Source organism: Excalfactoria chinensis, chromosome 14, assembly GCF_039878825.1.
Source record: "Excalfactoria chinensis isolate bCotChi1 chromosome 14, bCotChi1.hap2, whole genome shotgun sequence".
In the NCBI taxonomy this organism is placed as follows: Eukaryota; Metazoa; Chordata; class Aves; order Galliformes; family Phasianidae; genus Excalfactoria; species Excalfactoria chinensis.
Window position 1 is genome coordinate 7,061,563 of NC_092838.1, and position 72,089 is coordinate 7,133,651.

At 42.4% G+C, this 72,089-nt stretch overlaps 1 long non-coding RNA gene across 1 annotated transcript; it reads right to left on the bottom strand.

The window, feature by feature from the left end:
- Positions 1 to 292: 292 nt before the first annotated feature.
- LOC140258487 (uncharacterized) lies at positions 293 to 47,806 on the bottom strand. The gene is made up of 3 exons (XR_011905262.1): positions 47,742 to 47,806; positions 10,537 to 10,661; positions 293 to 421 (listed from the first exon to the last, which is right to left on the bottom strand). It is a non-coding gene; the product is annotated as an uncharacterized lncRNA (long non-coding RNA).
- Between the last annotated feature and the right edge of the window lie 24,283 nt (positions 47,807 to 72,089).

Sequence of the window (72,089 nt, forward strand, 5' to 3'; positions counted from 1 at the left end):
AAGCAGTTTAAATTTCAGTGGGAGTTTTTATTCTTAAACATAAGGCAGTCTTGTCCTTGAAAACGGGTAGACCTAATTATGAGAGGCTTATAGGGATGGTGAACAGATCATCTTTGCTTCTTGAGTTAATCTTGATACATAATGTATGGCAAATATTGTCTTGTTTCTTTTAAAACCATCAGTGAGAGGAAATTCCTGGGACGGGAAATGCAATCTTTCAAAGGATTAAGAGAGAACTAACTAACATGAACCAGATCATTAGCTTTGTATTTTCTGTTCCACCTTCTGATGCCCATATTTCACTCACGAGGATGAGTTGGAACAATTCCAAAAACTAAGTGGAAATTAATTTCTCAAAGGCTGATCGGGAAGTTAAGATGCATTTCAAAATCGTTTGCTGTATAGATCCCATCCGTTTGCCCTGAAGAAAGACAAAATAATGCTTTATGTAGCAACACGAAGTACCTGGAGTTAAAATGGATATGGGGGAGCCATTAGAGGAGGCTCGGGAGGAAGCAGCCAGCAGTTCAGAGATCATCCGGATTCATGTCTAACCTGCAGATCAGTTTGGAAAGATTTTCTCCTGGCACAGGATGGGTAAGGACTGCAGCGATGGTACAGATAATTAATCACACCACTTTGTACCTCAATTCACATGATAAATGAAAGTATGCCTTTGGGCTAAGTAAAATGCTGATTCTGCAAGAGGAAGTGTCAAAATCAATGTGGACGTTAAGAGCACTGGATGTTAGCACTGACATTTCAGTGTGATGGGCTTGTGAGATCAGTTGGCACGTGCCTGTCTAATTAAGAACTAAAGACTGAACGGGAGTGGCTTGTTCCTTTCTACTGTAGGGGAGCACTAATATGATCAGGAGGACAAGTTGGTTGAATGCTATGTAGAAATTCTTTGCTTAATGCAGAGCTGAGGTTTCTATAGCTGCTGCTGAAATCTCTTTTCAAAGGTTTAAATTCATTTAAAACACAAAAAAAATCAGTATCCATGAAAAATCTTCCTTTTGTTCCAGCCTTAAAAAGTGCCTTTTCATCTTGTTGAACCCATTTACACTGGCTTAAAGCAGTAACTGCTAATGATTCCTTTGGTTCAATGTTATCCTGGACAAATTATGGCAATTATCTAGATCACAAATATATGTAACAGTCTTTGATACTTTCTCTAATTGCACTTGAAGTTCAAATGCCTGATGTTTAATATGGCTTTATTCATTAAGGTTTCTTCCAAGTAAAGTCAATGGCAAAAGTCCCAGTGACTTCAGTGGTGAAGGTTCACACATGTAGATACGGTTCATCCTATTGCAGAGGAGGATTTTGTTTTCTTTCAGTTCACTAGATGGTAGCAGTGTACAATGGTTTTTGGTTTTTTCTTTTAATTTATTTTTAATTCTTTTGAACCTTTAGTTAATTTGAACCCTCTTTCATGTCCCAGCCTGTCCTTTCTGAGTGTTGCACTGAAGTTTCCAGCAGAAAGAAGACAAAAGATTTTAAACATTCTGCTGAAAGGATGCCAAAATCTGCAGCACCCTCCAGATGCTTCCGTGTGATGACAGAAACCAGACTGCGTCGGATGCAGTCTGATGGTCAGACAATGACATTGACATCTAACCCTGAGCTTAAACTCTTTCATCTGACCAGTACATAAGAAAAGAAGAAAGAGAAATTAAATCCCCATTAGTTCTGTACGCTTCTACCAGTTTTTACTGTCAGACAGCATGACTAAATATCTGTAATGACATTAGCCTGTCCTGGGATAGTCACCATGTTCAGCAAGGGCCATTCTAGCTGGCAACCATCAAGAGGACTTGGGCTTCCAAACTACTCTCTGGGGTAGGGTTGTTGCTGAGTGGAACCCCTTTTTTATCAGCCATGGATGCACAGATAAACAAGAAGCATCCATTTGAAACAGATACTGCTGTCTCATGTACTTCTGTCGTACATAATGCAGTGTGCACACATAGGGTTAACCTACAGGTTAACCTGATCTACAAGTTGATACGTGAGCGTTAAGCAGTTTGGCCTTTCAGTTGGAATCTTTTGAAGGGTATGCTTAATTCCTGTTGCTGCAGTGCTAGTTTTAGCCAAAAATGAATTCCACAGCAAGGGCTGTGCTGCTATAGTCCACCTCTGGCTTGGTTACCAATCATGCAGGGTTGCCTGGCCCTGTCTGTCCATGTCTTTCACAACCAGCAAGCAGGCTGGCTGACTCGGCTACTGCAGAAACTTGAAGCTAGCTCGATATCTTTAAATACATAGCAGTCATAGCTCTACATTTCAGTCCTAATGTTAGTTCTGTTACAGTACATCAGACATAAACTATGGAAAATTGAAGTGGTCTATCAGAGAGCCTTTTTTAGCCTAAAAATACATGATGCTAAAAAAGATGAAGATATTTATGTACTGATAGATAACGGCCAGAAGTAGCAGAGATACGAATAATGCAGCCCTTGAGTGAGTAGCTGCAACTAACTGCAGTTATCCAGCATCCCCATCTGAGCCCAGTGGGATGCAGATAGTAGCCTTATCATTAACTAAACCTGTTAGACAGGCTGATCCTGAGATCACTCTGCAGAAGTTGCTCTATTCAAGGCTTGCAGCAAACATTATTTTCTGGTGGTACAATGAAATAAATCCAAGGGACCTTTGCAGGAGATTTTTCAGGATTCCTTCAGGCAATGAATGCGAAAGAAGGACTGTAATGTAAGTATACTCTTGCTTTTTGCAGAGCAGAGTGAGATAGGGAGAATTAACACTGACAGGAGAAAGCACATTCAGGTTTCATGAAGATGTTTAAATATCTGATATCATTTTGCCAATTTGAATGGTTGAGTGGCAGGAATAACTACTGGGTTTTATACTTTATTTCTGGCAGATTCAACCAACTGAGGTACTAAATTCTGAAATGCACATGCAGATGTGAAAAAATCACAAGAACTGAAAAAATGGGCATCGTATCTTAAAGGTGTACCCACTTCATAATGCTTTGGAACACTGCATGGACAGTACAGAACAATCTCTTGTTTAGAGTCACCAAAAAAATCCCTCAAACATACGCTACGTGATTATAGCACAGGACAATCAAGATCAAATTTCTATTTTCTTTTGGTTGTTGTTATTTCATAATTGCTAACAAAACTTCAAATCCTAATCTAATATTTCAGCAAGGAACTGAATCATGCTTGGAAAAAGGCAGGCTGTGCTAAAAGCACCAAGCAAAACATAGCAGTTTATGTTGCATGTACGTGAAACAGAGGGAAGTGAGTGTCTGTCGATTCTCCATCACACTAATTCTACAGCTCTCATTTAGGAATTAATACAACATAGAACTCAACTCTCATGCAGCTCCATTCCTGCTGGCTGCTGCTGTGGTGATACATTGCAATAATATGCCAGTGATGATATTCCAGTAATAAATGATGGTAATATACCATCAGATCATCATCACTCCCGTGATGTACTATTGCTATACATCATCAGGCAACAGAGCTTAAGCATTAGTGGAAGAGGTTGAACATATACCCAACATGGTGTATGATATAATGTGCCATATGCGTTGTATATGCGTTTTCATCAGTAACTGCATATGCAATGTGTACTGCATATAAAGGTTTTCTTACTCAAACACTTAAAGCCAAAGAGAATGTGAGTACTCAACATAATAATACATGTAAAGGTGCATGCTGTGGTGTGGTTACATGTAAACACAGATGTAAAAAGAAATGCACATCCTCCCACTCAGGTTTAGAGATGCAGATCCCTTTGCTATCAGCATAGCATGATACAAACACCTGTATCAACCTACAATTGCATAACTTAGATTCTTAGATCTACAAACTACTTGGGACAGAAACCTTGTCTTGACACTGGCTGCTGCTGTTGGCACATGGTCAGCCAATGTTTTTCACCTGTGAATATTAAAGGACTTTACAAACATCAATAAATCAGTAGTTACATCCAATAGGGACCAACAGAAACAGCAACTTACTCCTGTCTCAGAAAGCAGCAACGGAGTTGCTTAGCAATCAGATGTTCACACCCTGTTTCCACTGAGCTTTGCAACATGAGTATGTTGGGTGACTGGATGCAGAGCCCTGGCATGGTAGGTCACGGTCAGCAGATTTTTGATTCCATATACAACTGTCTCTCAGTGTGCCGTTAAGGCAGTGATTGTTGCCATAGGGCTCTCAAATTACTTTTTGAGTACTGACCAACTCTTCTGTAATAACTGCACAACACTACAGCTGGTACACACGCAAATGGGTCAAGTAATTACAGGAAAAATAATAAAAAGATATTTCTCACTTCTTATTCCTTCTTTCTTTCACTCGGTAGATGTCCCCACAGGAAGCCTATGCAGATGTACAGCATCACAGTGCTGACATTTTCACTGGAGTCTACTCAGATGACGTAACTCACAGTGTAATCTCCAGTGAAGCTTCCTGTAGAACTGGCTCATCCTACCTCCCTAGAAGTGATGTGAGTTTGGTGAGTCACACTGAGTCACCTACCTACACGGAGGTTTGAAAGGAAACAAAGTTTTACCTTTGAAACCAAATTAGCAATACCAGGACATTACGGCCAATGGAAGAGATTCCTTTTTGTCAGCAAAGTACAGTTTTAGAGGTTCAGTTTTGACGACAACAGACCAGAGAACGAAGCTGTGCACTTTAAAGATTTTCCCTAGCCTTTTGGATGCTGAATTTCTCTAGAGGAATTCAGTACCAGCCAGCTCTGTGATCAATAAATACACTATTGATGGAAAACAAGGAAAGGACTTAAGGAATCATTAAAGGTCAGCTGATTTGTCCCTAAAGCTCATATGCTCTGCATCTGTTTACTACTTAAGAGTCACAGATTGAAACTGTGAAATTCATCTGGGAAAGAAGTTTATTTTAAAAGCCTGGCTGAAGTTGCTATCTCTTAGCATGGAAGAATATTAACTTCTAGGAGCCAGTGTGAGGAACTATGAGCTATCGAACTAGTTGGTTCTGCTGTTCTTTGAAGTAAAACAAGCACCTCTATTTGATTTCAAGTAAAAACACTCGGGCCAAGTAAAGCATCACTCACACAGCTTGGAGTGCTGTAGTTTCATTAGGATACTCATGACATCCAAAATGCTGCTACTGTAAATTTGGTTCAGCTACTGAGATTGCATCTTTTAGTACATTATAAATAAACTTTTTTTGGATACTATTCCAAGAGTCAATGCCACATGCTGGACAAAAAAAGCAATTAGAAGAAAGCTAGGGGAGGGAGAGGATCTCCGATTGTAATATACGCGTTGTAACCCAACAGAGAACCCAGAGCCACAGGGCAAAACTACAGCTCCTGCAGGGCCTGGAACATTTTGTCTGCTTTATTACCTTTCACTAGCAACAGTGGAACTATAGCCTCAGTTAGAAAAGGTATCCACCTCTAATATAAAGATTCTGTAGTGATGAAAACTATCCCAACCTTCATTAAATTGTTCCTCTGCTTATGGAGCTTCACTGCTAGCAACTCGAAATATCTGCCTGGAATATACACAAACTGGGATGCTCAAAGTTGAAGTAATTTGGGTTCTGCTATAGATTTCATTGTTCTGAAGAGCCTCTTCTCTTTTCTCGTTCCAGGTATTTCTGTAGTCAGGTTGTCATTTATCTTTCTGTTCTGGTGGACCTATTATTACACCTATTGATTTGTTTTCTTTGAAACTTTTAAGTTTGCAGTTCTGTTTTGCCATCAATATTGTAATGCTTTAATGAAGCCCACATATATTTACTAAATGAATTTCCTATGACAAGCAACTAAGCCTAAAACCATCTAAGTTTAAAGTTCCTTCAAGAAAAATCACTTCCACAAAGACGTTGTTGATTAGCATTAATGATGGTACGCATCTTTTAGTCTCTGTGAAACACAAATTACAAGTTATCCCACCATTTTCCCATATTGATGTCAGCCTGACAAGCTCTGTTGTTTCAGCCATCCCTTCCAAACTTTTAAATAAACTGACAAGGAACCAGCCATCTCTCAACTTTCTGGAATCTTCCCTTATTCACGGGTTACTGAAAAATCAATATTAGCTGCCAAAAAAGCTCCTCAGCCAGCTGCTTTGAAATTCCTCAATGCAAATTACCCAGAACTTCTGATTTAAGTATGTCTAACTACAGTAGCTGTTGATTAATATCCTCTTTAGTTACAGTAGGAAAAGAAAGTGCATTACCATCATCATATAACAAATACATCATCCTTTACCTCTGTATAGAACGAGACATCTCTATTGAATTCTATTGCTTTGTTATCATTAAAAAAAAAAAGAAGTGTCTATTGTTTCCATGTCAGAACAGACCAGTGGTCTGTTTCCATTCTCTCTCTTTTTTTTTCCCTTTAACTCCAGAAATATTTTGCTACAACTTTTCACTTTTTCTTTACCTCCTTTTTTGTTTTGGTCACTTTCCTACAAGTTCTATTCCCCTTAACTATCAGCTTTGTCTCCTTATCTGTAAGACTTATTTGCCACTTCCTTCCTGCTTGAGAGGTTTCTGATTTACTATGCTGAGCCTATTCTGTTACGTTTCTACACAGATACAGCCTTCTTTCTCCTGCTAAAATAATGTTTTTCTTAAATAGTTCTTACCAAGCTCTCATATTTTCTGCCTTATTTCCCTTCTCTGGTTGATACTGCTCCTGATGTTTTTGGCCTCATAAAGCCAGCCTTCTGAAGGTGCCAGTAAATACTGGCCTGGCTCACATATCATTTTGTGTACATACAGCCATATTAATCGAATTATTACCACTTGCGTGTCAAAAACCAGGAGAAGCCTGGTTCTTAGTATAAGAATGTTCCTTTTTGCTAAAGGCAGAAGAAAGGTAAACAGAAACCACTCATAAAACCGAATCATTCATTTTTGACACTAAAACCGTCCTTTCCCGTAAAGATTTCTGTTCTTTCCTACAGGAAAGATCTGATGCAGAGTTAGAGCAGGAGTAGTGCCAGCCTCACCAGAGGAGCTTTATAGCTCCCTATAGGACAGTGCAGCTTACTCCAGCTGGGCCCTGCACAGATTCCCCTCCCTCCCCCTACCCCTATGGCTGGGTTCCCTGGCTCTCTTTGAAATGAAGACAGGCAGCTGTGAGTTGTACTCTGCCAAGAGAACAGGAGCATTAACCCTCTTTTTATCACCCATCGGATGGAGTCTGTAGGGCCTAGGAGGTTATCTCTTCCTTTATATATAAGGATGAAATGCTTCTTGAGGAGAGCAGTGAGACCCTGGCAGTGTTGCCCAGAGAGCTGTGGGAGCCCCATCCCTGGAGGGGATCCCTGACTGGATGGGGCCCTGGGCAGCCTGAGCTGGTTGAAAAGGGTTGGAATGAGAGATCTTTAAACGTCCTTCCAAATAATTCCATGATTCTGTGAACCCTTCAGAATCCATGGGCTCTGCACCAAAGCTGCCTTGTACAAGGGGGGTCTCTTTCCATTGAATTCTGTGCTAACAGTGGAGATGAAGTATCAAGCCTGGCTTCTGAGCATGCTGCATTCTGCAGACTTCTCTGCAGCACTCCTGTTGGGACGCTGCTGGCTGAGAGAATAAGATGCTTCACATATTGGTGTCCTTCTGGAGCAGGTTCAGGTTGCTCGTTGTTTCAGCCAAGGAAGAGAATGAGCTGATATTCCCCACTGCTCCCTCTCCTTAAAGCCCAGCGTTATGTTCTCAGAACAATAACCCTATTTAGTTTGGTTCCCTGAACTAAAATGTCTGCACACTGTTTTCCTCACTTGCACTTGTGTTTGGATCTTTTCTCATAGCTGTCGTAATTGAAAACGGTTAATGTGCAATGGCTTCACTAGGTGGTTAACAGAAGCAATTAGAGCTGAGCTCAATATTTGTTATGCTGCTTTGCAGAGGCCCCAAACTGGCTTACATCTTAACTTCAAATGATTCAGTAGGAAAAAATCTTTCAGAAGCTTTTTCCCAATGTGTCTGCTTTGTCCCTGAACATGCTTGGATTTATGTGTATATTTTCACCTGTCAAATAGCAATGAAACCCAGCAAAGGCAAAGTGCTTGAGTTGTATAGTCTGCCACAAAGCAGCACCCCTGTGAAGGCAAGGGAAGAGGCAAGGGAAGAGGCAAGGGAAGAGGCAAGGGAAGAGGCAAGGGAAGAGGCAAGGGAAGAGGCAAGGGAAGAGGAAGTAAGGGTGGAAAGATGGACAGAAAGAAGGAAGGATGGATGGAGTTACAGCAAATTAGCAAGTTTCTTCTGCTGAATATGTTACTGCTATTAAAATTTTAAGAGTTTGAAGTGACAGTAAATGTGGTCTTATTTTAGAATGGTTTCCATAATGCTACACAACAGTTGCCAATGGCACTTATGCCTTTTTGTACATACACACACAGCTATTTAGCTGACAACAGTGTTTAAGCCATTAAACAAGATAATACTTTAACTGCTATGCAATGGTAAAGCTCACTCCTCAAAGAAATATTTGGTGTTTTAATCTGAAAGTCAACATTTGTTCCATATTCATTTATATTTTCTTTATTAGAAATGTATAATTTAATGTAATACTTAAGGCCCTTAGGGTATATGCTCCGTTACCTATAAAACATTCATGCACATTGAACACTTTCTTTGGTGCCAGTTCTTGGCTTTGTACATCTGCTTTACAATACTGAGTATTCTAACTAACAACACGCCTTAATTGAGTTTAGGTGTTCAAGTCATTTATTTAAATTTAGTACTGTGAATAATTTATTTCAATTTACATTTTAATTATTTTACCCACTTTTTTGGGAGCAACCTCATTTTCTAGCTCCTAAAAAAATAATCGGCATATGTTTACTGCAGCAACATTCACACTTACTAAATTCTCTGAGAAGTTTAGTTCCAAACTGAGAAATGCTAATGAATTATTCATAGAGCAGGCATTAGCCAGAATTAAATTAGGATGTCCAGATCCAAAAGAAACCTGACCTTCTAATACCTATCAGCCTCTCAAACTCCCTGAGGATCTCTCATCTGCTATGGCAAGTTTAGCTATAGCCAAATATGAATATTGCCGCAGTCAATGCGGGTTTGTATGTTCCTATTCATCACCTCTAGTCGAACAGTGTGTTGAGACATCACACATGGCGTGGATGTTCTTGTTGCTGGTGTGTCTCTTTGCCCAGGAGTATTTTTAACCCATAGAAAACGTATTATTTTTTAAATATATATATGCTTATTTTGCAACTATTGACTAAGTAACTTATTTTCCCCCTGTAATTAATAGAAACTGAAGTTCTGAGATAGATAGGCATTCCATTTCCAGCCCGTGCTGTTTTTATCTGGGGACCTCACACGGGAGGAAACAGAGACACAGAGCCTCTGGGAGCTCCTGTGTGATACCCTCAAACACTCAGCAGTGAGCCCAGAGCCCAGCTCCATGTGCACAAGGTGCAGAGTGGTGGCTGGTTGTGCATATGCTGGAAGAACTGCAAGGCAGTCCAAGCTCAGAGCACTTATGTCCTTGGAAACAAACGGGTAACCAGCAAAAAATTAGAAAACATTCATGTGCTGACAAACAAATGCTAATTGCTCCTTCTCTGAAAGTTCTGTTTCCTCTAAAGGTGGGCCTGAAAAACAGAGGAACTAAAAAGAGGTAAAAAATGCCAAACTGAATGAAAGCCTGAGCTCATGGCGCCAAGCCTGCAGCATTGCCTACCCAGCAGAGAGGAAATACAAGAACAACTGAAGTCTGAATGCAGTTGTCACATAATGCCCCTCGGTGGCAACTGCCTGTTGGGGTTCAAGGTGTTACCAGGAAAAATACCACCCTCATTTCATAGGCACTTGTTAATAACTGAGATGACTAAAATAGTTTCATATGCAGAAAAAATGCTTTCAACAAAGGGCAATGGAAACACTCAGTATTAAGTATGCAAGGATTATTTTCTAGCAGTAAAGTCAATTTGTGACATTTTGCCATCAGTCCTGAGCACAGGCAGGCATATCCACATGCACCTGTGCTTCTCCAGTCATCACTTGTTATTTTTCTTACGGTCTTATCCAAGTACGATATTAATATAAGCAAAAACATATGCATTGGTTTCAACCTGAATGTCTTTGTTCCTTGGATTTCTATGTATACATACTATTAAGCACTGTCTTTTTTCCTCTTGCGTGCCTTCTCACACACACTAACGTACCCTGGGATGTTACAATCTCCCTCGCCTGTTGATCCATAGCTACATAAACATTTCTACAAGTAAATAAATTCCACCACATTTTACTTTAAAATGTAATTTTTTTCCCCCCCAAATCCACTTGTACTGCTAAATATAGCACACAGCAGCCTGACCGTAAAGGAACACCTTGAGAAAGGAAAATGCAAAGCTGGAAACATTATTAAGAAAAAATTTCGCCCTCAGCTACAAGAAACTTGAGATGTATTTTTGTTTGGAAGAGCAACTGCGGCGTTATCCAAACTAAGCAATGGCTGTATTACAAAACCCACCCTACAGTCATCTCTCAATGGCCATTTCTCAGGCCAGATGCTTACCTGCAATGACAGCTTCACACTCAGTGAGTTCCTATCACATTGATCACAACGCATTCACCTCTGTGTGCAGACTGGTGGGCTGCAGTGACCACGCAAGGTGCAAAGCTTCCACATGTTCCACACTCCTGCAAGTGAGAGAATTAACATGAATTCTGGAGAACATGACCTCTGTTTCGAATGTCACAAGAAAAAGATCTTCCTGAAAGCCAACCTGGATTAATTCCTGTAAGAAAACACTCCACCTTTGAGCAAACAGTTTAAATAAGATACAACAAGGACCTTGGAAAGCAGCATCAGCTTTCAGTTGAAAAATAATAACAAAACAAATCCTTACTTCACACAATACATTTATACAGACTTTTTTAACATAGCGCTTCAAATTTATGTGCACTTTGTGGACAAGCAGAAGACCAGCTCTATGTCCCACTGCGCTTACTATGCAACACTGCACATAAGCAAGAAATGAACAAGCAGTAGGACTGGGAGTGAGAGACGTGATTGTGAGAACATTTTTTTGGCCTTGTTTGACTGCAAAGAGCTTTTAAGGTGCAGATTTATTTGAAAGAGGGACTTGGTACGACGGGGATGTCTCCTTATTCGATGGTTCTGAACCCATTCCCTCTCCCCTCCTTGATGCTGGAGGGGCTCTGGTTATGCAGGTAGAAGGATCGTGCCATGCTATTCCTCTAAGCCTGCACTGCTAGAAACAGGATATTAAATGCTTCACAATAAAGCTGGTTCTGCTTGTTGTTTCGGTAACCTTGTAGCCTTCAGCCCAGCGCTAAAATCTTACAGGAGCTGAGTTCCCAAGCATGAATCAATGATTTGTATCGGACAGAAAGGAGGATATTAAAGATACACCAGAGGAAACAAAGAGAAGCTGACCTTGGAGCAACCAAATGGGTAAAGACCCATCAGTTCAACTTCTAGCCCTCATTACTTGTCCCTTCCCATTGCTGAATTTAATCTTCTTTACATAGCTCCCTCCAGCCCCTGCCTGCCCTGGCACGCTGGCTTTTTAACGTGATGAGTGGCTCTCATTCACAGCTTCTACTGAGAGGGAAGCTGAGGTTGGGGAGCGAGATGAAGCAGTTGGGGAAATAATGCTGCCTTTCCATCTGGGCTCCAGAAGGGCCTCGTGGATGAAACTTATCAATTATGTGAAAAGGTTCATCAGCGCTGCCAGAGCTGAGGGAAAATGATTCCCACCTCAGCTACCAGCCCATCCCGCACCCCAGGCAGCAGCTCACCAGCAGCTGCTTTGCTGCATCAACCCTGGGGACAGGGACAGTGCCTGTGGGCTTGGGCAGGGGAGCAGGGCTGGAGGGAGAGCATGGAGCAGCACCCAGCAGGGGCTGCTGCTATGGTTTGCAGCTTCCCCTCTGGCCCTACTGGTGTTTCTCAACCACATCCAACCATCCTTCACCTCTCTTATTCATTCATTCCTCATCTTTCTACAAAGGAAACCACAGACTTTATTTAAACCTGCAGCACCCAGAGCTGTCCCTGCAGAAAGCACTGTTCCACATCTTCTGCCTTTCACAAAGCGTTCAAACCCGTGGTGTGGACAGGCAGCTCTCGTTGCACTGGGCATCCCAGTGGGCCTGGCCATGAATCCCTGCAATCTATACATGCACCCATCACCACAATGTCTACTTGGAATGCTAAATTCATTCCTATTATATGCTGAACATCCAGATTAATCTAAGTTTAATAGAGGAATCATTAACAAATGCCAAACATCCGCATTCTCCTGTCCCTAGCAGAAGGCTGAGAGAGAGGCTCTGCTTTCAAATCACTCCACTGAGCTCTCTTACTAAATGCCACAGTTTTCAACCCTATGTTGCATTATTACTATTGTTGTCCTTTAGGGGTTGATGTTAATGATGACTGAAAGGGCTTAATGAGCATGTGCCTTGAATAAGGTCTTTATACACCTTATAACATAATTACTGCCATTTTATTGTAAACTCCACAGGGCCAAGCTCACGGAAGCAGTCAGGGTGCCAGTTTAATATGATACGGTACATTGCTTTACTCAAATAAGGCCTGATCCTATAGAAGTTCACCTTCATTGCCACAACGGACATCCACACCCCTCCTGCAGCTGCAGCCAGGGCTGAAGGTACCGTGCCCAGCCCTTGGGAGAGGTGCCTAAACAGAAGGGTCACAAAATATCTTCTGTGACTGGAAGTGATTTTGTATGGCAAGAGAAATAGGATTTGGGTTCTTAGAGCACAAAGACATCTGATGATCTCTGCTGATAAGTGACTTGTCAACAGCATGTTAAACATTCTTTAAATAGTGCTTAAAGCTTGTAAGCTGTTTTTCCTGCCTTGCTCCCATCCAGCACAGATCAACACTGTTGACCTGTTAAGGAAAGATATTCACAAGAGAATGACTTGCAGCATCTTCTGGGATGCAGCGCGGCCTCTGCCTTTAACAGCACACAGCAGCTCCTCATGGATGGGTTACAGAAGGCTCTTAAATAGGAATGAATGGCAAACAAAGATCCCACTGAGTCTGCCACAGTGTAAGCTTCTCACGGCGTAAGTGTCTGCTGGTTGAGCACAATGGCTCCGTGACACGCAGTAGGAGAATTGCTTTTAAAACATTTGGGAGGGAAAATTAAAACTTGGAAATGTATTTCTTCATCTTTCAGCAAAACGCTGCCCTGTCTGCCATCGAGGAACAATCCTTTAAGTCTGAAGAAAATAGAAGAAGGAACACTAAACAAAATGCTCCTGTAATGGGCTTTGAGTGTAATGAAACTATTTCCTGGATGAAATAAAAACCTTTGCAAAAATATTTTCAACCAGTGCCAGCTCTTAATTATTATTTATATTGCTGAAATGCTGAAGGATCTCATCGTTCCAGAAACTGGCTCTAAAAGGCTCTGTGCCTTTTTCACTAATGGGCATAGGAAAACTACCTTCAAATATTTATAAAGCATATGCAAGACATATTCATCAGCACCCACAATGAGCAGCGAGTCAGCAAAGCTCTGCGCTGCCCATGTGTCAGGGCAGGAGGCGGCAGCTCCCAGTGAGATACTGCCTGTCTAAGATGAGCTGTATCAGAGCAGCCCAAAAACCAAGGGAAGCCAGATCCCAAAGTCCTGCAATGACAGAACTCTGACTTGCTTTGGTTAACATAAAGTCAACACAGAAGATCAAGGGGAGCTTATGGGAAGTAAGGTGAATGCCTGGTCTGTTTGCTGAGAACCACTCAGGCAATGCTCTGTCCATGCTCAGCCCAAGCACTGAACTTTGAAGCCAACTTCTCCACATGTGGTCCTCATGTGTATTCAGTGCCAGCAGCAGGAGTTACACCCAGGTATCTCTCTGCAGTCTATAATCACGAGTTCTCTGAGATCATTTCATTAAGCAGGTGTGAGGGAAACGTGCACTACAATCCAGTATAACACAATCATCATCACATTTTGATTCCCCTGCCCATCACTCTCCATATTTATCTTCAAAGACCTCTTGATGAAACAGCTGCTTAAATTTAATTAAACAACGGCATTATATAAACAAGTTCTTTTGTTTTGTGCTCTGAACAGGGTATTCTTCTTCAAAAGCTATTCTGCCAAAGCTGGCCTTTCTGCCCCCTGACTTGTCTTTACTCCAATTACCACTCCAGTTTAGCTGATTAATTTGTAGCCACTGGCAAACATGCACAGTTGGCAGGACATCATTCCATTTCAGTGACAAGCACTATAAAAAGATCATTATTTTCATTAGCATAAATAACTGCATGTTGATAGAACTCTGGTTTCTGAAAATAGGTTAAAGTCTTAACTGTCTTTATTCATTACCTAGATATAATTGGAAGTAAAATTATCACATAAGTGAACAATACGCTCTCAGTGTATAGTGCTTAATGGCTGCACTCAGCCCGGTCACAGCCTGCAATGACTTTTTTTTTCCTTGAAATGAAACATTCTGATGCAAATCTCCACATAGACACACTAATGTATGACAAAACCTGATACATGTCAAGAGATCCAGTGGAAAAAAAGAATCACACGACAAATAAAGATGTTTTCTGTTGCACTGCAAAGGGCAAAGGATATTATTTCTCCAGTTGCTGGCCCAGGCTGGATGCCTTGAAAGCTTCCCTGGCCCCAGCTGAATTTTTCTAGCTGCCTGCTGAACTGCATTCCTAACAGATTCTCCCAAACAAGGTTTTCAAGAGTTAATATTGCATAACAAAGCCCCTTTGAGATTAAAGGCTTGCTTTTCTCTTTCATTCTCTCTTCTCTGCCATGCTGACTCTACGTCTCAATGGCAGTTTCATGCCAGCCTGGAAACGCAGCACCTGAGTCACACCAGTGGCTGCACTGCCTGTGTGTGCAAAGCAACTGCCCCCAGCAGGACCTTGCGCTGTGATGGTACCCCTCACACGCCAAGGCAACAGCAGTAATAAAAGCAAGCAGCAATAATAAATACAGTGTTTGGAAGTCAGATGTAGTGAGAGCTTCAGACTCCATTCTGGAGCCTGTCAGCTCATCAGATGAACAAATTTATCAAGATACAGGACACGACCATTCAGACGCATTTAGGCAACTAGTCTAAAGAGAAAGTTTCAAGTGAGATTCCTGCTATCAGCTCTCATTGAGTATTTGGTTTTGCCTCCCTCAGAAATCTTTGTACAATGTATCTTGATGCTGTAACAGAGCTTTGATTTTGTATAGCAACGGTCCGGGGTGATCTGCAGCAACTATTGAGTCTTGGAGCAACTCACACTTCTGTCACTGAACTGTCTGTGCTCAGGGCTCAGACAACAGCCCTGGAAAACTACCAGGTTGGTTTTCTTACTTCAATGAATACCAATAGCAGCTAGTTTCAGCGAAACAAACTTCTCCTCTGTATTATTTAATGAAACAAAACATCAGAGCAATTGCTACTGCAAGATAGAAAAGCGACAGAAGCTGCCATCAGGAAGCCTTGCCACTGCTTTGAAACGTTGCCCAGAACATTTTTTTGTCCAGCTTGTATCTCCATATACAAGTCAGAAGATGACTTTGAAAATTAGCTGTTTTATATAACAAAGAGGAGCCAAGGGCAATAAATATGAGAGCAAATGATCGCCTCAGTACTGAATACTGCCCAGAAAAAAACCCATAGGAGTGAAAGGTGCAAGTAAGACCTGGACTCAGCTGCAGCATCCACTGAATCCCCTCCAGGTCAGATCCCTGTGAGCAGCCCATCCTGCTGGGCACTGCTCCTACGGCTGCTTGGTGAAGGCTGAGAAACCCGCTGCTCCTGTGGCAGAACAAACCAAAAACCCCTTACAAAACACTGCATAATAGCTGCTGAAATTTTGCAGCCAGAGAGGGATTCTGGGGAGGAGGATGTCTGACAGCACTGGCAAGCATCCAGTTTGGGAATAGGTTGATATGATGAGATGATAAAGTGGACCTTTTTCCTATTGAAACCATATTTTGCAGCACAAGCATCTCAAAAATATTATATATATATTTTAAAGCTTTTGATCTATATATTTTAAATGAAACCAAAGTAAATTTAAACCAGATGCCCTGAATTAAACCATACCAGACCATGGTGTCTGCCCCTGGAGACAAGTTCCAAGGAAGCAGCGTGCTTACTGGGATCACCTGGGACTGACAAGAGCCTCTGGGAGGCTGCTCTGAGGCCGGTGACACAACAGCCAGGTCCCAGCTCCACCCCAGGCACTGGGCAGAAGTGGGCACTGAGACACAGCAGAGGACATCCTGCCCCTCACCTGCCCCTGTGACTGCACAGGAATCCCCACCTCCATCACCTCAGGTAATGTAAGATGCTCTCACAGTGGCTTTCCCATCCCTGCAGCCAGCAGACTGCCCAGAGGCGGTGGGAGGCTTTTCTCAGACACAAGCAAAGGAACCCATTGCTGTGCTCCATGAAGCACGAAGAAGTCCAGTCAATCTCTGTGTCTGGGAAATGCCTCTCAGCAACAGGGGTTTAGTAAGCTCTGGTGTTTACCGAAGATAGCATGAGCCAGAACTGCAGCAAACTGTGGTTACTTATCCGGGGAGGGTAGAAGAAGTTAAGGATTATTTGCAGCAAACTATCTGAAGAGAGGAGCAAATAGATTTTGATTTTTATTTTTTAAAGCTGCTGCAAAGCATCCTTGGGGGGGGGGGGGGGGTCATTGTACATATGTACGCATCAATTTGGATTTAACTCCTTACTGTGCTGCTGAGTCAGTTGCATTACATAAACAGGACTAAAGGCACTGGTAAGTTGACAGGAGTCAGGCAGTAAAGCAGAGTAAGAACTTGCCTGCTGTTTTTAAGAGAGCAAACTGGAAAGCCAAGTATTTAAGCTGCGGTGCAACTGCTGGCAAAGCACAGCATTCTGAAATGACAAAAGAAAGAGACAGAGGCTCAAGGAATGATTCCTACTTGCCCCAACTGCATGCTCACCAGGCTGAGGTCCCACTGGGCTCCCATCACAGGGACACATGAGAGGAGCTGTGTGCAGAGCAAGGACTGCGGGTTAAGCCAGAAGGTGCTGCCTGCCAACTTAGCAATAAATGTGCTGTGACACCATTTAGAGAAGTGCTGCTTTCGCTGTGGCAGCAAACTTGCAAACAACAACTTGCCTGAACATAATGAAATAAAAAGACTCCTTATTTTAGACTGGCAGCCACCACTGAGTTCTGGTAAACGTGAAAATTCATTCACCTGAATTATGAGTCAGAAATGGTTTTGCAATATCAATTATGGTTATGAGGAAAAAAAGAAAAGAGACTGGAATAGTTTTTTTTTGTTAATGAAATACAAAAAGCATTACATTCAACAACACTTGCTTGGAATAGAGCCTGTAATGCCTTTCTCCAGTCTTTGACCAACCAATGTACTCTCCAAAGCACCTGCTTCAATCACAGAATCATTTAGATCAAAAAAGATCTTTAAGTAAGCTCATGAAGTCAGACTGACCTAAAGCTAATGTGATCAGTCAGGGTAGTTAGCAGCTGCTTTGTTTTCAGAAAGTTTATGGCTAACTGCAAATAGGGCTGCATGCTTTGTGCTAAAACACAGAGCTCTTTTTCCTTTGTATGACTCCTGTTATGCTACCATTACCATAGCAGCTGTGCCAGAAAGCAACACTTTTTACCTTGCGATAGTCAGCGCTGAGGACTCATCCCACCCTATTCCTTTGCTGAGCACAAAATGCTTGTGCTTGCACTTTCTTCAGCTGTTGCTACTCTAGCTGCCAATATGGCTAAACTCACAATGGATCTGACTCACTGCTGCAAGATGGCTTGCTTGGAGCAAAAGCTTCCAAATGCTGTAAGAGGCATCTACACTGTTCTCTAAGTATTGCTCTACTGGCTGCCCTCCAGTAGCCCTATCTGGTTAATGTAATATTGCAGAAACAAAGCTGTACAGATAAAAAAATGCAGTGTGCATGGGTTGGTATTGTAGTAACACCGATTAGGGAAAACACTTTTTATGTAATGCAGGTGATCCGGGGTATCTTTTATTCCTGTGTCCATTTCCCCATATGTAATGCAGCAGATTTAAACATGTTTTACTCCTTTGAGCATGGATTTCTGGGCTGAGAGATCACAATGAAGTTTTATAGCCCTTTCTTATGAAGTGTGGCATTTCTGACATTATTTGATGTGCAAGAGCAACTGCATTAGTGAAAGGCTACGCTTGAATAGTTATCACTTTAAGCCCATGCCCTGGGAGTATTGTATTCAGTTCCCTCATTATTTCCAGCCCTGCAGGTTATACCAAGAGTTGCTATTAGTACATTACAATCGTAAAATGAAGGTAGTCACTTTCTATAAGGGTCAAGTTTGCTCCTAGAATCTGGCAAACTTCATTTTGCAGCTCAGAAGGACCGGCAGTGCCATATTCCAAGCCAATCCACTGCCCAGCTGCTTTGCGTGCAGCTCTGTGTTTTGAGTTCAAGACTTAAGCAGAACGCACTAAAATATTTAACAAGATCTAACACTACAGTATCTGTATGATACATCCATGAGCCTACATGCCTTGCACAGCCTCCTACATCATTCATCAAATGCTCACTCCATGGTATCTGAACAACATTTGTGTCAGAGCCACAGTTACTGAAGAACAACAGTGATGATCAGTTTCCACATATGTAGCACCTCATTTTGGTGAGGTCAGTGTGCCTTCCAAGCAGCCTTAACCTTCAGAGCACCTCCTTGGATGCCACTAGACAGATAAACAAACAGACTTTCATGAAGCACCCGGCCCCACGTTTCACTCCATCTGCTGATGTCCATGAGACACAGTGACACAGCTGCTACACATTAAGGAACAACACTGTTTGAGATTACCAGGACTGGAAGGAGATGCCTAGATTAGACAGAAACAAGCGGGATATCCAATGCAAGCTGCTTAATGTGAGGTTTCTCTTCTTTCTCCTCAAGCTTCAGAGACACACTGCAGGCTGGGTACTCACCAGCTGCAGGCAAAGCAGCAAGAAGTGCCTGCAGGCATTTATCTTGGTGTTGGTAGGACAGCACTCCTGTAGGTGTTGGTAACCACATATAAGGGAGTGAGCTGGTCCTAATCTGGCTGGTGTAACTTTCCTACAGCCTGGTGAGACCCTGCAATTTGATTAAACTCTTTCTTGCCTTCTGTTAGCAAGAAAGGAGGTAGGTTGCTTGGGCACCTGTCATTGTGCATATACTGCTGATAAAGTCCTGAGAGAAACAGCTGGAACGGGCAATAAAGAAAAAAACAAAACAAAACACCAACAAAAACAGTTCTCTAAGGAAAACTCTACTGGTATGGAAAAAGGAAAGAAGGTGCTACAGGGACCACAGGAGGAACAGGTCACAGCAGCAGGACCACTGCCCCCTGCCTGCTCCCCCACTTTTCCCCCTCTCTGGATCCACCAGCCCTGCAGAATTGTTCTCCACTGCCCCACAAACAAGCCAGAAGCCCAAGCAAGAAGAGGTTTTTGGAGGGACTGCCTGAGTACTAAGGCTACAAGCAGTCATACCCATAGAACACACCAGTGCTGCCACTGACAGCTAAAAGAGCACAAGCCTCAAAAGCTGCAATTAATCACACAGAGAGCAGAAGGGATTGTGTGAACCGTGAGTGCTCTAGCTCCCATCCAGAACAGAAAATTCAGAGGATAAAAATGTCCAGGCAGTCCTAAAGGAGAGGATACGGCTCTCACTGATGCAGAGAAGGAGAAAAAAATTAATAATAGTAATAAAAAAAGTACCACTGGAAGTACAAAATGTTTTTCAGGAGAAAAACTTCTTTGACCTCAATAGTCTGGGTGTTACAACAAGCAAATTGTACCTCCAGAGGACATACAAAATTAAAACGAAAGGAACAAGGAGCACTGTCCTCATTTGAGCCACACGCTCACCTGTGGAGCTTTGCTGATGTGCTGCAGCAAACACGCCATGCTTCCATACAGTGTCTTTCCTTTGCCAGTTATCGTTTGGAAACACAGTGAGATCAGTTTTGCTAAACCAGTATTTAACAGAGGTGACTCAGTACTGATCAACATTAATCAGTGAAATTAAATCCAACATCGTAGGATCTTTATGCATCTTGTTGATGGTGCTTTGCCTCAGAGGCAGAGGAAAGAGCAATGTGGACAAGAAGCAAATCCAAACATTGAAGCCTGGGCTTTCAGGGTGGCACCTTTCCCTCTAAACAAGGCCTGAGCATTTTTTTCATGATCTTAAATGATAGCAGAAGTTCAATAATACACACAAGAGAACCTAAGCGTATTTGTTAATGCCTCCTGAGAAAATACCTACCTGTAAGAAATCTCCGCTCTGCAGCATTAATCCCTAATGAAACAACAATCTTTCTTTTTTGGACCCTGCCTTCCCCAGCAAACAAATTATAGAAGTAGATTTACTTAAAAAGAAAAATCCAGAATGATTCCTACGCTTTTTCTGAGACAAAGATAAAAAAATATATATGTGGTAGGTGTTAACTGCACCACTGAAAGTATTTAAACGCTGTGCTGTAGGCACATAAATAGAAGATCAGGTTTATGTATTTAACGCTATATCCATATTTATTTATAGATGCATTTCTAAAGTGTATATAGAGGCTATAAATATGTCTAGTAGACACAGAAATAGTCAGTGAAGATACCTGATTTTTGCAGCTTTTATTTTTTGGGTTTGGTAAAGCTTATTATTCAGAGCATAGCCAGAGTGACTTCAAAAGGTTACAGAAAGACTTCTGGTTTCGATCACTCGCTAAGCTACTGCTGTAATGGCCAAACAGGTCAAAAGGTTATTAACCACCGTGGCCTATGGACATCTATCATCTGCTGGTGTGCTTGTAGCTATCTGTAATACATATTGTTTATGCTGAGTATATTTATACCTCTTAGGACTCTGGTATTAACCTCAGGATCGCACATGCATATGTAACCTTGATATGAAATACAAGCCCTTCACTGCGGGCTATAAAGCCCAAGTTTCAGGAAAGCCGCTCTTCAAAGGCCAAGAATCCCCAAACTGGAGCATATATTAAGATTGGTGCTAACAGCACCAGAAGCAGAAACGAATGGAGCATTCACGCTTTAAATATGACTTCAGTTGAACTAATTGACTCATGGTGCCAGAAGAGCTAAAACAGCATGGGGTTCTGCCCCCGCTAACGCGCGCGTAGGAGAAGAGAAGCCCAGAACAGCAACACTACATAACGACCTAGGAGCAGTAAAATGATGTATGAGCACTCTTCTCGTTTTCACAAGGCAGCGGTGGAACACTAACTTGTTTCCATGGCAACTCTGAAAAAGAATTACAGGTTTAAAATTGACTGAATGGTAGCCCCATGAAAAAGTAAAGGGCAGACCATATCTTTCTAAAATATAATTTAGTACTAAGTCACCTGAACAGTATTAGCTAAAAGGATTTCAGCAGTAGACTTGGGAAGTGACCCATTTGGGATATGGAGTGTTAGGCTTTTCTAATGGTGTGCTTAAGATCTGAAGGGCCTGGCGGACACACTGTAGTATACAGCATAAAAGGAAAGGAAAAAATACCACCTTCCTGCCTGAAATCTCTTATCAGAAAAACAAGAAGTTATTAAGGTGAAGGGGAGGGGAAAATGCCTGAAAGATAACTGGCACTTTTGTAAAGGAACACAGTAAAACACACGTCCATTTCCTACTACAGAAATATACATGGTGGAAATTAAACAATCCTCGGGGTGAATAGAGAGAAGATTCTATATTTAGACTGGAAACGTGTGATAGAACCCAGTAGTTAGAACAAGCCAGTTCTTGCCAATAGTATCATGTGCTATTCTGCCCTAGGAAGGCTGCTTGTGCCCAGTCCTGAAATCCCTGACCATTCCAGAAAGGTTTTCAACAGGAAGAATGCCCATTAACTCCAGCAAGAGTTGAGGAAAATGGTTGGGATTTGGCCATTTATGTGAAGTTCTCTGAAATCTGAGCACTGATAAGAAAGGAAAGGAGAGGTAATTTGCACATATAAGATGGTGTTCACTTGAATGACAATGGTTATAAGGAAGAATCAAATTGATTTTGGGAACACAACCGGGAAAGCAGAAATTGAAGTTTACTGGCAGAGTTTCCATCACAACCAAGAAAAACAATAAAATATCTGCAAAATCCTGTGAGCATTGGTTTTAGAGTTAGCACTAACCCCAGATTTGGAACATGTAGCCTTATCTGCTTTGAAAGGCAGATCTGCTGTTATAAACTGACAAAAATTGACAACTGCACAGTTGAGGATTTGGTCAAGCAAATTTCATTGCATATTACCTAGAAATACATTCAATACACTTAGGAGACCAGTGTAATAGAACGAAAGCAAACTTCTGCTCAGCTGTGGGGGGGCTCGTTCAGCTCCTCCTGGGATCAGATGTTGCTGTATGAGTGGTGCTGAGATACTGGTGCCCTGCTCTCTTTCAATGACTCACAAAAAGCAGCCGTCTGTAAAAGCCCACTGAAAAGCCTTGTTTAAAAAATAAATACAAGCAGTGCCCACAGCTCCTAGAAATGGCCACAGGAAGGAATTATTCCTGTGTTTGGGTGAACAAGAGACTCAATCTACAGCCAGCTTCCCCCTCACTCCTCCCCCACCAGAAAAGGCACAGATACCATTTAGAGACTTAACGAAACAGGTGTCCTGACTCTCAGGAATGATCGACACTCTTAATCCTTTAGGCTGGGATTTTCAAAAGAAGCAAGCAAGAAAACTTCCAAGATAGAGAAATGCATTCTCAGGCACCTTGGCCACCCCAAGGCCATCCCTGTGGGTGCAGTGCTGGCACCCGGCTGCAGAGGAGCTGGGTCCTTGTGTGGGTTCCCTTTGCCCTCTTCTGGGAACGCTCACTTAAAACATCACATTAAGGTATAGGTTGAAACAAATCACAAGTGTGCTTAATAACGTATAAAATAGCTTAGTAAAATTGTCATGAAAATTTAAAAGCTTGGGCAAAAAACCTACACCTCTGCCATTTATACCGATGACAATGATAATGAAAAAAATAATGATGTTTTAACTCACCCATCAAAAAAATTTATTCACCCTGAGAGAGCAGAACTACGGAAAGCTGGTAGAAAGATATACTTACCCTGAATTTATAAACTGCTCCTCAGATAAAGAAATACAGGATGAGGAGTTGCCTCATTTGCATTCATTCAATCACCTTTAGCCATTCTGTAGCCAAAAGGATGCAAATTCTTTGAAGTCAGAGCTTTAAAAAAGAAGCCCTAAAACTCGGCCTACTTCTCCCGTGTCCGTACTCTGAGGCAATGATGGTTCCCTGCATGCAGCAGCTGCCAGAGCAGACATACAGCATCACTGGGAAGCACACAGCAGCCTCCTGCTCACTGAATGTGGCTCACCAAATGCTCCAGCTGCCAGGCAAGGTTCAGGACCATTCCCTGCAGCAGTGTTCTCCATGTCCTGCCTTACTGAAGGCCAAGCAACAACCTCCTTGCTTATCATAAGAAGGTAGACTATTGATCCTTATTTCAGTAGCTTCATGGCAGATGAAAAAGATTATAAAAAAGAAGAAATTAGGTTACTATTATTAAACCGAACAGGTAATTACAATGCACCTGGTTTTTGTTGATTGGTGTTCAGAGATATTCCACATCCTGAGTTAGAGCTCTGCTATCTATTAGGTAGAAAAAGAAGGAAAAAAAAGAGAGAGATAGATGAAAATGAACCAGTTCTTCCAAAGCACCTTCCAGGATTAGCCCCATGACCTCACCAGGTGTTCTTTAATGTAACTAGATACAGCTTAAAATAAATAGCTACACTTATTTAGCCTTAGTCACAACAGACCTAAATTCCAGCATCTTATTCCTACATGAAGTGATATGGCTAACTTATGCAGTTTGCCATGGCAAAGAACAAGAATCCCACCAGCAAACTGTTCCTCGCAGCGCCCAGCAGCAGACCTTGTAAATGACTATGATTGAATCTATTCTAAATTAATTTGGAAGCGTGTGGGATTTTAAGGCAGAAGAACTCATCACAGTGCAGTTAATGGGCCCTGCCCTCGCAGCCTCGTGCCCCGCCAGCCCCGCTAAGCAGCTGTCCCAGCCAGGGGAGAGAGGAAGTTGAGGAGGCAAGCAGAAAGGTCTGACAAGAATTGAAATGAAGTAAAATAGCCAAATTCTCTGCTCCATTGACTGCAGTGGGGTTAGGTCTGCAGAGAGCCTGAACCAAACGCCATAACGAATACAAATACAACAACCAGCTCAATAAATGCGGCATTTCCACCGTGCCCATCTCTCTGAACTCCTGCTTCTGGCTCTGCAAGCAGCTGCAGAACGACCTCCAAAATCTCTCTGCTGTTACCTTTGCCTGCATTTTGGACAACAGAGATTAGGTGTCCTTTAGCCCTCGCTTCTGTCAGGGCTGAGGTAGCTAATGTGGGTGCAGGGCATCCTTCTCTCCTGCTCAGCTCCTGGCTGCAGGCATGAGCCCTGCTCACAGTGTGCAGAGCTGGGGAGAGGGCTCCAATTACAAGTGATCAGTGCAAATCCTGAGCTCCTGCCAGGGTGCGACAGGCACTGTAATGCTGAGCCAAGCAGGGAGGGATATGGGGGAATTTTCATGCCAGAGAAAGAGGTGTGAGTGGTCTCCTGTGGGTGCTGGGGATGCTCAATCTGCCCTCAAGGGATGTGAGATGCTTTATGTGCTCCTGGCTTGGGCTCCTGGAATGATCTGCCCAGCAGAGCCCTTAAAGCAGCAAATGGATGACAAAGCAGGAATCCAAGGTAAATTTTCAGAGCTGATGAGTGAAAAAGAACTCGCATCTTTATGCACTGGCTGAGCACATTTAGAAGACATTCGCTGGGGTGCAATAAGCACTGCTCCACATTATGTCACTTTTAGGAGTGAAACCTTCACAATCCTTGACAACTGCTGCATACTAAAAAGCACAGTTTCAAAAGTTTCCACACCTGGTGTGTCCAGAAGCCCAGTGCTGCTCAGTTAACTCATCCCTCAGGGGCTTTGGGCACAACGCAGCAGCTGCACGCAGGGGACCCTGCAGCCCCCTGCCCTCCTGCACCAGCTGCCCCAGCCCGGTTTGCTTGGGACCTTCATTTGCTGGCTCTGCAGTGCTGACAAACCCGAGCAGTTCAAACACAGGGAGCCCGTTGAGCTCTGATTCAGGGACCAAAATCAATTAAATATTCCAACATTCTTAATTTTAAGGCAGCAGCTCATCCTGCACTAATTAGTGCAAATGCTGGGGGGATAAAGGAGAGAAAGAGCAGGCTAAACACTACAGTGACAGATGCATTTTATAGGTTTTAATGATTAATTCTGAAGCACAATCACCTTTTCAAATACTTATTACCAGCTACGCTTCAAAGAAACATCCATTTTCAGGGTTATACTCATCAGAGGTCAGATCCAAAACCTAATGAAGATAATAGAAAGACTTAAATGCCTTTGATGAGGGACATAATAGATAAGCTGAGAAATAAATCTAATTAAATTCCTAGTCATGTTGATATGTATCTGCGAATATAGGTTTGGAAACACTCTGTGAGGGGCACATAAAACCATTTTGAACCTACATGTCATCTCCGATTGTTGATGAGCCATCGGTTAACCTCTTGTGTAGAATAAAGACAGACTTTCAAATGGCAGTTGATGATTTTGGCTCCTGTCCTCTCCTCAGGCTGTTCCAGCAGCCAGCATAGCAGAGGGTGCTGAACACCCACCTACAGCTATTTCTGACGATTTTAGCCATATTAGAACAATCTACTAAGTTTCATAGCTCTGCTTCATGTAACGTTCTTGTAGATGATGGTAAAAAAAATTATATTAAGGCAAACAAACCCACCCTCAACCATTAGAATCCTTACAACAGTTGCTCTGTAAAATCTACTGATCTAACAGATTTTGGAGCAGAGATCTGGATCTCCTCCTGTCCAACCCAGGGATCATCTTACTTTCTTCTCTGCCTTCCCAGTAGTCTGTAGGAGTTTTACATGCAATACTAAAAAAGCAATGAAAACGTCCAGGTATGCAAATTACAGCACAGGTGAAGTCTTACTCGTTGGGTATCTCTATCACCACTAGATCTGTGTATCAGAGCAGTTAAATAAATAATAATTTAACAAGAACTTCAACGTAAGTAATACAAATTTAGTCCCTTGAATTCCACTCTTTATTAATAGGAATTCTTAGATGGGGCGAGCCTCCAAATCCACTTATTCCAGTTTGCTGTCTCTGAGGACAGCAAGCAATAGATGAATAGAAAAGAGAGTGAGAGCTGGAGGTCACGGGAATAACGTGCCATCTCATAACTCTGCTTGTGGTTTCCAGCAACCAAAGACTGAAGCCAGCTCTGAGCACAGCTGCCATCCTCCAGCCACAAACTATCACAACACAAAGACAGCGCCCTTCCAAGGTGCACATTCCACATCCAGAGCCTGTCTTGTTTTCTGGGTGGCAGCTGGACCCCAAACCACCTTTGGCAAACACGACACAACATACATAAGCCGGTCTTTCCTCCAATTTAATCTGCAGTGATAATTAATGAATCTGACAAGCACCAGACGTTCTCTCTTTGCACCGCCTTTGAATGATTTGCAACACAGAGGGTGCATCACTGCCTGAACACCTTGCCTACCACCGTGGTGAATATTTATACACATTTGTCACCATGAGCTAGCAAGATTTTGCAGTAATCATTAATCTGCTATCTACTGTTTAATTGCTCTTATCTGCTGCTGCAGAGAAAAGGAGCAGTTCATTAGGCAGAAGCAGTTCACTGGCACTGCATCTCCTCTACCCCTGGCCTGGGGCCGGAGAGTATCAGATTTCACTCCCTCCCTTCTATGGTTGTAGGATCGGTTGTAGGATTGGTGACCTGCAGATCCCTTGTCTTGCAAATCCAGTGGATTCTGGGGTGCTCTGTGTGTTGTCCCCAGCACAGTGCTGCAGACTGTGCTAGCTCCCTGCTGGTGTGTTGCACAGCACTGTGCCAACAGCTCTGCAGCCCATGCTGCCCAGTTCCAACCATGCCTACAACCTTCTCCCCGCAGCACAGCACACAACACGTCACCCCAGCTCTGCCTTCCCCCAGGACTTGGTTTGTGGCAGGACACAAAACATGAGGGGCTATTTAATGCAATCGACTGCCAGCACTCGTTCCTCATGTGAAGCACGTGAAGTATGTGCCTGCCAAAAATAACAATACCATATACACAGATACAACTTTGCCATCAGATAGGAAAAACCCAGCAGCTTCCCGGTGAGAAATGTGAACACAGCTCTTCTGAAGCAGAAGGAGCAGGGAAACGTAATATCTACATAACTGAGTTTTCTCTGCCGTGTGCTCCAAATGACACGTTTTGCTCTGAGGCCCTTAGGCGCAAAGAATCAGGGTAGCTGGGATGTGTAAAATAATATGTTTAGTTTTGGGGTAATAATACCTCTTTCCAATGAGAACTGCCTATTGCTGCAAGCTTCAAAGAAGCAGTCAGTGCTCTTTTTAAAGCCCAAATAGGCATTTTACAACGCAAAAGATAAATCTGTTAGTAAAGATACTCGTAAGTCAAGTAAATACAGATGTTTTCTTACATGAAAAGTTACATATTAGAAATGGGGGGGGAGGGGTGAAGAAGGCACTGCTGTGGCAGCAGCACTTCAGGCAGAGGTACAGCTGCTGTGCACAGAGCTGTGTGTCATGGGGCACAGGATGGCACCTGATGGGAGAGAAGAAAAGCTGCCACGTTCCTACCTGTAGGGCACTGCTAAAAGTCTCACATGGCTGGATAAGGCCTGCTGACAATACACAGAGATAGACGGTGCTGTTGTAGCCTTTGAGAGCCAGAAAGGAGAAAGGCACTCACATGCCCCTCGTTTATACGGGGAAAACAAGAAACAAAACACTGCTGCTTTCTGAAAATATGTCTTCAGACTTCCAGGTCATAAGTCAGACTGCTGCATCATTATGGGTGAGAAAGAAAAGGCTCCCAAAACTCGTACTAAAAGGACTGAACCCTGCTGCTTCAAGGGGAGCGACACAAAGAAAGCTGTAGGAAATGCCTTCCCCTGCTCCCTGCAGCATCCCCCGGGGCTGTCAGGAATCTGCTGCAGCACCCGGAGCACCTCCTGCCCTCCTCCTCTTCTCAGCCGCAGCTCAGGGCTGCTCACACCTCTTCCATCACTGCTGCCCTGCTTTGACCTTTCTGAAATCCGCTTCCCAGCAGTGATGAGGGGTTCAGCTGTGCTATAGTGGTGCCTGGAGCCGAGGCAGCCCCCCCTGCCCAGTTGCCAGCACTGGGCACATAGAGAAGAGTCTGCCATTCATCTGTCCCATAGTGCCTGATCTTTAATCACATCTATGTGTTAAGTACAGAGCCGCATGCAGACAACACAAACAATTTCATTTTTCTACCAAAATGAAGGCCCTTTGCCTAGAGCTGACATCAAAGCATTTCCTGGCTGCTTCTTGACCAGATCCTAACTTCCTACAAGCCACATCTAAGTTAAACCCGGGTGATTTGCTGAAATACTGAAACAACTGCCTGAAGGAACAGAGAGGGGATTGTTTCTCCTGCATCATGCTCAATCTGCTTAATCTGTTAAAGTGCCCAACAGTTCAATGGCCGCCCACCCTCCTCTCCCACAAAGCCCTCCCTGCAGCTCTCACACAAACACCACCTCTCCGCTGCCAGCCAGCTTTGCAGGAAAGGCAGCGTTATCCAACACAGCACATAAGGGATTTAGGTTGGATTGCACTGGCATGATAAAGCATATCATTATAATTACAGAAATAGGCTTATCCTGAAGATTTTCCCTCCATAAAGCCAGCAACCAAGGGAGCAGTGCTCCCGTGAAGGTGCAGCTCCTGGGCCAGGCCTGCTGCTTCTTGGCACAGTGGCCACTTCCCTTCCTGGTCCCTACAAAGCGGTACTGCCTGCTGTTCTGCTGGGGAGCTGGAGGTAGCCAGGCCAGATCTTGCACTTTGTTTGCAGAGGAGGTTCTGAGGAATAAGGCTTTAGTGCTTATGAGTTCAGAATTCACCTGTTTGTAACAGAATGAGTTTTGAGACCGCGGCGCTTGTTCCTCCAGAACAACTCCAGAAAAATTAAATAAAAAAAAAAAGGCAGAAAAAAAAAAGAAGCTGTGGATTTAAGTGAGCTTTAGATGTGTGCTATCCCCATACTTTTCTGCAGTGCTAGTGCTTTGAAAACCATTCAGCAGCACTCAGCCTGCAGTAGCGGGCAGGTGAGGAGACTTCAAACCCCACTTGCAAGCAGCTCACCCAGCTGCTCTGATGTGCTGACGCTTCAAAAGCAAAAGATGAGATAACAGCAACTCACTTCCATCAGGAAGCAATTCGCTTCACATGGTTTTGAATTGTGTCTACAACAAAGAAATTGCATCACAAAGCAGCTTTAAGGAGAATGAGCAACAGAGGAACTGGAAAAATAACCAAACTCTCAGTGATCCAGCACAACTTTCTCATCAGGCTTTTCTAGGGAGAAGCACAGGTAACAAATTACCATAGCTTTGAACTTGAGGAATCTTATAAATATTTACTGGTTACAATTCTCCCTAGCAAGCAAGTGGTAGTTAAAACCCCCAATTTCACTTTCTTCATTTGCTCAGCAGTCTCTCAGCTGATCAGACTCCTACTGGGCTGTATTTCCTGTCTGTATCTTCTACCCAAAGATAATCGTTTGGGAAGAGTTTTTGAGATATGGATGGAAAGGAAATAATATATATTTCCCCATATGCTGTGATTGAAATGTTGCATTTACATAAGTCAAAACCAGCCCAACCTAGACAAATTTTAACTTGGCTTGATTTCTTGCCCTTATTCAGGAAAGAAAACAAAACACATCTCAAGACAGCCCACTCAATGGCTTTTGATTCAGAATAGAATTGGTTAGATTTGGCACATACCCATTGCAATATTTTCTTATGGGGTTTTGTAGCACGATGGAAAACAAAACAGCAGGGTAGCAAGGTCTTAAGCTACAGAGAACAAGGATCTGCTTAGGTACAACAGCAGAAAGCACAGAAATAAAAGAAAGAATCTACTTGCCTTTAGAAGGCCTCAGATATGCAGTCACCTCCAGAGAGTCACCCAGACCTCTACTGCCAACCCTTAAATGAGGTCTGGGAAGGGGTGGATCCTGGCTCCAGCCTTGCTGGTCACTCTGCACTGCTTGCACCTGAGCTCCCCTGGGTTGGCCCTGCCTTCCACTAGGTGCTCAATCACCCCTTCAGGCTATGACTTAATATTTCCACCACAGGCTTGCACAAAGCTCTTGATGAGAACATTTTAGCTTGCACAGATCTAGCAGTCCTGGCTGAGAGTGACTGCACTAAAGGATATTCAGCTAGTTTGCACTCAGAAATAATATTAATACTTATTATAGTTTATTCTTCAATATTGTTTAAATGGTCCACAGACACTTGGCTCCACTTTGTGATGGCATCTTTACTTCAAAAGCATCACTAACAGTCTAGCTGTCTTCACTGGGACAACTGACAATAAGACACCGCTCAGCTTGACTCAATCATTGTGACCTAGTGAGTGCCCTAGCCCAAACTTCTTAAGATGTTAAAAACAGATACATGGAGGAATGTGGCAAATAAGACAGGGAACAGAGACAGATACAGAAAATACAGGACACTTGAATGACACCGCTTCCTGCACAACCGTTTAAAAGCAGCTAACTACTTTCCAAAATGTACTTCAGTATCCAGGCCCAGGAACATCCTTGCTGCTCACAGAAAAGAGCATCCTTTGCACTCAGCTTTTTTATTTTAGGCCTTGACTTCTCAGTTCCCTTTCCTGTTTTCCATTTTTACATCTGAGATGCAATAAGATGTATTCCCATGGAAGTGGTGTTCCCTTCCCCTCTTCACAGACTGTTAGAGGAGTTACCCTACAAATAAGAGATGCTATCTTGCTCTTCTCTCCCTGACACTGCAATGAGACTGGAAATGGAACTATACTCTATTGCAGAGCAGCAGAAATCTGGTCCTGGTGAAGTGAAAGGAAAAAAAACACTTCAGTGGGTTTTGATAGACTGGTGAGCAAATGACACTGAGAAGACACAGTCAGTTCAAGTCATCTCTGCAGACTTTCTTCAGGAGACCAGTTTATTGCACAGCACGTGCATATGTTTATCTGCGCACCAAAAAGCTTGTCTAATCTTGCCAGGTCTACCAGTTGGTCTCATGAAAGATAACACTGCTACTTACAAACCCTGTCCTATTCATTTCCTTAAGATCATTAAATCTGCAGCAAGGTGGTAATTAATTATCCGTAGGAGCTAAGGGTGGACACTGAGATAACGCTCAAAGCAGGGGTTAAAGAACCGTATTGTTGCTGGCAATGGGCAGCCTGTACAATCAAAACCCTATCTTGCTTGAGAGATCTTGAAAAGAGAAGAAGCCCATCACACAGCTGGTAAAGAAAATATCAGATTGATGCTGAAATGAATGAAATGATACCGAGCTACAGCCACTGAAATGTGGCACATTTGTCCTTGGAGAGACTTAACCTTTACCACCTTGTTGCCTTCCTGCTCCCAGAACTTATTCTGCAAATAAGATCTCGCTGAGGTTTGTAAAGCAATTGGGATCTGCGTGAGAAAGTTTGAGTGCCCTCGCTGCGGTGGTCGGGGTACTCAGAGAACTGCAGGATTGGTCCTGGGACTGCAGTTAGTGCAACTCTATCTGCTTGGTTTTCTGTTTCCCACACCACGCTCTGCAGGTTTTGCTTTTGCTGGCAGAAGTTGTTTTCTCAGTGTCAAAAAATGAGCCAAAGTCTACAGTGTAAAATGATTTTTTTCACCTCTCTCACCTTTCCATGGCAATTGGCAGGATTTGCAGGCTTCACATTACGTGTCAAGCTGCTTCCACAGGCTCCAAACTCCCAGACTCTTAAAAATCAATGAGCTATACACAGCGAAAGCTCAGGAATTTCTTGCTTCATCATGTACTATACAGCATATAACAGTGTTTTATAAGAAATAAAACAACCCATGTATACAGAAACCTACCCAGAATTACAGCTTCTTGATCTTTTGTAGGGCTGAAATTTTGGGGAACTCGACAAAATATCCACCTATGTTAGGGCCAGATCTCATCAGCACAGAGGTTACAGGTTGGGAATTGTCCTCTATGTGCAAGTGGAAATGAAAAGATCTGATAGGAGTATGATACCAGCTTTATGGTTCAGGGATTGCTTTGACCAACACTGAAAAGTCAACCTCAACTTCCAGTCCCAGGGAAGAGTCCATTGCAGTAAACTGTGGAGTGAGTCTGTGGTGAATACCAATCTAAAAAAAAACCCTAAAATTATCTGAAGTTAATGCCAAACCTGGATGTTGTAGTGGAAAATAGTAAACAAGCACTACTCACATGCCTGTACAGCAACACCAAGGTTCACAGAGACCTAAATCTTAGGGGAAATGGGGCAGGGGAGGTACAGGCAGGTGCTCTCCTGCCAGTGGTGTCTGTACCCCACCAAGGAAGGAAATGGGGCATCCCATCTACCTCTATCTTCTGATATACTGGGAAGGCGCAGGATAACAAGCACGCAAGTGATTTAAAGGAAAAAAAAAAAGAAAACCACTACAGCACTTGGCTGGAAAACCTGAGCTACCTTCAAATGTTTCAAGAGAAACTGTTTTTCCTCTGTTGGTAGAGCACTGAATCACCATTTATTTACATACAGGAAACAGCACCTTATAGTAAATGGATGGCTGTAGAAACTAATTTGAAAGTGTCATTTTGTGAAATGTACTAGTAACATTTGTGACACATTCTAGTTTTTGACCATCTGGCAACAGGGAGGGCTAAAGTAATGCATAAACCTTGAGAGACCCCATTTGTAGCAGGAACTGCTTTAGACATCAAATTTTTAATGGAGTGAGATCTCAAATCAATGCCACCCTAATAATGCAGAATGGATTTGGGCCAGGACACAGCACTGTTTATAGTGGCTTTTTCTGAGAGGCCAGAATTACAAATAGAGACTAAATCTTTCGCTCTTAAATTGAAAAAGATTTGTTAATAATTATTGTGCACCAAGAGAAAAATCGAGACCTCTCTAGAGGCAAAGAAACAGGCAAATACAACTGGGAGGTCATTAACTTAAGCTTCTCAATTGCTACCCAAAGGGTCTCCTGCCAGGAATTTCTTTACGACAGTTCAGCTATTCAAAAAGTGTCTGCTCAGATATTGCAGAAGCCAGAGGAAAACACAAAGAAAGGACACGGGTAAGAAGACAAGGAAACCTGGCAGCAAAGCCTAACACCAGTCAAATGGGTAGCGTCTCTGGAATAATTAGGGTAGGTGGCCAGCCTAGGAGTGGGGAAGTGCTCTGGGACGAGGAGAACTAAGCTGAATTTCAAATGCTGAGGCAAAGACGTGGCTATGCCTGCCTCAGTTTCCCCTTTGCAAAACAGGGGGTAACAACAGTGACCTTGTGAAGTCTTTCCCCTGCTTTCAATGCACACCACAGATGGAAAGTGCTTACACAGGGGAAGAGCCGCTATTTCGGGATGCGGGAAGTGATGCACCGAGCAGCTGAGCGACTTATCTGCAGGCACACAGAGAGACCGCGGGAGCTCCAGGAATAGTGCACGGGTCTCTCAGCTCAACGGGAACAGATAATGCTTAATAAAGAATTTAACGCAACAATTAAGGGCACGCTTCCACCAGGGTTACATTAAACAAGGAATTCCACTGTCTTCTCTGCAAGCAAATATAGTTCAAAGAGAATAAGGAGTGCAGACCCAGGGTTGGGAAAACTGCTTTGGATGAACAGCCTCACTTGAAGTGTTCTTAGCAGGCAAAAACCAGAGTCCGTGCTGAGGATTAAGATTTGAAAGCAAGTGCTGACATACCGAGGTCACTGGAAATTCTGTCTGTGAGGAAATCTACTGTATAATTAAATTTGCGGTTTCCTTAGTGGGACCATCATTTCCTTCCATGAACAAAAAGATAAATTTCTTAGATATTCTGTCACGGAGTCTTCTAATGTAACGAGCCTTGACAGACTGAATAAGTAACTCCACAGCTTTTAAGAATAATCTTTTTGATAGCAGTGATTCCCTGAGATGATAACCTTCCTAAAGACAACTCAGGAGTCTACCAATGAGCTGAGAAGCGTGGTTTTGCCAGCCGCAGAGGAATTGCAGTCGTGACCTTGTCCAGACTCTCTGACAGGATTTTGGCAACAACTGCAGGAATTGGAGGCTCGGGAGGAAACGCAAACTTCCTGGTTGAAGTGCCAGTTAATAAGTAATTCAGCAGGAGTGCCTGGGCCGAGCTGGAGGGGATATGGATGGCAGCGGTACATGCAGATAAGATGAGAGCAGTGGTATTGTCAGAAAGGTGCCCCTTATCTGAGGCAGCCTGAGAAGTTGCCTTTCAGAAAGACCTCTTCTGAAACACAGCTTGCCTGTAACAATATACTTGTGACTTATTTTATTCTTCCTGTGGTGGGGGCTAGCCAACAACTTCCCAAATATTACCCAATTAACAGGTTAGAAGACATCCAAAACTGCAGCTCCCCAGGTTGGACTCATTCTTAAACCTAATTGGATTTTATTTTATTCTAATATGAATTAGAATGGCCAGATGAGCAGCCTGAATCTGTGACGACATATAACTGTACCCACAGAAATTGCCCCACTGAAGTCCGTGGGCAAGAAGGTTTAGCGGTCAGATATCACAGACAGTTAGTGCACACTGGGACATTTGAAAGTATCTTTGGCAGAAAATGACCTTTCACACTGGAATACTGTCAGATTTTGTCAAGTTCGAACAATTTCTCTTCTATAGACAGAAATCATACCCTGCCACATCCCCTGCTATATGATGACCTTCTCACTACAGTCCTTATGGGTGGAACCAATATATATAATCAGCAGACGCCATGTAAGAACGGGTTATTTCTGTCTACTATGTTTTCCTCTGACTGCCTATCTTACAGTAAAGAAGAAAGTTTCATAGTTTCTTCTTCTTTCAGTGCAAAATCAGTCCTAAACTGGCCTCCATTGAACTCCGGTTACATAGCAGCTGGCAGCAGGCAGACTTGTGTAGACGCACATCAGAGATACCCAGTACTGCAGCAGAGAGCAGACTGGGTACCCAGGCTCACATCTGGCATTTTGGTATCTGGATCCAGCTAGTGTTAAAAGCGGTCCAACCTCAAATACATTTTAAAAGCTGGGCCTGAAGCCTTATGAAACTGCCTACAAAAAGAAGCCAAATTTTCAGAAAGTGGGGTGTTCTCTGTGGGAAATAGGCTAGTCTGAACATCTGAATGGGTGCCACATGCATGATAAACACTTCCAAAGCCAGTTTTCCCCTTTTGACATCTGTTTGGTAGCTTGTCTGTAACAAACCCTCCACCCCCCACCCCCACTAATTGAGTTCATGTAAGAATTCAGTTTTAACAAAATCTCATATAGGGAAACAGATAAAGTTGCCTATGTGACTTATATGGCTGAATCCCAGGAAAAAAATACTTTGTTACATCTAAACAGCATTTTAAGACAGTCTGCAGTGGTGCATTCTCCTGGCAGGGGTCCCTCCCTAAATCACACACTACAGGGCGTAAAGAAATTAATGTTTGGTGTGTTACCATGAGATTCCCTGGCAAACGTACGTGCAAGAGAGGCACTTCACATGCCTTGGCAGCTAGCTATTGATAAGGAATGAAAGATAAGCTCACAACTAGGGCTGCAAGGAATGTGAGAGAGACAAATGGTTTTCTGATCACTGTGAAGCTACTTGGGGATAGGGAAAAACTGTCAGCAAATTCCCAGGAGCCAGAAATGTTTTGGATTCTCTTGGAATACGTATCTGTAACATCACCCTGCCAGAGCAAGGAGGATTTGGATTGAGCCCCGATCCATCACAGTACATCAGAGAGAACACGAATTCGGAACACACAGCAACTTCAGAGCCACAGGAACAGGTATACAGCATTAAGAAAGGGCAGCACATGATCCTTTCTGCACTTTGTCCATAACTGGAGAGCTGGAAGTATGGCTGTCAAACAAAGCTAACAGCTACCACAAAATGCAGTCACTTAACACATAATTAGACCTCTGGGCCTCACAGATGTAGAACGTTATACAATTCCAAACTCTACTGTATTTTGAAGAAATACAGTGCGCACTGTATTCAGTTCCACCAATGGCTTGCAGACCAGCATGCCTTTAGGCAGAAAGCTCCTGTGATGTTAATCTGACTTTCCAGTAGACCTAGACAAAAGCCTTCCTGCAGTCCCTGCCTCCCTGTGTCTCAGCCAGAGGCAGCCGGCAGTACAAGAAGGACCACTGAAATGATCCAAAGGACTGTCTATGTACTCAGAGTAGGAACGAAACTCCAGTACGTGACCTTCACATTCAATGCTCCACACAGCTAGACTGTTTCTCTACCTTCATTTTGAGTCACAACCATCACTTCCATTAAACATCTTCATTGTAGTTAGGAATGAATAATCTGCTGTTATTGTACCACAGAAGTAAGCGCGTGCCATGGTACGCCAGATGTTAATGGCGTTGTTGTATGGGGATATATGGGAGCATAACGGCACCTCCCTGGCTCTGCCAGCAGTTGGCAGCCCATATGGTGGTGGCACACACCCCATTCTGATGGATGTTCAGCAGATGCTCTTCAAGAGCTAAATAATGCAAACAGAGGCTGGTGTGATCGATCTACAGCCCTCATAGTTCAGGCACTGCTCACAGCCAACAAATGCAGTAAACTGGGGGGGAGGGCTGTTAAAGTAAAAGTAGTCTTTAACAAAAAGTCCCAGCAAAGCTTCTGGCATTTTAAATAAGCAGTTATAGGCACTACTGAAGAGAATGTTGTACTTGATTACAAAAGTTGTGCCAGTTCATTAAAATGCAAACATATACCTGAGAAATTTCAGTATTTCTTTGATATATCGGCCGTCAGAAATCTTTATTAGCCTCCCTTTACCTGAGACCTTTCTCAGGACACCCTTCTGTGTCTATCTGTAAATCCAAATGCTCGTGCATCCATAGAGGACTTTTTCTCATCTGGAAGTACCAGGTCCCTGAATATTAGGAACCTCAACTGGTGTGAATGCAATTCCTTCATTCCTCTGCTCCTATGGTTACATAAAACTATCCGAATCTTCCTCGGATAGTGTTAGACTATTTTTATTGTCACAGTTAAAGAAAAATGACCTCTCTGCTCATATCAATATTTTAGAGCACCTTCAGTGGCTGAAATTAGGTCAGGCACAGCAAAACTGCTGGTAGTTGAGGTGAAATAAAGATCAGTAAGGTTACCTGATAAATAGACAGCACAGCCAGCAGCAATCATAATATTAGCACAATATGCATCAAAATCCGTTTATATGTAGGAGTTGCAAGAAATGGAAACAAATACTGAAACCCACAGAGAAGACATAATTTATGATTCATGGGATGAGACAGGAATGCAATTTCCAGAAGAACACCACTGAAAACAAAACAATCTAAAGGAAAATGCATCAGGTATTGGACTGTTTGAAGGAAAACAGCAAACTAGCTGCCAGCATTGCTCCATACCTCCTCCATTTTGATACAGCAAGCAGCCGCAGGGAAATAGAAGTTAGAACTTAATATCCAAGGTCGTTAGCGTTCTCAATAACAGATTATCCTTGAAATCACGTTAAAGAAGAACATTGTTTCAAATATAAAATTAGAATAAGCCAAAATTAGCCCATAAACTTGAAATTAAAGAAAAAAAAAACTTCTATGCATTGCTAACGTTTGTTAAAAAGAGCAAAAACTGGAAGGGGTTTAATGCTTAATGTGAATTAACTCAGCCATGTATATTACACAGCCAAAGCCATAGAAATGGCCGTCTAAATTGATCCTGGAACTGGTAGGCCTGGAGCAGATTTGCAAATGATAATGCATATATTAATAGATACTTGCACTAATTTCACTAATGACTAATTTTAATGAGAAATTTGGCTTTCTAGATGAACAGAAATATTCCATCACTCGTACATGTGCAATGAATGCCACATCCCAAAGTGCACCAGCCTCTGCCCTGCAGCCCCTGCCCAGCACTGTATGCATGACCACCACCTGCACAGTGCTGGCCTGCAGGGCTGGTGAGTCTCACACAGTGCTGCTGGATTCCAGAAAATGGATCCCCTTCAGCTTCAGGAATAGATAGCTAACAGCTTCTGATTGAGGAGGTGCTGGGGAAGGAAACGCATACTAAATTAGCTAACAGACAGAACACCAATCCTTCAAATAGCTGCAAAAAGCAGAACCCCAATAGGCAAAGCAGAAGCTTGTGCAGCAGTAGTGAATGCTCCTTGCACAGTGCTGTGGTACTGCAGGCAGCAGAACTACAACTGCACAGGGGAAAAGCACCTTGAGCAGTGTGCTGCAGCTAGGTCTAGTCAGTGACAGGGCAAAGAAGGGCATCGGCTGTGACAGAGAGAGGCTCCTCAGCCCTCATCTCTGTCAGCTGAGGCTCTGCGCAGTCCCACAAGTGACACAAGGAAAAGCCTGATAAACCCTGGGTTCCAAGGCCCATGGAAAAGCTTCCAGAAAAAAAAACAGCCTTGGGCAGAATGGTGATCCTGTATGCAATCTCTTGATTCCTACAAGGTGTTGTTAAAAACTTCTATAAATCAAATTGCTACTTCCTGTCCATCAGATCAACTTCTCTGGTTACCGCATGACCACACAGATACCCTGCCTGATGTTCTGTACCACTTCAGTTTGGTCTTCCACCACCTCAGATTCAGTATGGCCCCTGCATCTCAAAGAATGGAGAAATTCCTTCAGCTGTAGCATTACCTGTAGGGTCTTCAAGCTTGTTTTCTCTAAGTTTCATTTATCTTGCTACTAAAGCAGTTTTACAGTGCACACATGCAGAGACTCATTATCTCTGTTTCTGCCTTCAAAAGACTCTGGGAATTCCTTGGACCCATTCAAAACCTCTTCCACTTTCAAGTGCCATCAAACATCATTCCCTAACAGTAATGTGAATATCCAGACACAGTTTGCATCTGATCTTTGTGGCCACAAAGTTGTTGCTTTTCTTCCCTCATTCATTAAATATATGGGCTTTTTTGGTTTGTTTTAAATCCCTGCTTTCACATTTCCTTATAACTAGAATGCTTTTGTGAGCAGCATAATTTTATTCCTATTTGCCTGGTTGTGTCTTTTGGGGCATTCAATAAATCCTCCTTGAAAACTTCCAGCTTTTATCACATTAGTGTGACCAGTCAACAATGCTGACAACTGCAGCAAGCTTTGAAGAAAAACACAACAACAGGCAAAGACTCAGAATAATTTGGGCTGGAAGGGACCAAGGAAGGCCATTCAACTCAACCTTCCACTCAGAGTGGTCAATGAGAACCCTGCACACTTGTGCCCAAGAAGTGCCCAATTCCATGTGCACTGAGCAGGGGTTCGGATTCCAAAAATCAAGGCAACATCAGTGAGAAGCTCCTCTTGTCCTTCATAATTAATGCAATATTTCTCTCTCCACTTCACTGGAAAGCTCTTAACCTCCAGTCCACCAGCAAGCATCACTAACTAGACAAATAGCCTGCCTTAAATTGCCACACAGCAAGCTTTTCTCCTTGTGCTTTGCAGATACCTTCTCAACATCAGTATTAGGCATAATCCTACAAACCAGCAGAACATTTGGTCTTGACAGCTGTGCCATCTTGTGTCATATATTGCCCTGAAACACTTTCAGTTTTACGAAAAAGTCAGAAGAAGTCTTGACAGGCTTCATATATTGACCTATTGACACATATGTATTTTCTCTTGTGGTCTTGCTTTCCACCTTCTCTGTGAAATAAATCATTAACTAGATCTCCTTTGATGGGCAAAGTGGTAAGCTTTCCTTATGCCAACAACTTATACCCAGCATGATAAAAGCTTTGTGCAAATGGGACACAGGAAGATGTAGAGGGTTGTTGTATTGGTTGTTAATATACAGATGGTAGCAAAGATGGTAACAAACGTACAGAAGTAATAAGCAAAGGGAAACTCACCAGTGGTGGTGCCTTGGCTGAAGAAGCTGGGGCAGTCCTCAATGGAGAGCAATCTCCAAGAGATGCTGCCTCAGTGGGAGTCAGCCCTTAAATGAGGTCTCAGAGGAGGTGGAGTCGAGCTCCACCCCTTCCTGGAGCACAGCTACATCACTCTCACCTGTGCTCCCACAGCTGACCCCACACTTGCCTCAGCTGATTAATCAGAGGTTCAGGCTGTGATTACCAATCTCCCATACAGTTGTCTTGAGGACATACAGAGCAGATTACATGCACAAGCAGAATTACAATTCCCCTCTGTGAGTCTTCATGAGTTCTGGGTTCTCCTGGATCCCAGGGAAAGTACCCTGTTGCACTTGGAAGCTTCCCACCCTTCCCACCAGAAAACAGATCATGATCCAATAGGAATCAAATAATGGCCCGGGTTGGAAGGGACCTCAAGGATCATGAATCTCCAACCCCCTTGCCAGCCTCCCCATTTACTAGACGAGGTTGCCCAGGGCCCAATCCAATCTGGTCCTGAACACCTCCAGGGACAGGGCATCCACAACCACTCTGGGCAAGGAGAAGGAGGCTCATACTTTGTTCACAGTCACTGGATGGCATCCCCAGATAGGAGACACATTCCTAGACACTCGAGAATTTAGTAAAGGTCATAGAAAATAGCAAGAACAAAGGTGAAGTATTTGAGCTAAAATACCTTTGGAATAAAACATTCTAATTCTTTACAAGAGATGCCATGGCACCAACTCTGAGCAAATGGTTGAATATAACAGGATTTTGGAAATGCGAATTAAAGAAGTTGAAGAGGACACCAGAAGATACCAACATAAGCTGAGACGTTCCCTACCTACTTGATCAATAACTTGAAAATAATACAAAGACAACTGGCAATAGATCATCAGCAGATTTTTCCCTTAGCATCACGAAAGAAGTTCAATCATAGATACAATACCTTTCAAGACACTAATGCAAGCAATTTCTAAAAAGATAAAAGATATTCCTAACAAACAGCTGGCAGAGGGAATATTGAAAACTGGAAAGGAAAACAAACACACACTAGATGCAAGTTCACACATGAGAAAGCTCAAGTCTACTGGTTCCTGCTGCTGTATAGCAGAGAGGGGGAGATTAAGGTGGGGGTTACTCTTGATGTGAATAGTACCAGAGTCAAAGGAACGTAACATTGAAGAGTTCTGGGTAGCACTGGGAGCATTGGGTAAAGAATACCACAGACTGCAGCCTGATACAGTTAGAATCAGAACCTATAAACAATGGAAATGTACATAAAAATAGCTACAACAAACAATGAATGAGATCAGAAGAGATGCTACTGCTGGAAGATCTGACAGTATCAAGCAGATGCCAAAACTCCTCCTCAAATAATCTATAACAGGAAACCAAGCAGGGTGCAGGTAGCCCTGGAGAGGCTCTAGCAGATTTTTGTTCAATGAATTCTGTTACCCAGATGTTCCTTTGTAGTTCTCAAAAACCTTTAAGGCTCCTGGTCAGTAAAGTTTGGAAAAGATTCAAACTTCAGCTGTGCAGTGTCAGCATATATTCCTCTCCCTGCTAACTAAAGCACAGCGTTAGCAAAAAAAGCAGTTCTGTAAAACAAGGCCATGAAATTCTACTTTCATTCTCTCTGTATGATTTCCTGATCAAGCAATTAATCCTTCCCTGGAACCTTATCCTGATAAGTGTCCCTCACTCATGCCAATGGGGCTTCCCCAGCTGCCTGGGGGCTGACTCTATTCAACACTGAAGAGCTAAGGCTTGAATCTGCGTGAAATGAACTGATACTTTCAAGTGAGACATACCCCCAAGAAAGTGGGGACAAGGAGCGAAGGATTACTGAGAAGCAGCAGTGAATTCTGGAAAGACCTTAACACAGACTTGTCCTTATAGCTGTCTGACTCAGTGGGATATAACAGTTGCACCAAGGTCCCAATGGTTGGCTCACTTCATTTAAACTGAGGTGAAAGGCAGAACCTGAGATCTTGGTACTTCCTTGCTCAGGGGACAGTGGTAGCATCTGTGCCACAGAAAAATTTGATTTAAAAATCAAATATCTCTAAAACTGCACATTACTGCCAAGTAATGTTTAACAGCACCTTGTCATTGCTGCTCCAAGCCCTTTGATTGAGGATTTACATATGCATTTACCTTACCAAATGCTGTCCTTCATTACACATACAGTTTCCACTCGCTTCCCTGGAAGTGAAATATGTGTATCATAGCTGTTGCTTCACAGCTAACAGCGAGTGGCTTAGCTCCCGTCACAAGTAGTCAAACTGCATTGCATCACCCCAGTACTCTCTAGAAGGATGGCAGGACCATATTCCCCATACCAGGGGTGACACAAGCACGTAAGTAACATCCCATTCCAGTATAAAGTAAGGAGTATCTGTCAGGCTACATAGCAGTGAATCTTCACAGGTGTTCACGCATGCATAGCAAGAAGCAAACAACCAGTTAGCAGTGATGCACTGCCTGCCTCGTGAAATCACAAGTCCCAGTAGCCTACAGAACGTGCACCCAAGCACAGGCAGAAGTAATGCTGTCTGAGAGGGGAAAAAGCTACAGGAAGTTGCATAATATGATGGAAAGAAAAGCACTGCAGTGTCTGGAGACCCAAAGCACATTCTTTCTCCTTTCCCACACATCTTTTCATTAAAATACCCACGTATCACAAGTCTTTCCAACAGATGTGTAGGAAGAGTCTTCTCGATGTTTTTACCATATCTCTAGTCTTAATCTATTTTCACCTTAGAGATGTAAAATAAAGCACTTACCAGCATATAGTTATCTCACTATTGCAGTACCTCGTGAACAAATCAACGTAATGTTCAGATGCATTTTGCTGCTTGTGTTGCAACTGGTTAACAGAAAGCTTTTGGAAGAGGCAAAAGCGTATCCTTAAGTATGTACAACACGGGGAGATTCAGCAGAACTGGAAGAACAGATCAGACATGCAAGAATAGAGCCAAGTATCTGATGCATGAGATTCATATTGTATCTATTATTCCCAACTTCCTTTGCCTATGTCTAATAAGAGAGGAATACATTCAAACAAGCATTCAAAGTCTATGTGCATTAGTGCCTTATTTAGTATTCTTATAAACTGGTGTAGCCCCCCTTACATTGCAAATCTTCACAATTAGTAGCTTGCAGATGGAGACAAGAATTCAGTCTACCAGTGTGCAAGTGTGCTGCTGCTGCGGCTGAAATTTCAGGTTCCACGTGTTATGACAACTCAAACTGCTGTGAACTGGTCAACTGTAGAGCTGGAGCAAAGACAAATTAAAGTGCACTAATTTCTGGATCTCCCATTGCACACAGCAAGTACAGCAGGCCAAGAGGTTAGCATGGTTTGGAGAGCCAGGAGTGCAACAAACAGAATTTCAACCGTCTTCACAAGAAGCACCGGTCAGCTGGGGTTTAGAGTTAATTTGGTTTCCACCCATTAAAATTATATGTTCCAAACATAAAAGTCATAAAAGGCCTATAAAAGTGAGAGCACTTGCACACTGAATAACTTTGGAAATTGGGTTGGCTGGCGGGTGAGTTGCAGCAGGCACAAGGGCAGCACAGGCAGCCATCCTCCAGCAGAACAGGGTGCACAAACTCCCCAGCATCCAGCCCTCCATAAAAAAACAACCATTTCACATTAGTTGAGCCAAACAGCAGCAAGACAGGACACAAAACAGCACAGAAAAACAGGGTGCTCACTCTTCTTCCCCAAGTAACGCCCCATAATCCAAGAAGTTCAGCTATGGATTTACACAAGCTGGTACGCTAACAGCCAAGTTCTTAAAGAACAGGCTGCCAGAGCACACCAAGGACTGTGTCTTCAAGTGATGTAAATCTGCTCGGCTTCACTGAGCTGCAGTAATTTACACCAGCCGAGGGATGGACCAAAGGCATTTATTAAGGCTGCAGTGTATTTAAGAACAAGCACAGATCAATAGTCCAACAAATATTCATTTCACATAACTCCTTTTCAGAAGAGAAGTCAGATGGAGCCTTAAACATTTTTTTTCCTGAAATTTCAAGCAGAGATCAGTGAAATATAGTGGTTAACCCCTCTGAGACATCACTGGTGGTGAAGGACAGGCAAGAGGTGGTAGCATACAGAAGCAGTGGTTCTGGCTCACGAAAGGCATGGGCTCAGGGAAGCTTGCTATGCCAGCAATGAAAGACCAGGAGGAACAAAGGCAGTAACTTGGTGCCTTGGGCCCAAAGTTAGCCAGGCTGAACTTGGTCATCCTAGAAAATCAGTACCTTTTCCTGGTTACCTTTCATCTCAGTGTACATTACTTCAGTGAGCTTTGTACCAGAACTGCTCTCTGCCTAGTTATAACTAAGAGATACAAGCAACATCACCAGGAAAATTATCCTCATGAGATTTCTAACTTAATTATGCAAACCCAAGACAAGGTTAAGATTTTAATGAAATTTCTGAGAGTATTGACATTTTTCAAATACAACATAACTAAACCTGGCTTCAGCAGGGAACACAGCGGGTACCAGGGAGACGGCACACAGCCTACAACCGAGCAGCCATCCCAGACCTTGGGACAACTTGCATCAGTAATCAGTCTCATCATAATGACACAAGAAATTGCATAACCAAAGCACCTGCCTCAGTGAAACACAAAGAAAAGGAGCATTGCATGTCAGATGCTAACATTTAGGGCTGGCAGTGGTGGTGATTTCTTGATGCTACAGTACAAGTGTAAGCATCAGGCTGTACTCCAAAACATGGAATATTATGTGTCTCAAAGGCTGGTTTTAAATAAATATCAGCACCAGATCACTCTGCTTTGTTGTGTATCGGTCTGTTCTTCCCATCCCTTTTGGTGCTGGCAGCTCTCCTTCGAGCTCATAGCGGTGGAAAAAAAAGCCAGAGGGCTTTAAATTTTTAAGTCGGTGTTTTGAAAATACTGCTGTATGTATTAGGCTTCTCCTGTTTTAAAGGCCCTTTCCTGGAGAGTCTTCCAACAGGAATATCATTTACATCAGCAAGGCTTTTTGGCAGTTTTTCTTTTTTTTCCCCCCTTTTTATAACCACGTTGCAGTGAGACATCACTTTAGGCAGCCAGCACTGCAATAAAACTGACAACAGGTTTATTTTCCTGCTCCTCATGGGACCGATAGGAATTTTCAAAAAGAAAGCAGGAGGGAAGTAACAGCAACAACATGTGCCTATGATCTGCTTTGTCCCAGCATCCCAATTCTGCTCTTTCCACAGCGAGCCTCATTTAAAGATCCAACGCCTTTCTTATATTTCATTAGATACTTTATTCATTCGGATTACTCTGCAGGGACACCACATTAGAACTGAAGGATTAGGAGGTCCTAGTGACTTTAATATTGGATTTTACCTTTCAGGTTTAACTGTCCACTGTTCTCACCAACCCATCCAAATCCCTGTGAAGCACCAGTGCCCCAGGGCTCCTCCGCCAAAGGGAATCCCCACAAAAGCACTGAACAGTTCATGAAAACAAAACCAAAGAGTTCTTCCAGGTCATCCCTGAAGAGACTTTCATCCTAGAAGGAAGAAATCACTGAAACTTCCCCTAGCATTGTGCCTGAAGCTACACAGTCCTACAATACCTCTATCTCTGACCCAGCACAGGACAGTGATTCCATAAGCAAAGGCTTTTTTTTGCACTCAAGTGCCGGTGAATCATTTTCTGACCGCAAAAAGACTGCCATCATTCCCTCACCATCAAAGAAATGACTGAAACCCTCCTGAGCACACAGTGATGGTCTGGATTTCCACTCAACCCTATTTCATCCTCTAACTGACATTACGAGCATGATCCCCAGAGACCAGAAGATGAGCTGACAGCCCAGGGAAATCTTCTGGCCATGAATGGGTTTTTGCTTCCATACTCTCTGAATCGGGGGCCACAGCTCCCAAATCAGCCGGCTTTGGTGCACATCAGAACACTTGCAACAAACATGCTGATAGATTAGAAATTGCATCATGATTTGGTGGGCTTGGTCCCAGCAGTCTAAGATGTAATTATATCTTAGAAAGGAAATTAATTCATCCTTACTACCTAGCAGCTACAACTCCCAAACACTCATGAACTCTGCAGCACACTGGAGGGTGGCTGGAGTATACACCCATACTTATTTAGAAACAAATACTACTTCGTTAGAAGGAAAAACTCGCAGGTTGGCTCGGGCCTGAAAGAGTCGTTCTCAGGCAATTGCACGCATTCCGGCTGCAAACAGACGCTGTGCCCAGGTGGTGGCGCCTGCAAATCACAGATCCCTTCCCCGTAATCACTCGGTAATTCATTTCAGGTGGGCTGCACGTTGTTGAGCTTTATGGTTTATCGCAGAGGAAAATAGAAGTCTCATTGTATCGCAGTCCCTCAACTACCACCCGCCCCAGCGCTGCACCCCCTGCCTTCCTTCCCCCACAATCCACTGACTGTATCGTGGTGCTGTGTTAAATTAGCTCTTACAGTCCCTTCTTTAAGGGGAGAAATGGTACCAGAATAAGATATAAGAAAATACTTAGATTTTAGACTAAAGATTCTGCATCCCATGGGAAATACATAATTCAAGATATCTTTAAATATGTTTGTGATGTGCTGAAAAGCTGAACTAGAACAAAAACAATATCAAAAAACACACTAAGAAACCAGATCTAAGAATCGTAATCTTTGATGGAAACCAGGCAGGCAGGTGTGAATGTGTCTGTGAGGAGGCTGGATGCAGCATTAGGATCTGGTCAGTGACAGCCTCACAGCCAAAATGAAGCTCTGAAACTCTGTTCAGCACAGGCCAAAGTGAATACTTGCTATACAGGATAGCTCATGCTCGCATGGGGTGGAGGTTGAAATTAAAGCTTTTGAGAATATTAGACTATGTAAGGAGACAAGATTAATTAATTTCAAGTGAATCACAAATGGTTCAGGGATTCAGAGTCTGCACATAAAGTATAAAGCTTCAGAATCAGTGTCTGAAAACCAGCACAGAAAACATGTCTGGATGCTCATCTTGGGTTAGTCTTTTCAGGAACAGAGAAACTGCTTCACACAGGCTGGGATAGAAGAACTGCAATCACGCAACAAAAGGGAGAAAACCTGTTTCCCAGAACGAAAACGTTTTATTTGAGTTGTGTGATCTTTGCTAATAGAGGTTTGGATTTAACATACCTTTTCCTTTAAACCTATGTGTTTGGATTCCTAAATGTTAATTCTGACCTTTGTCTACTAAGTACATCTAATGTTCCTCAGACACAGTCACCTGTAACAACTACCCATTCCTTCTAGTCCTCTGTGTTCATTGTCCTTCTATGAGACTCCCAGAAGAGGAAAAAAACATTGAGTCACAGAGAAATGAAAAACTAGTCTCAGACTTGAGAGAAATCTCACATTTTTTAGGTTGTTCCTTACACAAAAACAAAGAACTCCACCCCAACAACAAACAACAACAACTCACAACCAACTGAGAAGTAAAACACCCCAAAGCCAAACTTCATGAGCTTTTTTGCAGGAAGGATTTTCCTAGCAGATTTCATGATCACCATCAGCAGGCCAACAAATGTACAGTTAGCAGAGTGACATGGTTAGGATGGTATTTTACAGGTTGTGTAATTAGAAAGATTATTGCAGTAAAAAGAGTTAATCAAAGATAAATGAAATATAAATGAAATGCTCACCGCTATCCGAAGCTTGCAGTAGAAAACTCCAAAGAGAGAGATCTCCAAAAAAGATCCTTCCCCAGTGGCAGCCAGCACTAAAATGGGGTCTAGGAGAGCTGCAGCCAGGCTCTATGCCTTCTGGTCACACAGCTGAATTGCCTTCACCTGTGCGGCCAGGGCTGACCCAGTGCTCACCTCAGGTGATCAATCAGTGGTTCAGGACGTGTCTCAACAGTTCCCATAGAAGGCCCACAGAAGTATCTCCTCATCTAAGCCTTGTTCATAAGGAAAATGACTTGGCTGGATTGAGAAATCACTCGATCCCCTGAAGCTCAAACATCCCCAGCTTCCCCTCCAACATCAACATAGGTAAAAAGTAACTCCTGGCAATACTGAACCTCAACATTTTGTTCACTGCTGTGTGTGACCAAGGCAGTTGGGCAGTTTGGTGCCACTCCTCCCCTGTACCTCCTAACAGCCTGCTCTCCAGGGGATGCTCTAATGGCTGGACTCTTGCTTGCAGTGTGTTCCTTGCCTTTCTCTGGCTGTGAGACCTTGTTGGCAGCTCAAGCTAAGCAGGATCACTGCTGCTTGCCCAGCTCTGTGCACTCAGCACAGCTGTGCACCTGCCCCTGCTGCATGGGGCCATGCTGCACGGGAAGGGCACCGTGCTGCTACAGCTGCGCCTGGTGTTTGTATTACAATACTGCAAACACTTAGCTATGAGTTATAGCTCCTCTGAGGCCAGCTGACTGCAGGTATCATGCATAAAGTGAAGCAAATTCACACATTCTTGTCCTCAGATGATTTCCAGTCTGAATTCTAAAGGATCTCATTCCTCTCTTTGCACAGCTGGTATCTGGTAGAAGCAAGAGCTTCACTCGGGTTGGGCAGCAGAGCAACAACAGCACAACTAGCTGGGATGCAAACAGCAGTGGTGCTAAATAGGATTTCAGTTTCAAGATTTGGAATTTTTTTTTAAAGGGTGGAAAGCAAGAGTCTCAGGAATATATGAAGGCAGAAGTTGATTTTATGCAGCCATAAAAAAAGAGACAAAGTGCAGAAAGAGTCATTAGAAAAGCCAAAAAAGGGAATTTATCCACCTATCTTCTATGATATTTGATTCTGCATTACAGGCAACTTAGTTAAAGAAACCCTGTACTTTAAGATCAACACATTTTTATGCTAACAGTGACAGATGTTGCTCATCCCTCTCGCAGAAAAGCAATATATGTGCAGCGTAGGCTCTGTGTGTCAGTGATTTTGAATGGGATTCACATTTGCTAACTTAGCACCTACAAACTGAGCACCAGAACTGACCAAACAGGGCTCTCCTGATGGCTGTTTTTCCAGGGCCATTTCAAGTGCCATAAGGGTTACTGCTGAGGATTTAAAGATAAAAACAAAATGCTGCCAGAAGTGTAAAGTTTAAAGTACAATCCTGTAAATGCCCAAGTGTGAATTTCTTTCACTAGCACAGACAATGCATCTATTAAGTTATTTTGTCCTTTTAAGTGTTGATAATATTTTAGTGCCAAAGTGGCATCTTTGGCTTAATCAAGCCAAACCGAAGGTCTGAGGATGTCTATTTTTTGAAAGAAAGGACCAATCCTGATACACTGTTTCAGTTTCTAGAAAAAAAACAACACAATATTCAGGTTTAAAATTAATTCTGAAAGACAAATTCATCCGCAATGATCTAAGGTGGAAGGAAAGCTCTGCTTGAAGGACTATGATCAATGTCTGAGAGCTGTGCCAAAGAGAGCTTTTTATCAGCTCAGTGTGGATCCAAATTTCTCTGGCACTCCAGAATGAAGAGGATCTGTTTGATCAACAACAGAAATGGAGAAGCCCTGTTCCTTAGTGTTGATGTCTCAGCAAATGATGACAAAAAAATCCATCAAAACCAAACACCCACAATTAAAGGTACAAAGGCTTTTAGCAGTCATAGCTGGTCAGTGGGTCCAAAAACTGCTAGTGGGAGAGAAAAATCCACAGAGTAAACCTATAAGCTTCATTTCCACAGAAAACCTGGCTACACAATGTCCAGCATTTGCCAGAAGTGCTAAGAGATTTATTAAGAGTCCAGTTTAAACATGCTTATAAGGTTTCCAAAGACTCAGTTCTCAGCATGTTGTAATAGTTAGGCTCCTTTAGTGCAGTCACTGGCCACTGAGAGCATGAACAGTATCTGGCAGCTGAGTATTTCCTTTAGTTAATGCTTTCCATGGGAATTAATGCCACTGGTGCCAGCACTGCTGATGGCAATGCACAAGCAAAGCAAAGAGCAGGAAATTCAAGTCCAAGTCAAAGTACCTGCATTTGTAGAGGAAGATACCTTTATTCTGTTCTGCTGACAGAAAAAAACAGCAACACTGGCAAGCTAGCCAGATATCGGCAGAAATCTCCTGTAATGCCTCGCAGCATGCAGATAGCTGAAATGCTGGGCACGGGGCCATGACATAGCTCAATATCCCGTGGGCTTAATATTACAGAAATTAAAATAAAGGATACGAGTGAGATATTTAATTTTTTTTTTTTTTTTTTAAACACACTGACATTCTCAAAAATAATGAAACACAGTTCAGGACACGCTGAGTTACATACAGAGTGAAACACAGACATCAGGGTCAGCAAACCGAAGCCAGCTCTCTTAACTCCTCGAACATGCTGCAGCAGACCGTGCATTTATTTATACCCGTTTGAGGCTCAAGCAAGAGATTCAGGCTTTCTGGAACGTGTGATTTATTTCTGAACTGAAGGCTAATATATTCTTAAGAATAAAGAAAAAAAAGAATCTCCAAACCCCATAAGGTTTGATTTGATCTACAGTAATCCTGTTCTTACCAATCACTGCATTCAAACTAACTTCAAACATCACCTAAACAAGCAAGCAACCCCTCTCCCCCCCCCCCAAACCATCAACTTTTCCCTGCTTTTTAGGATCTAACAATAAAACCAACTCCAACTGCAGTAAAAAAGAGTGTGTAGAGGAACGCATTGCCTACAAAAGCCTCAGCAAACGGGAACAGCCATCCCTGCAGTGATTCCCCCAAGCCCTCCGGAGCAGCAGCACAGCAACTGGGTTACCAGAAGGTTTCTCAGCTGTAAGATGTGAGAGAGATTTTTGCTCCAGATCATTCCTTAGAGGAAAGCTGGGAATCCAGAAACTAAGAATAAAAGGATAAAGAAAGGAGAAAAAAAACACACCAACAAGTGACTATTGGAAAAACCTTGCATAGAAAGAAACTAGAAGTTTGTAGGATGATCTGTGAAGAGGAGTGTGGAAAATCTCACTGGCAGAGACACATAAAGCTGGAACTGGATGAGATAATGCCCTTGAAATTTTATCTGTAGGAAAGGCTCATGCTTATTTCTTCTCAGCTGTGTTAGCCCCAGTGAGGTGGCCACACATGCAAGAACGATTTTGCTCTGCATGAACAACTAAGATGACAATCCCTGTGTCTGCATTGTAAAAGTGCTAAATCTTAAAGATTTTGCTTGTTCAGAAAACACAGCTTGACAGTGAGATCCCAAGTTGAGCTTGTGGAGGGGAGCAACCCCCCCCACTTCTTACACACACAGCAACAACAAACTCCTCACCAACACTACTACAAAACATTACACACAGAGGTGAACAACAACACCTCTTATTCAAAATCTCTTTTCCAAGATGACCTGTCTTAGCAGGCCAACAACAGCATAAACTCAGCAATGCTCCCTAGTAAAGCCTACTGGAGCACCCAGCCTTGGGTCTTGGATGGATGGACCTGGGGGCACCTGACCCTGGTGCCACTACTGCCCTGCAGGTGCAATGCCAACAGCAGGCAGGAGAGTTCCCGCTTGTCTGCTGTGCCACATGCAGGGCAGTCCCAGGTACCAGCAGTGCAGGCAGACCCACCAGAGGGTGAGCCATTATGCTCACCTATGGAGTGGGACAGGCACCTCTGGGGCAATGGGCTCTGTGTCTTCAGCACCTGCTGGCAAGCAAAGCACCATTTCAGGATGAAATGGGTGGGGAAATACAAATAAAATTAATACAGTTTGCAGCACTGAGCTGACTCTTTGTGTGAGAGGTTTCTTTTTGCTAATAAAAGTTGCTCCTGCAGAATCTCATTCCTTTTTTTTTTCAGTACAATTGCTGCTTCTTAATGGGGTGACAGACTATGCTGTCTGTATTAGTCAGCAATAGATGTAAGAGAGAAGCTTTGCCTGGTGGTGCCAAGCCTCGGTGTAATTTCTGCAGACATCCTCATCTGAAAACACCTCGGGTGACAGTTTGGCAGGCACACTGGCATTTCCAGCCGAGTCCCTGCTCCTCCTCATTGAACTTCAGCACTGCCTAAAGTCACTAACTGAGACAGCTGAAACCCCTCTGTGGTTGGAAGGGTACTGAGTGAGCTAGTCTTTGTCTCTTGTTGAAATAAAGCAAATAAACTTCAGGTGGAAGGTGGAAAGAAGATATGGAGAGTGTCCCACCTCTGGTGCATGGCAGGACACAGCTTTTTTCTGCACCTTGCAAAGGACTGAAGGGATTTTGGAGGATAAGCTGCTCTTCCAGCCCCACCTCAGTGTCCCTGCTGCCACACCAGGCTGGTAGTAGCACCTATGATGATAATGTCTGTGCTGGGCTGAGCCTTCTCCTTTATCTGCTCGGTTATTCAGGTCATCAGCACTGCTGCTTCTAAGCTCAAAAGAGAGGAAACACTGTTCTCACCCATTTATGCGAGCAGTGCCTTCCTGGCCCCATCAGTGCTCAGACACTGCAGCATGGATTTTGCTTTAGAAACCTGACAGCCCAAGTCAGGCCTCTTTCTAATCTCACTATTCCCCTTGGAAAGCAAATGCTTTTCTTTTGAGACCGCTGAGAGCATTCAGCCCAGACTCTTGGCTTTCACTGGTTGTGGATACTTTGAAAGACTAACTCCTGTTAATTAGAAAAGGATAAACAAACTCAGATCTTGCAAGTGCAGCTCTTATACTGACCAGTTCCAAAGGGGAAGGGGATTTGGAAGGTGGTTTGCCAGACATCTTTCTGAACCGTCACTTGAATTAAAACAGATCCCATTCATTTTACGTGCCTTCTGAAAGCTACATTCCCAGTGAAAAGAAAGTAACATATTGATAACAGCATGCTCTGCCACAAGAGAGAATTGAGAATCACCCACACGTTGCCTCGAAAACAAACAACCCCCAAACAATTGATCAGTCACTGCTAGTATAGAGACAGCCTATTACGGAGAAAAATACAGGTGGAAAAAGATCATCAGGGATGTGCAAATACCTTTATTTAAATTCAAGCAAATCAAAGTAAGCTTAGCTCCCATAAAGGGGAACAATGGATTATGGATGCATTTTTTTCAGGTCTTGGCAGAAAGAGAACACATTTCCAGGCTACGGGAACCAGAAAATGGAGTCATTTCCCTGCCAAGGCTGGGATTTCTGAGATGGCTTAACCTGACTGCCAGGAAACGTGGAAGTGCATCAGAGACTTCTGTATAAATTGTTGCTTTGGCTCCCTGCATGTAATCTGAACACAGCCCCACGACTGAGCTCTTTATCCAAGTGCCCTGGGAGCACCACAATGTGAACATCCGCGGGACACTGCACAGCACTGCCATCGACACGAGGAGCCTCAGTCAGTCCTAGAAACTTTCACTGGGTACTGAAAGGCTGAGTTAAGAAAAAACAGACCAGTTTGCAGAGCAGTCTATGGAAAAGACAAGGACGAAAAACCATCTACCTATAGAAGGTTGTGAAAAACAGAGAGCAAGACCACCTCACCCCATGCACTATGGCTGTGCGTGCAGACGGCTGTACTCAGAGGAGAAGCTGACTGCTGTGTGCAATGTACAGCACCTGGCACAGTGCTGTCCAAACCTCAAGCAAACCTTGTCCAGAGTGAAGAAAGCCATCAGCCAGACCTTCACCACTGGAGGTAAGAAAAACGCCCGCTGAGTTTGGCCACAATACCTTTTGTTTTTGTAATTTTCACTTCCTTTAGTTTTTTTTTTTTTTTTTTTTTTTTTTTTCCAGTGGAATATACTACAATGTCTAATTTCAGTTCAGTCTGTCCACTGCCTCCCCTCAGTGCTTTGGTAATATTCATGACAGATCTTCACCTGAGAGGAAGTATCAATTTCAAATGGCAAAACCAGACCATGGTTTCTAACTAACGGTACTGCTTTCTGACTGACATTTCTGCCAAGGAGTCAAAATATTACAAAATACCTCAATTAGAAAGGAATAATGACAGGAATTCATTGGATATCACCTCCCGGCTGTGCTGTTGGCAGTGCCTGAGGCTGGGGCAGCCCCACCTCTGCTCACAGAGGCCCCGAGGCCCCACCAGCAGCACCAGACATGGGCACACATCGTGCACTGTGCCAGAGACTTCCTACAATCAGCGGGACTCATTTTGCCACACCATCTTACAGCTTAATTTCCAAAGGAAAATATGCCGCGTTTTTTAAGATTTGGGGTAAAAGCCCATCTCTACCAAATTTTAGGATCTGTGTCACACTTTCCAAAAGTTGGAGACGCTGCAGCTCACCATCCAGCTTTCAGAACCCAGGTCACTGATCTGTCTCTCTACTGCTACAGGAGAGGAGGTTTTATAGGGTTGTTTCCATTATTACCATTTCCCCCTTCCCTTGTCTCCGCAGTAATGGCTGAATTGCCATGCAGAGTGCTCACGTATAGGTAACAGAATCTGCAAACCTGCAATATCTCAATTGTCTGTCCCTGTTATTAATTAAAAGCTGAAACTTTATTTGCTGTTGCTTTTAAGAAAACATATTTTGCCCAAATTTGCAAGTTGATTTCAGCTCCAACAGGCATTAAAAGATAATAATTCCACTCTTTCATTTCTAACATAGTTCTAATGTAATCCCCTTCTTAAATCTCTTCTTTTGTTAAAAACTGTATGAGAAAAGCATTCCAAATGATCTGGTTTGTGTTACACAATTCCTTTCCTATAGGACCATTTTACCCTCTCACTGACTGCTCTGATTTAAGCTGAAGCTCTGAAGTGCTCCCTGGGTTGCTCTGCTTGCAGTGGCTGAAATGCCTTCTGTGCTGGCAAGGACTTGAAGACTTCTTAGCTGCTTCCTAAGTTCAGTTCCTTGAGGAATTGGCTGACTCTGAGAGCCTTAAAATTTTGTGTTTATTTGTTTGTTTGTTTATTAGAGCCTTTTGTAGCTCTTTTGGAGGGGAACATATTCCATTTATGCAACGCACTGTTTACGTACCCTGTAATGCCTGCTGGTATCCAAACTACATCTTGTGTGGGAAACTCTGATGCAGTTGTTGAAGAATATGATTAACATAAAATGCCATTGGCATAAACATACATACATGGTCTAGAATCCTTCCATATGCATAGTCTGGAGTAACTGCTAGAGTTACTCATCTGTGAACAGAATGGCAATCTTGCATTGCAGATTGAGCTTGGAATTCCAAAAAGCACTCTTCCGTTTAGATCTCCACAAGCACAACATTTTATCCTAACATTTAACAGTATCAGCAATGATATATACATTTTAAAGTATCCTTCCCCCTTGCCCTGACCCCAGCACTCTTTTTCTTCCTAATGCACTTTGTCCTAAAACCACTAAAATGATTTATCTTAACTTAAAAATCCTTCCTCCAGACACCTGCCTCAATTTCTGCTGCTCTTGACTCTAACCATAAGCCACTGCAGTCAACAAGTGGAAGCTGTGACCAGATGTTAGAATGAAGACACAAGAGCTGACTGCTCTGCTACCACCATGTTTTCCCTTTCTATCCCCATGTACACATTGCTACATATTTCTTCTCTTGTTGGCACTAACACTGATGACATGCAGCTCAGCTTGCTCAGAGAAATTTATTTAATACGGCAAGGCTAGTTTGAAGCTAGACCAGAGAACTGACCCAGCTGATCACTCTGTTATATGAAATCTAATTCTGGTACAAGAGAGAAGGTTTAATCCATTTCTGAAACTGCTGCTTATTTCAGAACACATGAAATCTCTTGAGATAAATATTATTGAAGTTATATAAGCAGAGAGAATATTTTCTGTGTTAAAGACAGTAACAAAGAGTTACTTTAACTTTCACTGCTGAGAAAGCCATTGAAAGAGTGGTATGGATTCTCCCATATCCCTAAATTACTTGAATTATTATTATTATTATTTTAAATAATAGTAAATCAATATAAAACAAGACTATAACTACAAATGGAATTAAGAGATATTTATCACCTGGTATTCAGTCAGGAAAAGAAACCACACGGTCTGACAATTTTTTAGCCTTACTATTTTCAGTCCTAGATTTTTTTTCCAGCAACATCAAAGCAATTGAACAGTATATGACATTAGCTGGTGAATGCTTGTACTTTAGTGTGGGCAGATGATATATAGTGACTTCCCTTCCTTGGGCTCTATTCCATCTCCACCTCTGCAATCTCAGAAACACGAAACCCCCAAAAGTTCTAGCATTAAAGTTAATGTGAGGAGAAAACAGGTTATTCACTTCAGCTGAAAGAGCAGGATCCCTGATGAGAAATCACAAGTCAGCAATTTCTGGGATGACTTCCAAAGACACAAATAGGTGCTAGGGCTCATAGTCACAGAAAATCAAAGGTAGTTTGATAGCTTAATTGCAACCTTTAATTTAAACAGTGACAGTCCCACTAAACTGAATTACCACACAGCTCTGGAAAAGCTGGCCACCAGTTTTACTCTCCAGAATCTCTCATCATCACTTCCTCCAAATGTCTGAGCACTGTGTAACTCGTAACTTTTATAGATACAAAGACACACAGTACCTTCCCCTCATCTTAAGGAATCTTAAGGAAAGTGAGGTGGAGAGAACTAGGATGCTAACACTGGTAGCCTGTGCCTTCAGGATATGCTCAGTCTGCAGGACACCTTTGCCACCATTTAAATGCATATCTTAATCATGACATGCAGACAAAGGGGTATCACTCAGTACCTCACGCCTTCTGCTCTTTTGAGAAACTCCTGCATTCATTGTTTGAGAACAGGACTTTTAAAAATAACAGATGGGGAAAACAAACAAAAAAACACCATGAAAACAGAACAACTCTTCCCCTCACATTCCCAGCCAAATCTGCCATGCCTGGCTAACAGCAAAGTCATCATTTGTTTTGGTTCAAATTCATTTCTGAAAGCTGTACCTTACACAAAGAGACTCCATTCAAATATGCAATTAAATATTGCTTTCCTGAACAGAAGCGGCCACACAGAGCATGATGTCAACACATCCCTACAAGATTTCTCCAAGAGTTCAGCAGAATAATTAGCTTTGGTACTGTTGCACAGTAGTTTTTATCTATCAGAGCTTTATCTTGCCTTCTCTCAGTGGTAAGTCTAAGAGAAATCCTGAACATTTGCCTCGTGGGTCTAATCATCTTATTGACGCTCAAAGCGTTTAAATGTGATCTGCAGCTCCTTCACTCTTTGACATTCCAGTTCTTAAAAAAAGTCAGATATTTTGGCAGGTGCTTAGCTCAGACTTGTTCTTTAGGCTATGAGGCTTTTGCCTGTCTAATTAGCTGTGGCAAAAAGCTGAGAATGTTGACAATCTGGGGATGTGAGGTAATAAAAAATAGATTATTTACCGGCAGCAAATTAAACCCTCTAAGAACCAGTGCGATGAGTTGTGCCCCTCTGACAATTCCCTCTAGCAGACAGATACTACTGTCTCCATCTGTCTATCAGTGCATAGTGTACCTGATGGCATGTTTGTAATCTGTTTTCCCATGCAAAAGACTTGGCTCACCAAAGCCTTCAGAAACTAAAGAAGCAAAATCTGAGTGCTTTCAAAGATGACTTTCCCAGTTTACTCTGGAACAGCGGAAATAATTGGCCAGTGGCACCTACCTCTGTTTACTAAGGTGGGAACTGGAAGAGCTGGGGGAATATCATGGAGAAGATCCTCCTGGAAACTACGTTAAGGCACATGGAAGAGAAGGAGGTGATGTGGGATAACCAGCATGGCTTCACCAAGGTCAACCTTGTTGCTTTTTCTGATAGCATAACTGTATCAGTAGACAAGGGAAGAGCCATTGATGTAACAGGAAAGATGTGGATCTTTTGGAATGCATCCAGAGGAGGGCCACAAAAATAGTCCATGGGTTCATTTACAATAAGGGTGGTGAGGCACTGGCACAGGTTGCCCAGAGAGGCTGTGAAAGCCCTATCCTTGGAGACATTCAAGGTCAGGCTGGACCAGGCTCTGAACCTGCAAATGCCCCTCTTCACTTCAGGAGAGCTGGATTAGATGACTTTTAAGGGTTCCCTCTAACTCGAAAGATTCTATGGTTCTATGATTCCACTGGAGATGCAGAGTAATTGCACCTTCTTGATTGGACTGGCAGATGAAAAGGTGGCTATGAATTATGGACAAACCAGCTCTTCAGAAGCAAACAGCTACACTGCTAGAAAAGCTGTTTGCTCTGTTCCATGTCAACTTCTGTCTGTCTCTGGCTATTAGAAACCCAACACTGCCAAGGGGTGAGGGAAACAAACTGCACCCTAAGCTGAAAGAATGCAAAGCTCATAACAAAAATGTTAGGAATAGATGTGATATGACTTCTTGCCTAGGCACATGGAGCACAGAGTCAAGGAACTGGTACAGAATAATCGTCCCTTTTTTAAAACCAGTCTCAGAAGACGTGAATGCTAATACAGACCATCTGTAAAGGTTACATGTACACAGATATTTTGTTAATGGAAGACTGAAAAATATATAGCATTTTCAGGTATATCACTCCCCTCCTGTCTGGAGTTGTCTCATCATCTAGAAATGCTAGATACGATGTCAAGGTTTATTGAGAAGATCAAAAAGACATTTATTTTACTGATGTGTGAATGAGATGAAAAATTGACGCAGACAAGTAAAAACTCCTCAAACCACTTTTACATTCCAACAGGATTTCCTCCAAGATTTGGACTAAAAGTTACACAACTAAATCCTTGCAGAGATGGACAAGAAATCAAACGGCAGTTTCTCCCATCCAGGTAATAGGCTAAGAGTATCAGAAATCTCATGAGTGTGATTATTGTCAAGAGGCTGTCAGTTCAATTTCAGAGATCAAAGATGATATAGAAATGTTCTCTAACTCTGTTCTTTTAAGCAAATGTAATCACCAGGTAGATACAACTTAGTCTAACAGGCTTCATAAAAGGACTGAACATTTCTGTGGATGAGAGCATCTAGAAAAGTAAATAACACTGCTTATAAAAAGCCCAGTCCTACATATGAGTGAATTATGGCCCATGTAAATTAGTGTAAGACTTTCCTGTGACTGCTGTAAGCTTTGGACTGGGCGCTAATGGATAACAAAAAGAAACTTTAAATATAGGTTATCTATAGCATCCTGCTAGCAGAGCTTACTGCAGTTCAGATCACTTTGTCCTTTTAGGCAAAGGAGCTGATGGGAGTGAAAACTTGATTTACTGAACTGTGAACAGAAAGAATAATAGAATCATAGAACCACAGAATGGCTTGGGTTGGAAGGGACCTCAAAGATCACCAAGTTCCAACCCCCCCACTGCAGGCAGGGGTGCCAACAACTAAATCAGGAATCAGATCAAAGTTTCAGAGCACTGCATTCAACCTGGCCTTGAACACCTCCAAGGATTGGGCATCCACAACTTCTCTGGGCAACCTGTGTCAGCACCTCGCCATTCTCTCAGTGAAAACATTCCCCTAAACACCAATTTAATTTTCCCCTTGTTTGGTATAAAACCAGTCCCCCCCCTCATCCTATCACTACCCGTACAAAAGGTTGATTTCCTTCTAGCTTATAAGCTTCATTTTTTAAGTATTGGGAGAAACAAATTGCATTTAATAAGTGGTATTTTGTGAGATACTTGCTGAAATAAATTTCACTGAATCCACCGTCTCATTGGCGATCACAGTTAGTAGCAACTGTTCAAATGCACAGGGAACAAGTGAGCACAGAAATCTTTGATTTTCAGCTTTTCCTTCCTGAAAATACTGGAAGAGACTTGAAATGTTGACTTTCCAGTAATACAATTAATCTGAAAAGAACTTAGGGAGCTGACTGTGTTTCACAAGGCTTTTAAAACAAATACGGGTAATGGACTTAGCAGCTTTTTATGAAGCTTTGACATCACGGAAAGAAAAAAAAGAAGAACCCTTTTCCTATGTGCAGTTCAGAAAGAGAGAAAGTGTATTCCCAACACCTGACACTAAGTTTCACTACACTGTTGAAGCCGCACACTGAAGAAAATTAACTGCCAAGGGGATTTTACCAATAAATAATTGAGTACAACTTTCAAGAAGGGTCAAGGCTGGTACATTTTTCCCTGCAACTATAATGGTGTGCTGTTCTAAACACTTAGACTACTACTGCACGTGAGACATCACCACACCTTGTCTTGGGAGGCAAAGATTTGGGGTGTAGAACAAATCTGAAACTACGGAAAATAAAAAGAGAAAAGAAAGGAAAGAAGTTGTAGGTTTATTCTGGCTTCTTATACTCAGCATGTTCCTATGTTCCTAGTACCTTCTGAACCTACTGACCCACCCGATCTGTATTTGAGAGCTATGCAGTTACCAGATCAAGTTCTATTAGATTTGCAACCACGGGTGTCTTCACTGAGGAAAGGGACCTTGCGAAGGGGAAAACTACCGCATGACACACCATTTACTAGGCACAAAATAGTGCATATACAAGGGGAGGGAGTAGAAGGTGGGCAGAAGCGGGGGAGGCCAACCCTAAGTGCAGTGAAACCTCACACCAAAAAATCCAACCAATGAGATTTAAGCCTGTTGAAAAGCAGGCTTCATTAGTTACAGCGCTCACAGAACTCCATGTTTACCATTCTGGGGGGAAATGGTCTGAAAGTGAAATGACAAAAACAACAAAACAAAAAAAAGCTTTGAGGTAGGATTTACAGTGGGTTCATAATGGAAGTAAAGCTTCTTAAAGCTCCTGGATACAGCTACAGCCATCATGCATTTAGTGCAGTAGGTATTTACTAAACAGGACACCAAACAAAGGTACACCATAAACTGCAGCAGGAGGGTCTGAAATTACCTGTGGGAGAAAACTACCTGGCTGGAGCTGACTATCTGTGCTCACTGTAGAGGTTTGGTACTGATGCTCCAAAAAACTTCAGATGAATGTCTGGGATGTCACAGGCAGGGAAGCTGTTCCCTGAGCTTGTGTTAATGCAGGGGACTTTAAATTCAGCAAAAGGTAAGCAGCAATAACTTCATTATCAAGTCTCTTATCTCATTTGGGTCTATTTAAAACAGGTTCACTTGTTTCAAATAAGCTGCCTGATCATTTCACTGGATGCCTTTCTTATCTGCTTTACCAGAAGCAATGAGTGAGAACAGCAGCTCCTGAAGAGTTATTTGAGATCCTACAGGATCTGAAAGCTTGTCTCTGTAAGGAGCTTATTCTGCCACTCCTGCAGAACACTGGCTGCCCAGAAAAACCAAGATTGCAGGATGCTGTAGAAACTCCTTGTATATAAGAAAAGTGAAACACACAGTGGTGGAGGTGCTCTAGAAGAAGCATTTGAGTCCTCCTAATTTTGCACTACATGAACCATCACATATCTCTCTTTTTTTTTTTTTTTTTTTTTTATATTGTTTTTGGCAATTCCCTGCTAATTCTTTTAGATGCAAACGGTTCATACACACCTCTACTTTTGCTCCACCAGTCGAAGTGGGTTCCTGGCCCGGTGCTGGAGAGCAGTTGTCCCTGAGATGCAGCTGTCCTGTTTGCAGGCTTAGTTGCTGCCATACCTTCCTTGCCATTGCAGTTGGCGTAATGTACCTTGGCACACAAACATCAACAGGTGTGATGCAGCCAGGAGCACTGTGTAGCACAGTGTGGCGTGAATTAGTACCCTGTTTCAGACAGGAAAAGGATTAAGAAAAAGGCAGAAAAACAGTTGATAATGACAGTAACTAAATTAGTCAGTAGGAGACAAAGTTGCCACCTTAAATCTTCAGAACTTTCTCATTTCCCCTTGTGCTTTGATGAGGGAGTACAACTGAAGTCAGCTTTGCATAAGGCTGGGAGGGTTTTAGGGCACTTTTGAGCCAGAGAGATGCTACAGACAGCGAATGCAATGTGTAGCATTCTCTTTCTCCACTCCTTCTCCTACCCCACCACCTTTGGGAAACATTAAACGACAGCACAAAGGAATTTCTAAGCAACTGAAGTGCTGCTTAAACAACAACTACCAAAAACTCCGACATACTTCTCAAAGGGATTTTGAAAGAAAGATTCTGAATTTGAATGGAAAATGTCTCTAAATCCTTTAAGCTGCTTTGAAAATCTCAGCCTCCATGATATGGTTTACATCTAAAATTACAGTATTGTTCTGAAAACAACCAGAAAACAACCTTACCTGAAAGAACAGCAGGCTGAAAAAGCCAGAATTCTACTGTAGTGTTTTTGTGCTTTTTCTTCAAGCATAGAGTCAATTTATTTAAGGGCAGGCTGAATGCTAGTCTGTCCTTTCAGTACAGGAACCACTTTGGAGCAGCAGCATCAGGCCCCAGGCAGCACTCAGATAAGCACCACAATAAAGGGAGGTTCTTGGGGAGCAAAGCTCACAGCAGAGCTTTAAGCTGGGCTCAAATGAATGGCTGTGATAGTCTGAAGCACCTGCAACTACATAGGAGGCTCTGGATTTGGAAAGAAACTTTATTGTCAGAAGATTATGCCACTACTTAAGACAATTTATAGCAAAACTAAGTACTACAGCAGGGATTCAATGTGAACAAAAAAATTCACATGAGCGTTCTGATTTATACAGATGCCTCCTGCAATGGCACGGCGAACTGCAGCTCTCACACATCATATACTGGAATGCAGCACATATATAACAGATCCCTACATCTCTTTGCATTTTATATTCTGCTGGTGTACGCATCTCACCATCCTGGCACTAAAATCTCATCTTAATATTGCATGCTTCTCAGAAACAAGTTCATTATTTTTTGAAAGAAAGAGGGGCAAAAAAGAAAGGTAGCCAAGTGTTATACAGACGGTGGTGCTGAGGACGTCTCTATAAGTAATCTGGAGTGTGAAATAACCAGGGTGTTTAGTATTAAAAATGTAAATTCCTTAGAGGTGATCGAGAACAGTACAAAGAGAGATTTAAGCTTCACTTGTGTTGGAGGATTTATTAGTTCTTGAAAAGAAGATTTCAAAGAAACCAGTAATGAATGAGGGAATAATTACATACTGAGTTTGCAGAGAATAAACTAATTATAAAAATACGGTATGTTATAGGCCATCTGCCCCCTTCCCCCCCCTCCATAAGAACTGAATTGTCAAATTACTGAGCCAGAGATGACACATTATAATTATACTGTTACTATGCAAGATTTAATACAAAATCTAACAACATTTTGCAATAACACCCATTTCTCTTTCTTGTTTGAAAATGAGAGTCATTATATGCTATCATGAGATTTGACACTGCTTGTCAGTATTCCAACGCGTCAGGATAACTGCATAACCCATCTTTTTGGAATGAGAAAAGCAAGTGACAAATCCAACAGAGGGATATTTCACTGCCAACATGGGAAATAAGTGAGTTTCACTATCATTCGGAGCACAGAGTAATCACTTAATAATCTAAACCAAATTATTTAATTCTATGAATAGGTGTGTAGACACTCAACAGAATGCATCAAAGCAACAATGTGTCCCAAACAATTTTTCCTTGCCTTTGGGCTTTCTTTTATTAATCAAAAACAGAGATAAAAAAGTCTGTGTTTCCCTTCAGCCTTAGTGTTGTGAGAGTCTTTCCTCTGAGAATGCTCACTTAAAACCTATTTTAATATCTAGTTTAAACACAATCACAAAAAAACCATCATCCTGATTGGCTGAGAAGCATAAGCCCATCTTGGAAACAAAAGTGCTTAGAACTTGCTGTTCACTTCCAGCTATTAGCAGTGGTGTATCATAGCTAGGAATTAAATGATTCAAAATAGTGAAGCCTTTATTTCATACTGAACTAATTTTCTCTGTTACTTACAGGTCTTTCTTCACTTTTCATGGTTCCTTTTGAAGCTGCGTGCCGTAATTTCATGAACTTTGTGAGATTCATTGCCAAAGCTCATCCAGCATGTAATTTAGTTGCAGTACAGTTTTCTCCAGGATTTAATTCACAGAAGGCTTTCATTTACTATTGGTGAGTTTGGGCTTTCCTGAAAAACACAAAGAAAATCATCAGGTAATCTGTACCATTGCTAATGGCAAAAACAGTATTTAAAAGAAAAAACAACAACACAGAAAGCCAAACGGAGTGTTTTCCTGTTTTCTCTGTTGATGGCAAAGTGTCTGTGCCATGACTGCAGGCACCATCTTCTCAGATGAAATTGTGCCTTTGTTTGAAAGCTTTGTCCAGCCGTGTGCCTGCCATCATCTCACAGCTGCTGTTCACTTGTGCTGTGGATCTAGCAAACCTCTTAGTGTCAGCTGGCCAAGAAAGCCTGTCAAAGAGCAGGATCCTCATGAGCTTACACTAGAGTTGCTCACATGCATTTAAACTCTGAAACCTGAAGAAAATCACAAACCAAACCACTTTTCTTTAGCGAGTTTTGGTGACCTGAAAATCTAGATTCAGTCTTGTGGGCCAGATAACATTGCTTCAATGGTCTTGGGGTAGGAAGCAATCAGCTATGGGCAAGGGAGAGAAGGAAATAAGAGGTGAAGATATTTTTAAGCACTATAGTTCTACCACTAAACTACATCCTACTACAGCTAAGAGTCTGCTTCATCATCCTTCCTTCTCTCTCACCAGTGATTTAAAATAGTCACTTCTATTTTCATAATGTTTCTGTAGCAACTACCAAAACTGCTTACAAAGGGGGAAAAAACTGAGAATAGATTGAGGCAATATTTCAATTCTTGATGTATAAAAGTAAAGGGAGAATCTCCTCCAAGCAAAAGGTTTTAACATATTAAAAACAAACAAAAACCAACCAACCAACGAGCAAAGCAAGCAAGCAACCAACCAAAAACCACAAAAGCCAGGAAAGGAATAGATGGTAAAAGACAGAACATTCAAAGCTTTCAATTGTTGTCATAACATCCTTCTGGCTTGAGATGTCCATGGATGATTACAGCTTCCTCTTTGCCCAGGACACTCTGAACCTGGATTCAGTTTTTCTTTACGCCAACTTCAAATTAAGGATTTAAAAGCTACTTAATAAAGCTGACACTTGCATGAGACAAATTAAATATAAGTGTTGAAGAATATACTAAAATGTAGTAATTCATGTATTATAAATGAAGTTACATTTTCTCCCATTAATTTTGTTTCAGCAGAAATTCTTGAAAAACTCCCGTGCTTTCCTAAACTGTGAAACAACAGCTCTATTTCCAGTGCAATGACACAAGTGGGTGCATTTCTGGACAAAAAGATATGAAGCCGCCAGTGCTTTCAAAGTGGTAAGAATCTCCCAGAAGTAGACGACATTCAGACTGGCTTTGCTCGTTCAGTTCATCTCCCAGGTGGCAAAGCAGACTGCATCTGAACAGATCAACCCCCCTGCACCCCCCCCACTAAACAACATGCTGTATACTCGGCTTACTGAGTTAAATTCACACTCCAAGTCTTGCTCGCACACAATGGATATGCAGCCCTGTCCTTGCAGTGCAGTAGGTGGCATTCTGTTCAGTTTATGCTGTGGGTCTCTGAATCAAATGCGTCATCCCCATTAGATGGAATTGGCAGGTAATTACTTTTTAAACTGCTGAAGTTGTCCTCAGAAGGCTATTTTGTGCCCTTAGGTGAGCGGCCCTTTAAAATTAGTAACCAATAACACAGCTACATGTATCATTCTGGAGCTGATGTCCAGCCCAAACGTCCACTACTCCAGAAAAAAAATCTCCTTCGGTCTGCATCCTACCCTCAGCACGTTGTGACACACAGGATGTGTCAGAAGTCTGCAATTTTGCACATGTGAATAGCAAACCAATGTCATCAACTGAACACAGCCCGAGCTGAGATTAATTGAAAAGCAAACAAACAGCCAGAAAAACCCTGAAGAGAGATTTTCCCCATCTCAGTATATTAGAAGAGGGATTACTACTGACAGCAACTTGAGAGAAGAAGAAATAAAGGACAGTGAAGGGGGAAGTAGTTTGCAGCATTCAATCAGTATGCAGCCTCAGACTCTTAATTTGCAAAAGCTCTGCTACAGACGACATTCGAGCACTGCTGATAGCCACTTTGCTTCCAATGACTGTAGCTACTGCAGATGCAGTGTAATGACTTCTGTAGTTGTGGAAAGATTTCCTCAGATGAAAGAGTTAGATCAAAACTTTGTTTCCCCTCCCATTGTTTGATAAGAGCATACACAAAGTGGAATCCACTTCGGTGAGTTCTTGTCAGGCATGTATATGTGCACACTTTCTGGGATGCAATGTATGTTTAGCTTGCTTGATTTAGCTTTACCTCTCTTGGTGTGTTCTGAAGAAAAAAGGCATGCAATGACTTAAATCGTGTTACATCTGCCTCCCTGCAACCCACCTATGTGGTCCCATGGCTCAAGCATAACCCTCTCCTTACTCAATACTCCAGCCCCATCAGCAGGAGTGTAGGGCATCTCCCACAGAGCCACATTAGCTGAGGCTTGGCAGACAGGCAGGCATGGAATTGAAGCTCTAGCCACTGCTTGTCCACTCTTGGCCAAATACAGAGGTCATCTGGCTGTCTTTCTAAAAGGAGCACAGTCCTACTTAGCTTGTGGAACAGAAGGGTGCCAGGGAATATGAAAGCCTTCCAACAAGTTTACTCAATACAGCCCCAATTAGAGACCTACTGAAAATGACCAAGTCCTGGAGCCATGAAATGCAAGCAATGGGTCCCAGCCTTGCTGACAGTCGCTGGGAGCATCACTCTGCTAAGTTAACCTAACCCAGACAGAACACACACTCAGAGCCAGTGCTCTACACCTCCCTTTGGCACTGGGGATGCACTGTGGCATGGACTGGACTCCAGATCACTTGATTTCTCCACCTTTCTGCCCCAGTGAGTGGAACAAGCATCTTCTGGTGCAAATTCCAGGCAACTGCTACCAGCATCACTTCAACCTTGAAACGTCTGCTTAAAATGCTGCTCTTCCTCCGAGTAAAATCATTTTGATCAGATTCTGTCCTCTGCATTTCTCATCTCTCCCTAAACTGAAATGTGAAACATTTTAAACAATAAAAATCACTGTACTGGAAAGCTGCACTGTTTACTTTTTGTATGCTGCATACAAGTGTACAGCAGACCTTTAAGAGTTCTAAATTCATTCTGACCTTCTTTGTCGGTTATTTACTTTGGGCCTTGAGGAAATGCTTTGCTAAAATGGCCTTTTTCCCTTTCAGAAATCTAATCTTCCAGAAAAATTCCACTGGACAGCAGGTTTTGTAATGGAATTACTGTAGTTAATTCCTATCACAGCAGTTCCTTAATGAAAGGCTGGAAGAAAGTCAACAGGTACTGTATTCTGCAAAAGGTGCTGCAAATATGAGTGCCTCAGTACAGGAAGGTGTGTCATCCTCCCATCAAGATAATTAACAGTCTCTTGAGTCAGGCAATTAAAGGTTGCAATAATAATCTATAAGATATCTCCCTTTGTTTCCCAATTAAAACTTTTCAGACTAATTAAAAACATGGTTGTGTCACGCAGTGTGGAGGTTTCCAACCGGCACAATAAAATAATGGGTCTCAGCCAGAGAAGATAAACGCCTGAAAAAAAAAAAAATCACCCATTTAGCACCATCTTATGTCAACACTGATATATGAAGTTCTGATTCATGTAGTGAAGGGAACCATCTTTTCTTTAAGGAACTCCTGCAGTGGCTTATGTAGGAGCTGAGAGCCTCACCTTCTTCTTGCTCTTTAGGGAGACCTTTATACTTCAAGTCCTGTAACCTGGAGCCAAGTGCTTGGGCCCACAGAGCAAACGAGCCCAAAGTAATGTCAATTATATGAAAAAGGAGTGAAAGATTAATTAAAACTTTTCAGAAATCTCTCCAATATCATTGTCTGACGTGCTTCCTATCAGCAGAGTTCTGTCTTCCACCTGGCAGCTTAAACTAATTATATTAGTTTAATATAACGCTTTTAGACCGTTCCTAAGGTAATTATGTCAAATGTGCCGAACACGAAGGGAAGCAATTGGTATTAGTTTCAGATTAATCTCTGCACATTCTGCCTTTTCTATTCTGCCTTCAGAGGCTGAGGTCACTGTTTCTGTGTTGTTGGCCAATAGGTCTTTCCCATTCTGGCTGGCATTTCTGTCCTGATAGCTGGGATCACGTAGGACCTTGTTTCCCTCTCAGTGGTATAACACAGCCAGGCTCCGAGGAGCCAGTGGGCAGAACGCAGTGCTGGGACAAGGCTCTGATGAGAGTACAAACAACACGGACCCCCCCTCCTCCCCACACGATCTACACACTCAAACACTTCCTGTGGCCTTTGGCAGCATTAGAACCAAGTTCAGAATAACCACTCATAGACTCAAACTCCTCTGTGTTGCTGCAGGCCTGGGGTTTATCATCCCTGTGTGGTGGGATACAGCAAAATCACATCACTCTATGACACCTGTCTCCATTTCTGTCCCTCACCTTACTACTTAATTAGTGGAAAGTAATAGCTATAAGAATCTTTTCATCTTTAACTAACCAAATGCAGGCAATCCTTTCTATTTTTTTCTATTGTTTAAAAAACAGAGGCAGTGGAATCACACTGATGTAAGTATGATGCACGGGAGCATCCACCTGGCTATTGCAAGGAATCTGCTCCTGTCTTTGCTGTGCTCCAAATTATATCAGTTTTTTGTTGCTTTTTTTCAGCATGATCATTCACTCTCAACCACAACAGACTTGAGGCTTGAGCCTATATTCTTTTTATCTGACCTCACCATTCTAACATAGCAGCTACCTCTTAGAGCAAGACAAAAATGAAAAATGGAGGACCTGATAGAAAGCAGCCAGATGGCTTCTTGGAAAAGGCCTATCCTTTCTTTTAATTGATAGCTACAGAAGATCAAAGAGACAAACTTTACCCTTGGGTCTTGCAGACAGAACTGTGCTTACACATAACTTTACCACCAAATTCATGGAAAAGAATGAGGTTGACTTCTGAAGTCTTACTCTACATGAAAAAACTATGAGCTTACTAGCCCAGTCCAGTCCCTTTATTCTCATATGCATCATTGCTAAGATGCAGTCCTGGACTTATTTAATTGTATGAGAAGGCCAGTTTGCAACTATAAAAGTGGAAGACTTGCATCCAGCTACAGTGAGAAAGATTAAAAAAAAAAAGTAATGATGTCATTAATTTGGAGGCCGTAATCTTATTTATTGATTGCTTTGGGCAAAGCAAAGCTGCATGAATGAATCAAGTTCCAGATAAAATTTTAAGGGAAGCAAATTTGTAAACCTGTGCATAAATGAGAAACACCTTAAGAAAAAGATAAGTGGGAACACTGCCATAGGCCTGGCTGCCCATATCTCTGTCTTATTACTGGAAAGATGCACATCTGGCACAACAGACCACATTGTCTCTGTCTTTAAAAGCTACGTTCAGTAGGTGAAACTTGTTGCCTGCTCACAGGATTTCAGGGAAATAAAAGCTTCCTAAACTTGAAGACAACTTGTTTGCTGCAAACACTTCACTCAGCAATGACCGTGAGATAATCCTCAGCAGGACTGAATCTGAATCACATCCTACAGAAATCAGGGTAAAATTTTTTACATCTTGGAAATGAGTATAACCAAATCCTTAAACTTAAAGCCAAGTTTTAAAATTCAGAGCTAGTAAATAAACAGAGTGGTCCACAAAAGCACAAGTATCCTAGGAAAGAAGTACTGAACAAAAACTCAGGATAAAATGAAACACTCCCATTCTTATTGTCTTTTCCAAAAATCACCTTGAAACAATGCACAGTGGGGCTGCTTGCAAGTCTAGGATTTCTGGACTAAACAAGAGGGAAAGGCTGGTATTAGGACAGAGCCCTTCTTCCAGATGGACTGGACAATGGGCACCAGCAGGAGACTTTGCAGGTGTGTGCCTGCAGAACAAGCACTGTTGGATCTGCCCTATGGTGCTGCAGGGAACATTCAACTGGAGCTCTGCTTTTTAACTGCCTTTTTAAAATCCTTTCTCTGTTTGTCATTTAAAATGACACACTCATTGCCATTGCAATTTTCAATTCACTGTCATTTTCCAGTTTTTATAGCTAAGGAAGTTAGGTTCAAGCCTCTGCAAGTGAGGTTACAGCCTACAAGTGAGGCTCACCTCACTTGTAGGGGCTAACCATATGTGCAACCAACAATGACATGGATTAAAACTCATTTTGTTGGTTGATTATATTAGAATCCTTAAAGTTCAATCCATCTGTACTAAAGAGAAACAGGAACAGCAGAAAGAGATACACACATTTCATCCAAAGTTACCTAAATCAAAGCAGTCATGTAACTGGGCATGAAATAGAGATGCTTTGTGAGGAGTATTTGCACCTTCGGCTACAGCCTGTTTGAAAGCTGGGAAATAGCCTGGTTTGGGAAGGAAGAGCAAGTTACCTGCAGGCATGGCACAGACGTGAAGTTATGTGGTCAACTACAATGTTCAAAGCAATGAAATTATAAAGGCAGAAAACAAGACGATCTGTTTTGAACACCAGAGTCTTCTGGGACTCAAAGCCGTAACTTCTTTTATTTCCTTCCTAAAATGTTAATTCAAATGTGCAACTAAGTAAGTGCCAAAATAACTTGTAAAACTTTTAGTAACCCCACACTGACAGAAAAGATATATTGCAGAATGTGCTTCATTCCCTTTGATCTATGATTTATTGATGTACAGTATGAAATATTCATTAAAACAGACTGCTGTTTCTCGTTGATTTGTCATGTTTTTAATTCATATTTTAACACATTAATAAAACTGACACTATTAATTATTTTTTGAAATACCAAATATATTTGAGATGTAAAACTGGCATGGGTTATGTTTGATATTAAAATAGCAGGAGGAATTAGTTCAAGCAAAATATGATCTGCATGTGCTCGTAATGATATTCTATATTCTATAGCCCCAAACAACTCCCTAGTTCCCTTCAGTGCTTTGAAACAACTTTAAATTACAAATGCAGTCTTCACTTAGAAGCAGCTTTAACATTAAGCTCACGCTGCTTTGGCATTTCATACGGATACATACGTTCATCAGTCTTTGCTTTCGATACAACATATACACGTACTGGAGGGGCACAGGAACCTGTTTATATGGAATGAAAATGTTTGTCTTCAGTGGTTTCTTTTTTGTTTTGTTTGTTTCTACTTAGCAGCAAAGTGGTTTAGCCATCCATGAGGAAGTTTGGCTCTGCTACCCTGTCTGCTGTGTAATAATAATTGGAAGGCTAACTCATTTTTAAGGGTAACGTACTCTGTCTTATAAAATGTAGACATGCTATTACAGCTTTGAATTTGGAGGAGAGCACGTCAAAACGTGTCTGGCTAATTCTACTCACCAAGAGATTATTTTTCTGGAAATGAAACAACTCATTTAAAAATAGTTACAATTTCAAACAGATAAACTATCCATCCTCTGGGCAGCCTGTTCCTGTGCCTCACTGCCCTCTGAGTAGGATGCCCAAGCCTGGAAGCATTGGGCACACCTCATTTTTCTTTGGAGCCCTTCCGCAACTCCACTCACAGTGGGGCTTTGGGCTTTCTCTCTTAAAATCTAAGCCTAACCTGAAGGAACTGTACCCAAATCACTAACATTTTTCTCACATGGTGAAAAGGTAACAACCAGATGAGCTTGCCTGGAGAACTCAGAAAGCCCAAACCTGCAACATGCATGCTGCCTCTTACAGAGAACCGTCAAATCAGCTTTTGCCTTGCTCTCTTAGACCGCTAGGTAACAGCTCCGACCAGCTCACCAACCCTGAATGCTGTGTGGGAACAAGTGTCCTGTAGGTCTCATACTCTGGTAGAGAAAGAAGGAGATGTCCTCTTATCACACATGTACATATCTACCAGTCTCAAATCTCCCTATTTTCTACCAGCAATACAGAAGCTCAACTTATTCAATTTTTTTTTCTTCTCTCTCTTTTTTTTCCCTTCATATTGATTTGTTTTATGTTAAATCAGCATTTCATCTGACCTTTAAAATTGAAGAATCCATGGTTCAGCTGCTCCCAAAGCCTTTGGCATCATGTCATTATGGAACTATGCTTCAGGTCTGTTTAGCAACTGACCTCAGACAGGAAGTTCTGCAAATATATTGTAGCTGCTTCTTTATTAACTGTCAGTATCTTCAGCTACTGCAGTTCAAAAATCCATCAGAATACAAA